The 72,089-nt window shown below is 39.9% G+C and overlaps 2 protein-coding genes across 2 annotated transcripts; both read left to right on the plus strand.

The window, feature by feature from the left end:
- The first annotated feature begins 1,146 nt into the window (after positions 1-1,146).
- st8sia3 (ST8 alpha-N-acetyl-neuraminide alpha-2,8-sialyltransferase 3) lies at positions 1,147-10,281 on the plus strand. The gene is made up of 4 exons (XM_060828007.1): positions 1,147-1,325; positions 7,000-7,126; positions 7,638-8,191; positions 9,996-10,281. Exons 1-4 carry the CDS (start codon positions 1,147-1,149, stop codon positions 10,279-10,281), a joined length of 1,146 nt encoding a protein of 381 aa, XP_060683990.1.
- A 12,424-nt stretch (positions 10,282-22,705) lies between these two features.
- Positions 22,706-41,940, plus strand: onecut2 (one cut homeobox 2). The gene is made up of 2 exons (XM_060829122.1): positions 22,706-23,876; positions 41,648-41,940. The coding sequence occupies exons 1-2, from the start codon at positions 22,739-22,741 to the stop codon at positions 41,938-41,940; spliced, it is 1,431 nt and encodes a 476-aa protein (XP_060685105.1). The 5' UTR covers positions 22,706-22,738.
- The last annotated feature ends 30,149 nt before the right edge of the window (positions 41,941-72,089 follow it).

Consider the following 72,089-nt stretch of genomic DNA (forward strand, 5'->3'; position numbering starts at 1 on the left):
GTGGAAAAGTCAACGTTTCAGATGTAACCCTTCTTCAGGACTGGGAGTGGGTGTAAGGGGGAACTGTAGATAAAGGCAGTGATGGGTTAGAGAGGTGAAGTGGGGATAGATGTTGACAAGTAGAGCGTACAACCTGTTTGGTTAATTGGAGGAATGAATCCAGCTGCCTGGCTTGCTGTATTCTTCCAGCCTCCTGCCTGTCCACTTTAGATTCCAGCATCTGCAGTTTTTGTTTTGTCTCTATTGGAATAGTCATCCCTAGGTAAAATGATCATGGATGAGAGACTGGACAACAGATGGCCTGGGGCAGAGATGGACATGAACACTTCAAAAAACCAAAAGAACTGCAGATGCTCTAAATCAGAAACAAACACAGAAGTTGCTGGAAAAGCTCAACATGTCTGGCAGCATCTGTGAAAAGAAATCGGAGTTAAGGTTTCAAGCCTGATTATCCTTCTTCAGAACAATTTGTCTTTTGTTCCACACCATTAACTTTTTTTTAAAAATGAAAATATACACTCATTCATTTCCTGCTCTCCTTAATAGATTAGCTTACCAGCTTACACTTGGCTTCAACTGCATCTGCCACCTGCTTGCCCATTTCCTTAAGTGTTGCCTCCGGACGTTTTGTTTTACAAGCTTTCTTTGCTATTTGCTTAACTTTGCCTGTTCATTTGTCCCCTTCCAAGCCGAAATATATATTTCTTCCATATGCAACAGTTCTTTTTTTTTAATGCAGCCACTGTAATTCAAGTTACAACACATAACTTCCCTGCTCTTTTATTCAGAACTGAAATGCTAAGAGTTCATTAATAGAAAAACCTTAAGCTTGTTGGGTAAACAGAGGGAGACTATTCCAGTCACATTTAGCCTGCAGCCGGGGAATGGATGGAAGCAGCGCCGGTGCAGTGTGTATGTGGAGTTGTGGGGGTTTCACAGAGCAACGCGACGTATCACCAACGCAACCACCTACCATTTCTGCATTGCAGAATTTTGACTCCGTCCATTTTTATTTCACATATAAAGCAGCACAATACATTGTCAATATAACCGACTTACTTTTCTCTTTTTTCTTTCCCCCTCCTCTTGTTAAGATAAGCGAACAGATATGGGCCTGCTCTCGTTTCATTGTTGAAGCGTTGCACTATGAGGATCTGCAGGATGGTTCGTATGGCGAGTGTGCTGGGTTTGGTGATGTTAAGCGTCGCTCTGCTTATTTTATCGCTGATCAGCTATGTCTCACTGAAAAAGGATAACCTCTTCGCCACCCCACGATATCTAGGTTCAGCCGGCCCTAGGCTGTATATGTTACACAGTGGATTTCGGTAAGTCGGGGGGGGGGGGGGGGGGGAAGAAAACATTTATTTTATATGTTTATATATAGAAATCTTTTGATCGAAATCAACAGGGTCCATGCAAAATTAGACGGTCTTATCAGTTTGCGGCCCCGGTACCCGCTTTGCCTTCCAATCGATTAACCACTGGATTAAACTTCAAATAGCTCCAATAAAGCAACTGCATTATGTTTTATTTTCACAAAGTAGTAATAGTATTGTTTGAAAGAAGCACGCAGATCCGTGCATCACTGCGGACGCAGAGCATCTCTCTGACATGTTCAATCTCTCTGTGCACTCTAACTCCCCTCCCCCATCAACACAGCCCCTCTCCAGGCACCACGGTTGAACCGACGGTATGTTCTATCCACAGCCCACCCCCGCCTCGTCCCATGTAAAGGAACAGGTTGGGGTTGGGAGGAGGGCCGGGGATGGGGGTTAAAGGAATGGAATATTTCGGGGGGGATGGGGCCACTAGACCAGACGTTTACGGATTGTACTCTTTTAGTGACTAATATACAGCGGGGCTGTGGTATCGTGGCTGGACACATGCAGTGGTCTGTCAGTCTCCCTGACTGCCGAGGCCTACAGGGGTCCCACAGAACAATCATCCCTCCTTTCAGAGGGAGGGGATGGCTAAATGCTTCAGTCGGAAATGTTGCAGTTGTTTGTGCGTCCATATTAATTGTAACTGTTGGTCACAAGGACAGATATTCCCAATGCTGTACCCGTAAAATAAATAACATGTTTGTTGTTATTGCCCTAAGGCTGCATTGCAGGCAGCACTCACCCAGTTGGAAGAATTTGTGCAAAACATTAAAAATTTAAAACAGAAATCGAGAACATTGTTCGGGCACACAATAAACAAATGTGCAAGTTCATTTACACTAGGAATCTGATTTTAATTGATTTATTTTTTGTAGCGTCTGTCTATCAGTTGTCTGGAAACCATTCAGGAATTAATGATTACACTCCTGACCTGAGACCTATTATCACAACGCGGATTTGTTTTAAAGAGCTCAGATAATCAGCACAGCTTTGTGCCAATCACCACAGTGTACATGAATATCAAGGAAACTTCGCTCTAAAAGTTCATGTCATACAGGCGTTGGTTCTCTTACAACTGCTGGAACTGAGATGATGTGGTGCAACTTTTCAAATATGCTATTAATATTTGTCCAATGCACTAATCCCATGGTGCTGATCGAAATGAAGGCTCATTGGGGCACGCCGTATTTTGTATTTACATAGCCCCTTTAATACAGTCAAACCTTCCAAACCTATTCACAGAATAATCAGAAAAACAAATGGTGCGCGGACAAAAGAGACGTTTGAATGGGTATCTCAAAGCTGGGCCAATGAAATGCGTCCTAAGGAACTTCTTTAATGGGAAAAGTTTTGTATGCAGGATTCCTAAGCTTGAGGCCTAATGTCCTGACAGCGCAGAGGAGGCAGGGAAACCGGTATGTAGACGGCACCAGAATTATAGCAATGAGCCTTATTGCATTTAATAAAAGGGGAAATATCCAACCAGAGACAAATGTTTAACAAAGCCAGGTTAGTAATTTAGTGTAAATCAAACAAATTTAAAATGAACAACTCAATTAGCAGAATAAATAGTAAGCTGATTTGGTCATTGTCAAAAATAGAAGTGCATTTGATAATGGATAATCCATTTTTATTAAATTAACTAAATAAATTTAACTAGTCTGATCACCATATGTGTATGGTATACAGGTTAGTTAGGATCAGTGCTGGATCCTCTACTTTTTGTCATTTGCATAAATGATTTGGATGCGAGCATAAGAGGTACATTTAATAAGTTTGCAGATGACACCAAAATTGGAGGTGTGGTGGACAGTGAAGAGGAGAAAGTGAGGTCTGCAGATGCTGGAGATCAGAGCTGAAAATGTGTTGCTGGAAAAGCGCAGCCGGTCAGGCAGCATCCAAGGAACAGGAGAATCTATGTTTCGGGAATAAGCCCTTCTTCAGGAAACAGTGAAGAGGGTTACCTCAGATTACAACAGGATCTTGATCAGATGGGCCAATGGGCTGAGAAGTGGCAGGTGGATTTTAATTCAGATAAATGCGAGGTGCTGCATTTTGGGAAAGCAAATCTTAGCAGGACTTATACACTTAATGATAAAGTCCCAGGGAGTGTTGCTGAACAAAGAGACCTTGGAGTGCAGGTTCATAGCTCCTTGAAAGTGGAGTTGCAGGTGGATAGTGAAGAAGGTGTGTATTATGCTTTCCTTTATTGGTCAGAGTATTGAGTACAGGAGTTGGGAGGTCATGTTGCAGCTGTACAGGACATTGGTTAGGCCACTGTTGGAATATTGCTTGCAATTCTGGTCTCCTTCCTATTGGAAAGATATTGTGAAACTTGAAGAGGTTCAGAAAATATTGACAAGGATGTTGCCAGGGTTGGAGTATTTGAGCTATAGGGAGAGGCTGAACAGGCTGGGGCTGTTTTCCCTGGAGCATCGGAGACTGAGGGGTGACCTAATAAAGGTTTACAAAATTATAAAGGGCATGGATAGGATAAATAGGCAAAGTATTTTCCCTGGGGTCGATGAATCCAGTACTAGAAGGCATAGATTTAGAGTGAGAGGGGAAAGATATAAAAGAGACCTAAGGGGCAACTTTTTCACACAGAGGGTGGTACGTGTATGGAATGAGCTGCCAGAGGATGTGGTGGAGGCTGGTACAATTGCAAAATTTAAGAGGCATTTGGATGGATATATGAATAGGAAGGGCTTGGAGGGATATGGGTCAGGTGCTGGCAGGTGGGACTAGTCTGGGTTGGGATATCTGGTCGGCATAGATGGGTTGGAGTGAAGGGTCTGTTTCCATGCAGCACATCTCTATGACTCTTAAGACATGGGATCCAGAGGAAGCTAGCTACTTGGATACAAAATTGACTTAAAGATAGGCGACAGAGTGTGATAGTGAAGGAATGTTTTTTGGACTGGAGGTGTGAGATGAGTGGTGTGCTTCAAGGACCATTGCTTTTCATCATATATCTAAATTATTTGGATATGAATATAGGAGGTATGGTTAGTAAATTTGCAGATGACGCCAAGTGCAGAGGACAGTAAAAAAAATTATCTCAGAGTACAAATGGACCTTGATCAAATGGGCCAATGGACCAAGGAGTGGCAGACAGAGATTAATTTAGATAAATGTGAGATGGTGTACTTTGGTAAGGCATACCAGGGCAGGACCTATACAGTAAATGGTAGGGCCCTGGGGAGTGTTGCTAAACAAAGAGATCAAAGGATGCAGGCACATAGTTCCTTGAAAATGGAGTGACAAGTAGACAGGGTGGTGAAGAAGGTGTTTGGCACACTCGCCTTCATTTGGCACAACATTGAGTATAGAAGTTGGGATATCATGTTGCTGCTGTATAGGACATTGGTGAAGCCACTTTTGAAATAGTACACATTTCTGGTCACCTTTCTAGAGGAAGGATGTTGTTAAATTTGACAGAGTTACAAGGATATTGCCAGAGTTTGACCGTTTGAGCTATAGGGAGCGGCTGGATAGACTGGGGCTTCTTTCCCTGGACCATCAGAGATTGATGGATGACCTCATAGATGTTTATAAAATCGTGAGGGACATGGGTCGGGTAAATAGCCAAGATCTTTTTCCTAGGGTGGAGGAATCCAAAACTAGAGGACATAGATTTAAGGTCAGGGGGAGGATTTAAAAATCATCTGTCGGGCAAAACCTTTTTACACAGTAGGCGGTGCGTGTATGGAATGAGCTGCCAGAGGAAGTGGTGGAGGCTGATGCAATTACAACATTTAAAAGACATCTGGATGGGCACATATAAAGGAAGGGTTTAGAGTGATATGGGCCAAATGTTGGCAAATGGGACTAGGTCAGATTGAGATGTCTGTACGAGTTGGAATGAAGGATCTGTTGCTGTGATTTATGACTCCAAAAGCCCTTCATAAAATAGGTTTCAATTGTATAGCATATTTTACAATCATATGACATGCTACAATGTTGACAGCCAGTGAAGTAGTATTCTTTTGTAATGGGTTCTAAAGTCAGCATTTTTACATTTCCAAAGGTCTGCATCATGAAAAGAGCACACCAGAAAAAAAGGCCAGAAATGATTGTAACTAAATACGTTTCAGAATTAGAAATTATCAGATCTGTTGTATCTGTTGCATATATAGGCAAAGTGATCAAATCTGACTTGGCCACTGCCAACCCACAATCCTACAGTTAGAAATCAGCAGACAGTGAAAGGCATGGCATGGGGAAGCACGTGGGAAGCAGCATGAGAAGAAGAAATATTTGGCCTAGATTTAGAAGGGGTGAACCTGACTGATAAATCCCCAGGACCCGTCTGGTTAAACTACAAACTAAGGAGGAAGTGGAACTCTGGAAATTATTTACTTAAACTTTCAAAAACTAATAATCCATATAAAGATTACGTGTAACATTGTAAATAATGCTGCAAGATATGAGAATCCAGAGTAATTCTTAGAACAGGGTAAAAAAAAGCCTGAATAAATATGGATCAGAAATTAGTCATCAGAGAATGAATGGCAGACTGGACAATGGTTCTGAAGGAGGAGGGTAAAGGTCAATGATTTGACAATGTAGAAAAGTAAATGAAGTTAACACTTCAGAATACTCAGCAGGGCTGTGAAATCCAAGTCTGCTAAAAACATCTGAACCATATATGCAAGTGGAAAGTCCAATTTGGCCTTGCATCGGATGGTATGTACATAAACGAAACTCACAAGATTGATCAGAGGTATCAAGGAAGTAAACTGAAAACTAGTCATAGAATCTAACAACACTGAAAGAGGTATTTGCCCCATTGAGTTCACAAAAATAAAAAGAGATGCAGGCTGCACAATGAAGGTAAAATATGAAAAATTCACCAAAGTTGAAAATGTTGTGAAATAATCCAGGTGACATGAAATAGGTTTAACTTCATACATTGAAAACATGCCAGTAAAAATTGAAATATTGAGGATAATCTGTTTAACTGGCAGAGTCAAAGACATGAGGAGTTGCAATATGCAAATCGGAGCAAGAGTTTGGCAACCCGTTCTATTCTTATGTTCAATTAACGAGTATTTCATTGTGAAAAGTTACAGAGGGGTTCTCAGGGTCATCCATTAGAGAGATGAAGAATGGAATCTGTGGAGTACAACTCCGCCCTCCAGGAAAAGACATGGAACGTCAGTGAGGAAATCTAAAAGAGAAAGCTCCTAGGGAGGGGTGGAAATGAAATAACTAAATTGCCCAGTTATTAAGCATAGATGACGGGTACTTTTTAAGATACTTCAAAGAAAGATTAATTATAATTTGCTGTGATACCGAAGATGCGTTCGAGTGCTTGAGTCCTCTGAACAAGTCTCTTATAACCTAATTATAAAGTTAACATTAAACTTTGTGTCAGTTTTTCACTTACATTTGGATAGCTCCATGGGGGATGGAGGGTGCTGCGAATATGCATTTCTGCACTCGTCAGCATAAATGATCAAATAAATCCTATTAATAGTTTAGCTTTTTTTTAACAATCCTTGAAAAGTTGGTAACGAAATGAGATCTTTTGTCAGTTCACGAGTGATTAAACTGAACGGGCAACAGTAATGGTGACTTCGAATTAAAATTTGGCGATTTTTTTCCCCTGCAGGTCACAGTTCTCTTGGAAATTTCTGGATCCTTCTTTTTTGCCAGCTGGAAGTGGCCTTAGTGACAATACTCGTGCCAACTCCGCAAAATGGACTTTCAACACAACATCATTTTTAAAGCAAAGGCAAGTCACTCTGAAAGGCGTAAAGTTTCAAAGGGGCTATACCGGAAGTGATAATCACTCGTAATTCATTGCTTGTATTGTTTAACTGTTTTTTTACTTTTTGATCTTTTCGTGCTACCTGTTCCCCCCCCCCCCCCACGCCACACACACACACACACACACATGCCCTCGCGCATTCAAATTAAATCAAAAATCTGATACAGTGCGTTATGTACAACAAAAGTGGTATTAGAAAGAACTGCCAGAAATAGCCTGTGAAGAGTGCCAGTGGGATATTTTACTATAATATTGGTAATAAGCATATTTTAAACTTGCAAATTCACAAAGGGAATCTGTTTAATACTTAAGATACGTTTTCCCTTCCCACCGGCTCTGTTTGATTTTTTTTACTACATTTTGAATCTATTGAGTTTTTTTAACTGCATTATTAGAGATCTGTGCTCTGAATTCACATTCAAGACCATGAATGAACTGAACTAACTTGTTCTCTTTATGTGTATGTGTGTTTTAGGAAGGACATCAGTCGCTATGTCGACATTTATAAAAATTTCACCTTGGTTAAGAAAAACGTGCGAGTAGGACAGTTGCTGCACTACGATTACTCTAACCACAAATACGTTTTCTCAGTCAGCAATAGTTTTCGATCATTGCTCCCCGACGTGCCCCCTATATTAAAGATGCACCACAACACATGTGCGGTGGTTGGGAACAGTGGGATACTAATCGGGAGCCATTGTGGAGCTGATATCGATAAAACAGATTTCGTGTTCCGTTGCAATTTCGCCCCAACTGAATCTTTTGAGAGAGATGTTGGCAAAAAAACGAATCTCACGACATTCAACCCGAGCATCCTCGAAAAGTACTACAACAATCTATTAACAATCCAGGATCGAAATAAGTTTTTCCTGAATCTTAAAAAGCTCGATGGAGCCATTCTTTGGATCCCTGCCTTTTTCTTCCACACTTCCGCTCCGGTGACAAGAACGTTAGTAGATTTTTTTATAGAGTATAGAGCACAACTGAAGGTCCAATTGGCTTGGCCTGGGAACATAATGCAGCATGTCAATAAGTGAGTATCTGTGGCCAAGGATGGGGTTTTTTTAACCAGAAATTTCAAAAAGAAATCGCAGGATGTTTCATGATATTTAGTCAATCTTCAGTTGCCTTCATTGTGATTGAAATGTTGCCTGTGACCATTTTTCATTTTGAGGCATATCATAATGTGCGATGCTGCGGCTTGACAGGTTCTCCTTGTGGCAGGGTCTGGAACTAGGGCACTCGGTTTAGTAATGACAAATGGGAGATGAGCAGATTGTTCTCGCTGTCTCCCTCTGAGGGTCCTGAATCTGTAAGACTCCTTGTCAGAGAGCAGTGGAAACGGGGCCGTTGAGTATTTTAAGACAAAAGTCGGTAGACTGTTGACTAACAAATGATTAAGTGAATCAAATGATATGGAGGTGGGTAGAATGTGGGGTTGAGGGTTGATCTTATCAAATGGTGAGGAGCTGAATGCCACTTAAAGTTCTTAGGTATATTTAATTTGTCCCCTTTGAGTTTTTTTCGTTGATTCGCCGCCTTGTTCCTGATTAGTTCAGTTTCTGTGCTTTCTTGAGTCATATTAGAGTCATAGAGATGTTTATCATGGAAACAGACCCTTCCGTCCAACCCGTCCATGCCGACCAGGTAATCCAACCCAAACTAGTCCCACCTGCCAGCATCCGGCCCATATGATTAATTTTCTCTTATATTCTCAGGATTCTGAACTTCGGCTATCCCCTCCGCCACAACTCCCACAGATGGATTAAAAGGCCGAAGCAAAATGACTATCGCTCCTTATCCACTGCGCTGTACAGTGAAATTTAAAACATAATATATAATTTGATTTTTTTAAATCTAAAAATAGTCACAAGTGTGCACACAAAAATGCACTTAGCGTGCCAGTCGTTTAGATTGGTCCCGCATTTTGCAAAGCAGGTACTCCACCTCACTGTTTTGCACAGTCTATGTAGAATGGTGCTGGAGCCCTGACTCCCGGGTCATGCTCATCCCTTTTCTTGTTAAGCCTCGTGCTCTAGCCTGTCTTGGAATATTCTCTTCAGCCTCTTGCTGTGTCCAAACACCCGTGCATGTTATAAAGTCATTCTACATTCACTCCAGTGGACTCACAGACCTGCAGTTCAACCTCTGATAAGCGGGCAAGTCCGCTTTGTCTCCCGGCCACAAACTAAGATATTGCCAAGCATTTTCTCACCTTTTCTATTCTGAATACCATCTTTATTAAAACTATGGAGAAATTTACCTCAGAAAAGTGAAGTGGTCAAATCATTAACTGATTACATTCGTTAGTAATCTGTTGATTTTTTTTTACCAAGAATAAATATTTCTCCAGGACGCTTTCATTACACTTAGCCATGTAATCCCAGTCCCAATCCCAGACTTCAGCTTTCACTCCTTCACCAGAACCTCATCTGGATCATTCCACCTCAGGAACGCGCGAAGGCCAACGGTACTCACCCAGAGAATGAGCGACAATGTTGTCAAAGATTTGCAACTCTCTCACATGCGACAAGAAATGGCGTGAGTGACAGGTGTTTAACTAAAAACAGGATGAGAACAGGAAGGAATATCGAGAATGTAAGAATGCAGAAGGTAGGAGACAAGCTCGGAAAAAATATATAAAGGGAGAAGAGTGGGAAAAAGGTCACAGAGATGCAAGGATAGTAAATAAAGCGATAGGGTAGAGCAAATATTGAACGCCTAAGGAATGAAAATAGAACAGTAAAATTTACAAAGAGAATTAAGTATTGTTCATGAAAGAAAATCCACGGATGATTGACGTTTTGTCTTTTTTTTGTTACTCTATTGTTGAACAGATATTGGAAGACCAAACATCTATCCCCAAAGCGTCTAAGTACAGGCATCCTGATGTATACACTAGCGTCGGCCATCTGCGAAGAGATCCACTTGTACGGATTTTGGCCTTTCGCTTGGGATCCCAACACAGGAAAAGAATTGCCATATCACTACTACGACAAAAAGGGGACAAAATTCACAACCAAATGGCAAGAGTCACATCAACTACCAGCAGAATTCAAGCTGTTGTTCAAGCTACACAATGACGGCTTGACTAAACTGACTCTCTCACGTTGTGCCTCTTAATAGGATGCTTTTGAAGTGCCAAGTCATCCCTTGTTTTCATTCTTTGTTCAGTTTTTGATTCCAAATGCGTTTTGTACCCAATGCGTTAAGCTCTCTTTAGGCGACGCTTCGTGATACATTGCTCAAAGTAATTCCAACAGCTGTGCCACTGACGTGTTCATGAGTTTTCGTGTACTGTGGTAGTAAAGCATTTATTTTATATTGGCCGCAAGCGATTAGAGCAGAATTTGGGGGTGAGGTGTGGTTCCCTTTAAAGATATTGAACTTTTGGCAGTTGTTTATAGATGTCAACTCACGAACAGCAATAGCTGCTTTGTAGCTGCCAGTGGCGAGTGAACGCGGACTGGCTATATTAGGCGTTCCCGATACAGTAACGGGCGGCGTAGGTCACAGAATTCTCTAAACCCGGTATTTTAAAAATGACTCCTAATCGAATTAGACAAGGATAATAAATGCTGGTCTTGCCAGAGAATCCCATATCCCACCATTGGATAAGTAAGGTGAGATATCTCTATGTTGAAGGCACTCAGGTAGTTTTGCCAGATGTGTTGAAAAGTATTAAAGTCAGGGAAAATATGTTCCAGTGATTTCGCTCGAATATTTTTGTTATCCGGCCTATCAACCTAATTCAATGGTACCAACATTATAAAACCACAGTCTGCATGTTCGGTGTGCTCAGCACGGAGTTATTACAATCAACTTATGGAGATTGTTTTTGTCATTGAACTTTTAGGTCAATTTCTTACATTTTAAGCATTAAACAGCTAGTGAGCTCCAAGTATCCTGTCTGATTTCAAAGACCGAGTTGCCCGTAGAATGAAGTGCAAACCTGCAATAATTAATACCCAATGAAAACAGTCCCAGCATTACAGGCTCGACAAGCCTAGTTGGCAGAGTTTCGCTGAAAGACAGTCTCGTAAAAAGTACAATGAAAGAGGATTGCAAATGAATTGTTTATTTAAGCATATCCATAAATGAAAAGCATTTAGTATTTCTCAAGTCTGTTTATATAGAATATCTTGTACGGTTGTCAAAGTGAACACGCGAGTCTTTTTGTAAGTACGTGGCACAAACATTTTTTTAACCATCAAATGGACGGTAAATGTACTACTTTTGTACTGATACTTTAAAAAGATTTGTTTTACTTCTGTTAGAGCGTGAGGAGACAAATGAGTTTCGAAGTTATATTGAATACACTTTATTTTGCTTGTTTGGTTGATCCATGTCCCTGCCGCCAAGTAAAAGCCGGGGTTTCAGTGAAAGGATGGCTCTTCATTCTTCACTCTTGTATTGCAAAATTGAAGAAGTTTACTGATTCTTTTCTGTAAATATTTTTTCTCATGCCTGCTATTGTTCATCTATACTAAATTACTTATTAACTTCTGTGAGAATTTTGCTTCAGTGGCGTGACCATTTGTTGGTAACTATATAAAGACGTTTGGAACAAAACAGCGCGTACTTATTAATGGTAATATCGCCTCGAAAACATTACAAAAACTTACTTGTTTACCAAAAAGAAAACTTTTGTGTTTGCAGTCTCACGAACAATTCTATTTTGCTTAAAAGTTCCGATCATTCCACATCAGTTGCCATGGCTTCGGTCTCATGCAATCCCGTGAAAATAAACAGGTTAATATATTTGATTTAGAAAAGTCCCGATACACTGATCGCCGTGAGACCACAAAGAGTTTGCCCCGAAATGAATAGCGTGCTTTAAATTTAGAAAGCACCATTCGTTACCCGAATGAGTTGGAACTCTGAGGGATGTCGTTGCAAAATTAGAGCCGCTGTTCACATCGTGGCTAAACCAAGGCATTTCATTTTCTCCATGTGGAAATGAAGGGGGGGGGGGGCACTCTGTTTAGATAAATGCTTTTATATTTGTGCCTACCTACAGACATTACAAGGGAATGCTTTCAGATGTATTCGGAATTTAGACAGCTGGGGGTTAATATGATATAACTATAAAATAATTAAGATACAGGTAGTTAACGTTAATGTAACTTTAGGCCATAAATTAGTTGTACAAATTACGCTATCCCTCTCTATGTCGAGCTCTAAATATGCACACAACATAGAAGGAATTATTCAATTTGTGAACATTTCAATCGTGCATTTCCACTTCCCGTTTAGGCGCCCGGCTTGTGTTTGACCGCCCCCCCAAAGTTGGTTAATGTAGTTTGGAAAGTTAGATTCCTAATTATTTTATTTATTTTGCAACACATTCCCACTTGCTGTCAATCTCACTGCGGGAATTGAGGGACAATGCTGACTATTCCTTTCCCTCAGTTCAATTTTTGATCTACTGAGTCAACCGCGGTCATTTGATCAACTTTATTTTTAAAACTCCCATGTCATTAAAAAGGTTTCCGCCTACAACCACCCGCACCAACTTTCTGAATGTGTGACCCTTCAGAATGCCCGAACCAGGAACAGTTTCCCCTTTTCTGTATTATTAAAAAATATTTGACCAACTGTTCAAAAAATCATTCATGTACGTCCCGCGGAACAAGCCATGCAAATTAAATAATATCAAATAACAAACGCAATAATATGGAACTATTTATTAAAATTGAATATTTCCTCTCCCTCACATATTTGCCTTAATTATACTTAGTGTCATATACCAAATTTACAAAGAATTTTATAAGTGCTATTTTGGACATTTGACCGGATCCAGCAAGCCTACATTCTACTCCACTATTTATATTCCTCACACTACGAAACCCAAATGATTATTTTCCATGAAAATCCATCTCACATCGTATAGGCTGACATTTCAGGAAATGTCCCCCAAAAAGCTTATTCATTACACGTACTTTAATGAATAGCACATGATACAGTTTAATAAAAACGGCACGAAGATGGACTGCCCATTATTACCACAGAACAACAGGTGAACAAGGCTTTGTAATCAGAAACAGAAATTGCTGGAAAAACTCAGCAGATCTGGTAGCACCTGGGGTGAGGGATCAGAGTTTACGTTTCGGGTCGAGTGAGCCTTCCTGAGAACATCTTTATAATCTTACCCTTACCAATAAACTAGGTTCTTTACACAGATTTTCCGATGCCTGCAGGTGATATATATTTTAAACTCTTTTGTTTTGTCTACTGAGCTCTTCAAATGTATCTACAAAGATCTTGTTCTGTGATTGGGAGGATGACTTGCCTCAACAGAATTTGTTTAAAGTTCCAACCACTTTCACTGATTGCGAATGTGCAGATTAACACTTTAATAGATTAAAACTGCAGCATGAGGGACCAGCATCGCGAAGGTCCACTCTGTTTGTGATTGTGCATGTTTAATGTTCTCGTTGACAACAATTCGAAGAGAGGGAGAGAGAATTACAGCACTTCCAGAAAGGGAGAAGTTGGCCGCATAGACTGGCGAAAGTGAGCAAACTGTTCAGCGTTGTACCCACCGCAGTATTTATGGTTATTCAATGCGAATGTCATAGCATCCACCCATCAAATCCTCAGCGGTGATCAGTCCGTGCGGAATAAGGACTTAAACACCTGCTGGAATTCGAAACGACAGAACTGGATAGCACGCCTCTCCAATCCCTACATTTAAAACATACCTGAATCTTGTAGCTTGCAAACTTTTTGGAGAGTCATATTTTCTGTATATCCGTTACTTTTATCTCGCCAATTGATTTGCATTTATGCTAATGGAGCATCGACGAGCTTGTACAAGATTTCTGTGTCTTACCTTACGAATAAATGACGGGACATATGTCGGTCATGTCGCAACCGGGGTCAGTGTGTACTCTGGCTCGCGAATAGGTGAACTGACCCCGCTTAGCTTTAAAGGGATTCAGTTTACACTTGCAAAAGTTAGTAATCGAGTTTTACAAGGTAGCGTAAAATAAATGTAATAATACATATTCAATATCAGCTATTTATCAATCAAAACTATAACCCACGATTGACATGTAAAGTAATATTTTAGGTCCAACAAAGTCTTGATATTTGTTTAGAGGGCTCGCCGATTGAAAACTGGAGTGCTGCCTCTGCAGAGTAAGAAACGAAAACGAGATATTCAGATTTGAGGGAATGTGTGCTTTTCACAAATTCACTAAATAAAATAAAACTACATAAAGTAGGCGCCTTCTTTAACTTATCTTTTTTTGGAAATAAATTCCGGTTTAAAATAATGGATAACATCTGGTTAGAATTAGCGGTCCTCAAATTAGTCAGCACTGTTTGATGTTCGAAATTATTGTAATGCAACCAACTATTCACGACTGTAGCATTTCAGTTGCCTAATATAAGTTTTCTTTTAACATTACTAAAGTTATATTCAAATATATCGAGCATAATTTCGTTGCATCACATGACCGTTCTTTAAATGAATTAAAATATGCAGATTTAAATTAATAATTATTTTCAAAATATATTCGCAGAGCTAGAATATGAATATAAATAATCGTAGAAATGCGTGACATATTTTTATAGCTTCAGTCTATAAACCTTTCATCTCGAAATAAGCTATTATTGCTATATTTGAGTGTGTCAATCTAGAGGGAACCTCTGGGACATTTAATTTTACACTGACCTAGGGTATGTTCTTGTTGTAATTTAAAACACAATTCATATGTGAATATTTGCCCAAATAAGAAATCTTCATGTTTGGTAGCGTACGACGGTTGCTATGAAATAAATAATCTGAAAACTGGCAAACATTGGTCAATGCGCCCAAAATCGCAACTGACCCTATTCGATCTTGTTGCTCGACATTTCACATAGGTGTATGACTTCTATCCATCCTAACCCGTCGTGGTGCAAAATTGCAACACAACCATAAGTGATTAATCAAAGTCCAAACTGAACTAAGCAATTATGAAAGGGAACACAAGTTGTTACTAGTTACTAACCCAGAAGAAGGAAACTGGAAATTAAATAAACACATGTACATCGATGAGAATAATTAAGCGCACTGGTGCAAAATACAGCGTAACAGTGGAACTGGGCTAACTTTCGAAACATCCCCTTTGGTATTTTGCACAGAAAACCTCTCCACTTCGGGTTTGACCAAGTTAAATGGGTTTATTTAAAAGAGGTGTTTAAAACAAATGGCGAAATATTGATTTAATACAATCAGCATTCTCAACAAATGCCCGCCATACATTAATTGTAAATGAAAACATTATTTTCAGAGGTTTCACTCCACTTTAATTACTTGTGTGAAGATATATTCGGAAAATATTTAACCCAAGCAGCGAAACCGGTTGAATTCAAGTTTTTGAAAATCCCAGTTAAGGAATTGAAATAAGTGGGCTCTCGGCACTGCTACTCCACCCTATTGTGCAAATTATATCTGTCTCATGTCCGAGTCGATAACATAAAATCAAAACATATGATTGAAACAGGCATTGCTTCGGGCGTTAGAAAATAAAACGAAGTTGATGAGGATTTGGATTTCACCTAAAAAGTACAGACGTCAAAATAATTTAAACATAAATTGGTTCAAAGTCCTGCAACTTACAAAGTTTAATACTTAACTTTCACTTTTTTCTCCTTGATTATTGATAATTTTCTCTACTGAAGAATAATGCAGTAATGTTTAATTCAAAGAAATGATATTTGCATGAAAGGTTTGTAAATTGCCACTGGATGGCTTCTGTAAATTGATTTTAACCAATCTCTGAATGTTTTAAACTGCAGTATTAATGGACAGATAACCGCAGGAGGAAGATAAAACATTTGAACGACAGTGTTACAACTCCTCTAGGTCATTCCTCCCATCTATCAGTAACTATTTGTAAAAGTCAGTCGTTACCTGTGAAGTTTAGAATGCAAGGAAACCACAATCTTCCCTTTGGGTTTCAAAATTGCAGAGCCATTATTGTGTTTGCAAGGGAGCTGCAGTCAGAAGATTGGTCTAGTTGCCTACAAGGACCAATAAAGCGTAACCACTTCAGAGAAAGACTCGAAGTTTTGTTTGCCTTCCGAATCTCTGCTTTCCTGCTAACATCTGTTCTGTTAGGACTTTAGGGCTCGGCGGCAGGCATTTGTCCGCGTGTCCCTTCACCAGGAAAAGTGGACGGTTCTTTTTACATATACCCACTTGCTTTCCTCCCACTCCCCACCAGCATTCGTGCATCCCAACAAATGAATTTAGCAAAGAATGCCAACGTTCCCTGCTGTGCTTGGCTGCAAGAAACCCCTGCACTTTTGAAGGGACAAACATAAAAGCAGCTGCTGTCAATAATATTGAAATATTCTCAATAATACACACGGGCGTTGCAATGCTATGTTTTTATCAGGTTGTGTTGCAATATGTTGTGGCTGTGTAGTGTTGTACAGTTTTAATGCAAGCAAAAAGCTCTTCGGTATATGAAAGCTTTACCATTGTTTCAATCATGTGAATCTAGTTCTTACATAACAAGGAGTTGGCTTTCATAGTGAATTTTTACAACGCCGATTGGTTTTTAGAATGAAACATGACTTTTAAAACTATTTGGAAGTTCTATATTTTTAATACAAAGTTTGTTGCAGGAGCTCTGGGGGTGGTGTGGGGAAGGGGATGGAATTGGTGTCGACTACACCCTGACAACAGGGTGCACACAACTTCTATCTCTTCATTAAAGTGAGAATAAGTCAAAAGGTATGAAATGTATCAATGGTATCAATTCACACCTCAGCTATACAAATGGGAGTTATTTAACATATTAACTAGGATTTTCATATTTGTTTCATTTAATTGTTAATCATCTGTTTTATGAAATTATATCTCAGTCGTAATACATAAAACCTTCTATTGTGTCAGCAACTTTCATGGAACCTTTAATTATTTTAATTTTTTTTAAAAATGTGTCTTGTTTAACGATATAAAACTTCTTATAAACTTTTTGACCTTGGTTGGAATGATCTCATAATATATATTAATAAACGATTATTCACTGTAACTGTAGGAATGCGCAATTAAACATGTCAAAGACAAAATAAAATTGCAACGGATGGGTCGTTGCAAAAAGAATTAGAATGAACCGGGTGGAATGGCCGTTTTGTTCTTGTTAACATAATGATAAAGATTAACTTAACATAAGGTAGAAACGCCAACTCTTGAATTCTGGACTGTATGAATTTCGCCAAAACCACAGACTCTTGACGGGAATTAAACTTTAATGGCACACATAGAACGTCAGTCTTTGAAGACCGTAGCTCCAGATGTAAAACAGCTTTGCATTCAGACCGTATTTTAAAATCAACTGCAACTTCTGCTTCCTTTTGTAAGGGACAATGAAAAGATTTCACGCGTAGCTGCCTTGCAACAAAGGTACCTCACGCCAAACGTTGTCTCCATTGCTTGACCCCTTGACAATGGATTATTAGGAAAGCTACTTGGGTTTCAATTCTGGGAATGAAAAGTTCTGGCCTGCACTTGTTCTGCTCCCAGTTATCAGCCTTTACAACAAACAAGCAGGACTGCAGGCAAGGCCGCTCCCTTTATTTAACAGCTTTAAAGCACATTATAAAAAGAAATCTGGGGAATAAAGGTTTAAAAACGTCACAGAGTTCTGAGAATGAAATTGCCTTTCTTTGATCAGGGTAAATTGAGACATATATACTATATCTTAGGGCCAAATTATGAAAGAAGTTATAGCCTTGATTGGTTTAAATTTGTTTCTCAACAATTTAAATGAGGAAAATATGTTTACTTATATCTGATTCAGTTTTTTTAAAATCCTCCTTTAATCGGAAAAGGGTTGAGACTCCACAGTACGAGCTTTCCCATTGACGGAAGACCATTTCCAGGAGTTTAATCGATTTGAGACATTCTCTCTCTCTCTCTCTATTATCGTTTTCGCGTTACTGATTAAAGTGAAAGATAGAAAGAAGACCTGGCGTTCCAGACAGCTTGAAAAGTTTGCCTGCACTTTCGGTGCTTGCGGAAGAAAAGACAGATCTGATATCAATTTCATCACTAAACAATACAGGCAGATTTCAAAACGGAAATAAGATTCTAGACACAAATACGCATTCATGGAATAGGTTTTTATTTAATAATACACGCGCTGTTGGATTAGTATTGGACAGATTGACAAAAAAAAATTGGTTTATTTATTGCACACTGCCAAGAATCTTTTTCCAAAAAAAACATCATTATACATTTCACATGCTGCAGGCCGTTTCCCCCTGCGCAAATGTTTTCATTTCAGGAAGGACTAATTGTGCATGCTGGAGCTGTATTTTCAGCTGGGATTTACATGCAATGACGGACATCAGGCATTGCTATGGTAATGTTGATCAATTAATATAAACCCTGGGTTTTGTTTTCTGGATTTAGTAAGGATGGCACGATGTTACAATTTAAGGCTAGATTGCAAAAGAACACTGGACTTACCACATGCCCACTCGGGCAGTTTGAACAATCTTTGTTTTTAGTTCTTCCTGATCTACAAACACACTGATGCATGCATGGGCTGATTATTTGCAAGTAACGCTGGCATGGGGTCTGCAGCAAACTGAGCTCAATCAATAACCATTGCACTCACATGCCAGATGGCTTGTGAGGGAACCAAATAAAACATTTCAGATCGACCCACCAGCCCTCATCTTTTTTTTACTGTAGGACATTCTTCACTAACGCAATTGTCAATCCTTGTGAACATGATTAAATGAAACAAATCTGTAAAGGTCCATTTATAAATTGAAGTTAGAGCTTCTCTTTATTGCACTCTTTATTCCTTTTCAAAACATTAGTCATTTTTAAAAATTCAAATGTACTGCAGATAGGCTGCATTTTCACGTGGAATCCCCAGTTTTACATAGGCCTCAATTGAAGCAGAAATTAATCGAACTAATAGCGATTTTCATCAAGATGACGTATTTCTTTTGTTTGAATCGTGCAGCAACAATATGGGTAATTTAAGAGTGGTCTCTTCTAGTTTTGTCTTTAAATATATGATACACTCAGACTCAGTTTGTTACTACATGTTTATTCAACCAACACTCTTGCTGTCTTTTACCATTGAGTTCAAAAGCTTGGCGGGACTCACCTGCGAGATATCCTCTCCTTTCTGTCGACGGTAAATGTCCACCCATGTCTGCTTTTAGGTCAGATCTCTGTCTTTCCTTCTATTGTTCCTCCTTAACATTTTGTCTCTTTTTGCCAACTTTCCACCAAGCAAAATCTTCTATTCGAAACAACTGAAACGTTCAGGCAAGCGCTGAAACAATTCGCGAGTGTTCTTAGTTTATCACTGAACGTATGGCCAACATGCAAAAAGCTCTGCATGTCACGGATTGATTATTTAAACAAATCGAACCTTATTGAGCCTATGCTAATTTTTCACTTCGTATCGAAGTAGGATTGAACTGCCAGGCCAACAAACTAGGCGACATAAAGTTAGATCATTTCTACAAGTACAGCAAGGTGAAAACTAATGTTAAAATGTGCTTAACAACTAACTTAGCGTTAACTGTGCGGAGGCATTCTCTCTCTCTCTCTCTGTCTCTCTCTCTGTCTCTCTCTGTGTTCCTCGGCCTGTAAATCTACACATTGTTTCGGATTGCTCTAACCAAAACACTAAATGGACGGAGGACCCCGGAGACAGAAGAGTATGGCGAGTTAGACAGTTGAGGTAGAGGAATTGAGAGAACATTACAAGAGAGGGATAGAGAAACTATTAAAGAATTGCCAGAAACGAGAAGAGAGAGTGTGAAGCAAGAGGTAAAGAGAATATGGAGAGAACATCATGAGAAAGGGGTGCATCGGAGAGGGGTGGGGTGACAATGTATAGAAAAGTGCAATGTAGCGAATGACAAAAACAAGAAGGATGACAGGTCAAGCAAGAAGCGAGAAGCGTGGAATCAAGAGGCGAGGGTATATGCAGGCATTATAGAAGAAAACCGGGCAAATACGAAGAGAGGTAGGGAATAGATAAAGAGAACACAGAAAAGACAGTGTGGAGATAGAAGAGGAGAGAATATATGTGCCGCATAGAGATGGGGAGAATAAAGATAAATCTGCAGGGTGCGGGGAAACGGGAAAAGTCCCTGAGACAATGTGGTCAGGAAGGGAGGAAGGGAAAGAGCAAGTGAGATCATCTCTGCCACAGATTCGAACAGTATTCAGTAAAGTGGCTCAAATCTTTATGTTTTAGAAAACAGTTGCTAAATATTAGCAAAGGTATTACTTGAGCTGTGAAGATAAGCTAAATTGACAAGTATAAGACCTCAATTATAATTCGCTGTCCTGTATTTCTTGAAATATGTAAATTAGCGTCAAGCATCTGATACTTTAAGTCGCCCTTCATAGCAAACTAAAAGCTATAAGCACACGCACCTAAATAGTCGAGAGATTACACTGATCTTGTGCTCATCGCCAAAAGTGAGTGAGCCTACCACTTGCTGTGTTCTCCCCTACGGTATATCACTATTAAGTGGGACTTATGCTGTAACTGATGTGGGTCGCAAAACAAGCTGCAAAGAAAGCTCCCCCCCCCCCCCCCCCCCCCCCATGCTGAATACGTTAGCTTTTTGCAAATAAATCCCCTGAATAGAACAGCTACTTCTTATAACTTCTCTAGTTTCTTACAAGTTTGCCATCAGCTGAAAGTCAGCGGAGGGGTATTTATCCGTCAGACCCCGCCGGATGATCAAACGAAACTAGGTCACGCATTGCAAGCTCTTGTCCATCCCCGTCCTTAATTACTAACTGTAACCCCCCCCCCCAACCCCACGCCCACCCAACCAAACTAAACAATAGACACATCTGCACAACCTCCCCACTTTCTCCGCAAAGTCTAAAGTTTTAGGGGAGAATGAAAGAGCTGTGCTAGATTTTACACGAGTTCATATTCTTAATTTCTCTTGTTCTCGGTGTCATCCCAACACCACTAACACCTCGCCAATTGGAAAATGAAACTAACAGTTTAGATTTTTTTAAAATTATGACAATGAACAAATATTCATTTCCAAAATCAATTCCTTTTCAAATGATATGTTAAAGTCTAATTTCACCTTAATCAACAATGAAAATACAAATTAGATTTAAACATAGTTAATTTATCATTCACTTGTTCTCAAATCCAATAGGTAAGTATCTCCAGATTGTTATGGTTCATGATTTGACTGCGTTCTGCTTACAATGTGTAGCCGAAATCTGACTACAGCAGAAGTTATCCTCAGGTCAGAATTAAACAAAAGCAATAGCACTTCCTATACAATACATTTATGATAGTCATAAAGGTTCAATCCACTCGCTGTAGTTTTATGTGAGGAATCTTATTAATTATTTAATACAGTGAGGGAATTGTACATTTTCCACAGAAATGAGGCATTTCGCCTATTATTTATCAAGAAAGGATTTTAAAAATGAAATGGCTTTGGGAAATGTGTTTCCCAAGCTATCATGTTACAAACCAGTCAATTTTTAATTGTTTCTAAACAGACGAGCGTTGCATGAAATTAAATTAATTGAAATTTTCATGGTATTAATTAAATGTGTCCCGCGCATTTTCAGAGGAGGGCTCCACATACACAGAAAAAAAGAAAAAAATTAAACGCATGACTAAAAATGATTTGTCAATAAAGTTGTAAATACTTATTTCCCCAGCTTTGCATTGCAAAGAGTAAAATTAGCACTGCGAAGTCACTATCCCCTAGTTAAATTAGTACAACAAATTAACTAGTGGCTTTCAAATCGACTAAATCAATTAGGTGTGTTTTTTTTAGAGAAATGTCTGGATTAGGCAAATCTTCCAATCAAATGGCCAAATGATGAGAAAATAATAATTGGAATATGGGGGAAGAAAAACCTGATCTATTTGGAACCCGGAAGTTAATATTGTTTAATGCTAAGGTCGCTGGCGCTGTGTTGAAGGCTGTTTTGCTGAAGGGAAAGGGGAGGCGGGGGGGGGGGGGGGGGGGTGTGGTAGAGGAGGTGGTGGTGGTGGTGTGGTCGTGGTGCGGAGCCAGATTGTACACAACTCGTCCACCGAAGCCTGGAAGCGGACGTCCCGCCCCTGTCCGTGCTGATTGGACGAGTCCCACGGATCCGGGTTGGCTAAGGGGTGGGGGAGAAGGCGAGCAGGAGACTGTGATAGGTTTGACTGCACTGTCCATCAGAGCGGCTCCCACCCCCCCCCACACACCCCTCCCCCCCCCCCCTGAGCCTGGGCTGGAGCAGTTCAGATTGAAGCAAGAGAGAGAGGCGAGTCTAGGGCTGGCTCCAGCTGCCTGTACAGTCGATGTAGGAGGAGGAGGAGGAGGAGGAGATGGCGAGAATAAGCACTGGCCCGTCTGAGAGCAATCGGTGATCCCTGGCACCCCGTGAGGCCTTAATAGTATATATTTTTTAAATCTTTCTTCTCGTAGCCGGTGTATATGGATGCGTGCAGATGTAACCAGAAAGCATTTGCCAAGCCCCAGAAGAAACTATTGCAATTCTGAATGGGACTGAATGAGCAACGCGTATAGATGTATAGCCAAAGAAGAGGTGTATGTCATGAACCCGGAGCTGACAATGGACAGCATCGGGAATTTGCACAGTGGGCTCAGCCATGAGCAGTCCCCGGGCGAGCTGATGAGCAGTCAGCAGCGGCAGGCGGTCTCCGCGGCGGCGGCGGCAGCGGCGGCGGCCGCTCACCGGGAGCTCGCCACCAGGTCGGCGATGGCGTCTCTCCTGGACGGAGCCGGCGAGTACCGCCCGGAGCTCTCGGTCCCCCTGCACCCGGCCATCAGCATGGCCTGCGACTCCCCGCCCGGCATGGGCATGAGCAGCACCTACACCACGCTGACCCCGCTGCAGCCGCTGCCGCCCATCTCCACGGTGTCGGACAAGTTCCCCCACCCGGGCCACCCGCCTCACCCCCACCCGGGCCACCACCACCCGAGCCACCCCCACCCCCACCCCCACCCCCACCCCCAGAGGCTGGGCCCCGGCAACGTCAGCGGCAGCTTCACCCTGATGCGGGACGAGAGGGGCTTGCCCTCGGCCATGAACAATCTCTACAGCCCGTACCACAAGGAGGTGCCGGGGATAACCCAGAGCCTGTCCCCCCTGGGCAGCACCCCGCTGGGGAACGGCCTGGGGCCCCTCCACAACCCGCACCAGGGCATCCAGGCCTACGGATCCAACGGCCACGACAAGATGCTGGGCTCCAACTTCGAAGCCCACACCGCCATGCTGGCCCGGGGCGAGCAGCACCTGTCCCGGGCGCTGGGGGCGCCCTCGGCCGGCATGATGTCGCACCTGAACGGCTTGCACCACCACCACCATCACCACCATCACCACCACCACGGCCACTCGGGCCACCACCCGTCCCACGGGCCCGTGCTGGCTTCGAGCCGGGAGCGGCCTCCCTCCTCCTCCTCGGGCTCGCAGGCCAGCACCGCGGCTCAGCTGGAAGAGATCAACACCAAGGAGGTGGCACAAAGGATCACGGCGGAGCTCAAGCGCTACAGCATCCCGCAGGCCATCTTCGCCCAGAGGGTGCTGTGCCGCTCGCAGGGGACTCTCTCGGACCTGTTAAGGAACCCCAAACCCTGGAGTAAACTTAAATCGGGACGCGAGACCTTCAGGCGGATGTGGAAATGGCTGCAAGAGCCTGAGTTCCAGAGAATGTCAGCCTTAAGGCTTGCAGGTATGTGCCAGGTTGAAAGCAACCCTCTGGCTCAAGGTGGTGGGTAGACAATTCATTGGCAGTGTTATTGTGTGGGACGGGTGAAGCTCACAGCATTGCTCTAACTGAACCGAAGGAAAACCGTTTCAGTTTCTGTTTACTCTCTTGTTTCATCGACGAGGGATTATTGATTGGGGCAGGCTTTCTTTGTGGTCAGAGGCACCCGGACCCAGAAGGCCCGCCAATTCTTGTCCCATTCCACCCACCGCAGCGCTCCTTTGAAAGCTTCCCCTTTACTGGCACAATAGCTCCAGAATTAGACAATTCAACATTTCCTCAATGAAAGGACACACCCACAATAGTAACGTGCGGCTGCATCAACATCTGATTACCATCCAATTAATATACCTTCAAGATTCACTTAAGGGGTCTAGTGTTGATTTTTTTTCTCTCTCTCTGTCAGTCTGCCTGCCTGACGGACATCGATAGTTGCACTATGCAAAATCCTACGTGCTGCCGTCCTGTTTAATCCATGACCGAATCTAAACTGTTGTGTTTGTGTGTCTCCTTTGTAACACAACAACCTTTCTTCCCTTTATTAACGTTACCCCCCGCCCCTCTTCTAGAGATCCACAAGGACTAATATCAGACTATTGTTGTCTACTCCTCTCACGCCTCAGTTCTGCATTGGACTTAGCCAATTCGATGAATTTGTGTTAAGTCTGCAGCACTCGGCTAATCCTCAAACCCATGTCCATCCACAACGCCAGTTACCCCTCAACAACATTCTGCCACTGGTTTTGCTCTGTTAAATCCGTAAAATGTCAAGTGAAATGTTTAAAAAAAGTCTCAATAAAATGTTACGTTTCGGAGGCTGTACGGTGCCCGGTGACCAGCCTTCAGCTATTTTGCGCACATTTAAACACATTGATAGGAAGGCAGTGCAGTGCTTTAAGCAAGCGATCGTTGTGTTGTGCTGAAGCCCTGGGATTTAGTCCTGGCCGAGCTCAGTGGTTGGCATTAGGAGCGGGAAATGGGCGGAATTGCATGTCTGCCCTCTAGCGGGGGTATTTGTCTCTCGAATCTGAGCTAACTCCTATTGTGCGTGTTTGATCGGATAGAATTGTATTTGCCTGCAGTTAGGAGCTACTTACAATAAGATAATAGTCGCTGGATTGCTGTTTAAATCTTCTTTTAGACCTCATAGGCTCTGGTGCGAGATTCTACTTCACAAAATAAATAAATGAAACTCACATTGGGAAAGTACGCAACAGAAACCTAATTTTATTTCAATCTATCTGGAAAATCTGCCTTGCATTCCCTGATAACACAGAACTGTTCCGTTCACACGGCGGCGAGACCAATAATTTAACCTTCTCCCCTCAGAAGGACAATGGGAGAGAATACACGTTGCAATGTCTTTAACTCGAATCTGGACGGTTAACAGATTGTACCCTTGAAAATGGAGGCTTTAAGGAGATATTTTTTGCATCTCTTACGTTGGGACAATCAGTGGTTCCTGGTTATATTTCAGTAAATTTAGTTAACAGAGCAAATAAGAGAAAAAACACTTCTGATTTGGTAAGATATTTGCCTTTATTTTAATGTGAAAACCCTGTTTTGTTTATTTCCGGGAAAATATTACTGCCTGTTATATACAATGTTTGTGTCCATGCCGCTGCCGTCAATTTCCGCTTAAACAAATCAGTGATGTTGTCTGCCAAGGTCACGTGATGTAATTGCTGTAATTACTTTTCCCAATTAAACGTGGCTCTGCATTGAATGGACAAACTGCATCCTCACAGACGGAGAGCCTCAGAAACGCGGGGCACGTCCTGCAGGACAACGTGACCGCATGTATCTTGCTTTATTTTGGCCTTTATTTTTCTATCCACGTTTATGCTTTCATGTACAGTATAACTTAGAGCAGGGTGAGGAGCTATTTAAAAAAAACAAAGAAGTATAGTTGCATTTGATTTCGGAGATTGTGTCAAATAGGGTGGGGAGGAGGTGAAATTATTTTAAAACCGCTTAACATCTGACCTGCCGGACAAAACATGTTAAAATATTTCAGATCACAGTTCGCGGTAGAACATTGTCAGAATGAGCTCACTTCAGTCCCGAGAGGCGATGGGCAGCGTAGGTCTGTCTGGGTCGCTGTTGTAGCCTTTAGCTTTGGAATTCTCTTGACCCGAAAAGATGGCAAGACATTTTGAAAGCTGCTTTGAAATGGTCACCCCGTCTGTACGTCTGGTGTTTCTATTTATCAAATTATACATTCTCGTTTTTAAAAAAAACACTGACGCTATAATGATTGCAGAACTACAAAAATATAAACCTACCATAAAGACTGTCAGCAGGGGGACAGCTAAGCAACTAACGAGATTGTAATTAACTATTTGGTTTTAATGTAGTTGCCACTTAGTTTCAATACTGTCAAAGAATTTCGCAGCATGTCTCTGACGCTGGCGATCAATTCTGATTTACATAATTAAAGTTGTGCATTTTGCTGAGCTGATTTGGTGGCTAGGAACCAAGAACGCTGATGGAAAACGGCATTGTGGCGGTGATATTTAAAAATAATCTGCTCATGTCCATCAAGCCATTGCGTGAGAATCAACTTACTGTAGAATATTCCTGCCGCACATCCCGCAGCGGGACGCGCAAGGTATATATTCTTGCACAGCCTTATTAACTCTAGCTCAGTGCAGGGCAGGAGATACAACAAAAAAAAGGAGGGACAACATGTCCAACCACTCTGAAGCTAGCAGAGTGAGGTCCTGTGTGGACGCTCCAGCTAATTTTTGAAACATTTTATTTGTTAAAAAGTACAAAATCACCGGGCATTCGTTGCATCCCTTTTTTTAAATATTTGAAATCAAACAGAAATGTCTGAAAATATTAGTATGCTTACTGGCAGTGCTTTGAAATGGAGCCCAGAAGCTGCAGATATGAATTATTAATGACGGTCTCTGCATGACCGGTTGCAAGCTGCAGTCGTCACCCTGGCCTTGGTTTTAACCAGGCGAAACATGGACACTCGTTCGCTGCTGGAGCGGATAGCCTTGTCCACCCCAGTATCTCTCTCTCTCTCACTGCGGCTCCATGCAGGATTTGAATTTAGACCGGCCACTGGGTGTGAACGACAAACAATTTTGTTTGAGGAAAAGAAAGGGAAATTGCTTCTGATCTAAGGCTGTGCAAATGAGTCCCATTGCCAAACATCATCTTTAAAAGCGACACTGTGGCTGCAGCCCTCACGTTGCTCCTAATCGCGGGTAGCTTTATTGACATTCCCTCGGATCACTCGTTAGCTCCAGTCGTCAGATTAATAATTGAAACCCTCCCGCTCTTGATGTTTGCCTCTGGCACCCCCCTGAGTGAGAGAGTAACACCTTCCTCATGTTCATTAATGCAGGAGGGTTGCTGGGAGCATGAGGGGCAAGGAGAGCTATGTGGACGGTGGCGGGCGTGGGGAGGGGGCGGGGGTGTGGGTGCTGTCGAAGAGGAGAGGGAAAAGAACTGAAGCAGTGGTATTTATTTTTATCACCGTATTTCAATAATGTGGTTTTGTCAGTATATAAAAAAAACTGTGTCTATGGCCGTGGATCGATGAGGATAATCTTTAGAAGATTAAAAGGGCATTAATACTGGCAACAATAACATAAACTTGAGAACCCGGTTAGACATTGATTTGGAACCTGATCCGATGTTGTTCCAGGAAAACTGCCATACTCTTCCAGGCATTGTCATCCGCATTATCTTCCCTTTGTCTCCTGGCAGTTTGAGTTCCCTCCTCGCTCCCGTTTCAAAGGCATTTAGTTTGCACGGCCCAATGACAACGATAGCTCAAGTGTGTTTTTTTTTAACCGTAGTACTATATTTATTATCGATTTTCTTTGTTGTTTTTGTATTACGCGACCAAAAGTGTAACGATGTTATGACTCATTTCGCTAACGTGAATAGTTGGGCATTTAAGGAGTTCCACTAAAACGTTTTGAAAGCGAATTTGGAAGCACATAGCACACACGTAACATTAGAAGTTGACCTTTTTTTCGAAGCCAAAAGAGAAAAGGTCATTGAATTATTCTTCCTGTTTTGTTTATATTACCCCAGGCCAAGCTAATGTTACCATATTGAGGGATGTGACCTCAGCTTCAGTTTGGCACATAATCTAAATTAATACGTTTTGAAATAATATGTTTATAATCAGTATTCCGGTGTTGCCACCAAACATATGTGCTGTGTTGCTGACTGACGTTAAGGTGCATATATTCTAAAATACTTATCCAGGTGGAAAACTTAGTGCGCATGCCAGAGAAAGTGTGTTAAGTGACAGGAAACCAATTAGCACCGGAAATTGCAATTCAAATGGCCTCTGGTCCGTGGCAACCTCGCCAGCCCAGGTTCGTGAAAACGCTTCAGCACCATGTAGGTTCCTCCCCAGCACTCTGATTAGGTGCAGACTCCAGGATGGTTCTGACCTTACAAGTCGCCAGCTAAAGCTTCACATAATCAAGCATTAATTAGGCAGTCTTCTGGGATCCCGAATTAGGAACCAAGGACAGTGTAAAAAGAGATTATGTTTCAGTCGGGGGGTGGGACAAACCCTCCCTCCTGTCATTCTGTAATACTGAAAACACTTAGTTTCCAAACGCAGTTCAATATCAAATACCGTTTACTAACGGTGTAGAAATCTCAGCGAAGGTTTCAGTGTACCTTTCTGATTTCTTCTTCAAATGTCTTTGGAATGATCAGTCTCCTGGTAAATGAAATATATTTTTCAAAAAGCATTATTTTGTCTTGACTATTGATTGTTTAGCAATTCAGTTGATGTGATTGGTTCTGTATATTAGTTTTGACCTTTCCGGCTCCTTTTACAGTGCCCACATCCACAAGCCGAAATTTTGGGGGATAAAATCCATCGTTTCATGTTTACTATATTTACAGCTACAATAGTTAAGAAACAACTTCATATCTGCTTCAAAGTGTGCATAAGATGCATATTTCGTTGGCGGAATAAAACAAAAAAATGTCCGTTGGAATACTGACAGCCGAACTGACACTGTCTATTCTTTCACTGCAAATCATTCCTAATTGTTTGAAATTTCTCCTGATGTTTAAAACTATCCATTTCTAGACCTATGCATTAATTCGTCCTGAAATGCTATCAATTGTACTGCACATTCTCCATGACTCCAGAAAATACGTTTAAAAATGGAAATGGGCACCTCATTTATCAAACTATTTATAATTTCAAATCATGCAGTTAGTTTTATTTGCAAACATAGAACGACATATAGTGAGTGTTTTTCTTTTTATCAGATCGCTTGCCTACTTCAGTCTTTGTTATTATTTAACGAAACACTTGGCACTTTCAAAAGATTGGAGCGATCTTAAACGTTATACATGTGTGCTATGCACTATATACAATTTTTAATAGCATAATTACATATCGATATTTATTGCTCCCCAGAGATCTTGCCTTATTACAAGGACATGTAACACAATCTGAGAAAATAGCCCAGTGCATTATAGATAGTCCCGGTGTTGTGCCAATGTCAATTTCTTAACTCCAGCCCATCAGAGCTGCACAGCTTGACCTACATACATTGTTTCCTGACCCTGTTCATGCATAGGGAGAGATGATTCAATTATAAACGGAAAGTAAAACTCATTTTTCAAAAATAAAAGCAGTGCACCGGAGTTGTAAAAAGTAGAAAAGTCCTTTCACATTGCGTTTCCATCTCAATGTTTGCTGATACTTAATTGAGTAGCGTGCCCCTCCTCCTTGTAAACTTCAGTTATTTCCTTGACATTTAGCATGTTCTAATAATAATTAGCTCATGTTTATTCTGTCAAATTTGGCAAAACCTTTCCGGATTGGTTTACGCCATCAACAACTTTTTCTGTAAAATAATACTCTTGCCTTCGCTGTAGCCCTTCGTCTCAATATCGTTTGCTTTCTGTCAGTTGCTCGTTCTTAATTTAGAAATTACTGGGACGTGCTTCCTCTTCGGATTTATTGGACGGAGCTTCGAGCACTCCTGCCCTGTTTTCCTTGCCAAGAGCTCTATCACAAAAGAACTTTGTTCCCTTAGACGCCCGAGTCGGTACAAACAAGCCTTTGTTTTATTTGTGATATTGGTGACTCGCTGATATCGATTTTCATTTGTCACAACCCGAGTGAAAAAAAAACCAATGAAGAAGTCGCTCAGCGAGGCTCCCCACTTTATCAGGAACGACATTCATTTGATGCAGGAATAGGGACACCTTCGCTATCGATCACATTGATCCAGCCTTTCCCTTTAAGGGAGCCGCACGTTTAAAGAAGCGCTTGCATAGATTTACTGTTTACCCGGATGCTGTTCTGTTTAATACTGTATTGTCATTCGATTTGTTATCACTGAGAAATGCAAGAACACAAGTATCCTCCAAACAGAGGAAAAAGGCAGGCATTACCACGAGGCTTTGCGAATAGACAATGCACCAATATACGCAGAGTTTTCAATGTGCTTTCCAGCGGGCCCTGCATTCCTGTTTTTTTGCACGATTTTACTTTACAGTTACTCTACATATTTTGGATATTCTAGAAATGTATTATCACTCATTTAGTCTGTAATTCCGTTGATATCACTGTGAAATGTAGAGAATTTATATTAACAGGATCTAATTTTAAAATAGTTATTGAATTATATTTTTCCACGATGCTTATAGGTACAGGCAGAATGGGGCTGGCTAACATTATGACGTAACAAAATGCAGATTATAGTTTAATTTTGTATTTGTAATATATTGCATATGTTAGAGATTTATGGACACGTCTGCCGTGTATTTGTCTATCCGCAGGTAAAATTAATAAAGGAAACGCAACATTTAAGATACTAGCTTTGAAGCATCGTCCCTGTTAGTTAAAGAACGGTGATTAAGGAAATCCGCGTCCCCAGTCAACACATAACATCAAAACAGAGGCATGTTTTCATTTTGTCAACAAAACATTATCAGTCGCCTGTATATTTTCCCAGATCATATACAAGACATACTTTGTAATAATTTCCTTTTACAAAATATATTCCTGTACGAAGTAGTGGACGAACATCAAGTGATCGATGGTGTTATTTACCTATTTTACATGTAGATTATTGTGGGGCGAGGGGGACTGTGTTTGTGTTAATACACAGTCCACGCTGGTTCCCCTAAAACCCAACAAGATAAAAAAGGATTTTCATGTAAGCAAGTGTGCCTTGGTTCATGAGTGGCGGCTCTATTTACCATTGTTTCACTTAGTTACCTCGCTATCATTTAGTTTTATCATTAGATTTGAGCTTGCTTCGTTAGTTTTACCCCGCAGGAGGGGAAAACAACCTAACTGTATGGAATTGCAAAAACGTGCATCTATTACTGTCTCAAATATTTACCATCTCAAAAAGAGAGCAGAAGCGATTCTGATTATTCTAGCCGGGTCTCTGTGCAACTTTACAGGTAATTAGAAGCCATTATTGATTTTTTTTCATTTATATTCCTAATGGGATACGCGGTTTTGTAATCCATGTCTTCTGAACTCAAGTATGGGTAAATAGTTATGTAACAGCAAAAGGAAATTGCAGTACCGCTCCGCCTGCTATAACGACCGAGCAAGGCGTAAACTATCGAGCGCGTACAGAAGCAGAGCGGTCAAAACGCTGCAGAAAGCGACAGAGAATACGGAGAGACAAACAGAACGGACACACATGACTGGAAAAGATAAGGAATGCCACAGACGGACTTAAAGAAATGGACAGGGAATCTAAATTGAGCTACGCCTAAGTGTCTGACAAAAAGAAGAGCTTGAGCAACCATTACATACATCAAGGCATGGGCCTACACAATTCTCTTTTTAAAATTGATCATATGATCCATTGCACTCTGGATTAGAGAAAAATTGTGCTGGCCAATTAAATACGATAACGGGTACAGTGTATTTGTAACACTTTTAAATTTAGTTTATTAACTAAATGTTACTTTTGTTTGTGGCCTTATTCATGCAATTGCACGTTGCAAATCTTTACGTACCTTGGGTCTTCCCAATAGTAATTTTGAAATCCAATCTCATAGAGTCATACAGCACGGAAACAGACCCTTTGGAAACCAGTCCATGCCGAACATTACCCCAATCTAAACGAGTTCCTCCTGTCTGCTCCTGGGCATATGGCTCCAAAACGTTCCCATTCATCTATCTATCCAAATGTGTTTTAAACGTTGTAACTGCGCCCATATCTACTCCTTCCTTGGGAAGTTCCACAAGCGAACCACTCTCTGTGTAAGAAAAAATACCTCTCATGTCTTTTTTAATATAGTCTTTCTCCTCTCACCTTAGAAATGTGCCTCCAGTCTTGAAATTCCCCATCCTAGAGAAAAGACAAATACCATTAACTCTATCTGTGCTTCTCATAATGAAAGTTAAACAACGATTAAATCAAAGAGAACTTTTTAAACAAATTGACCCAAGTGCAAGAATCTTGATTACTAATGTTGTCAACATAGGAAACTATTTTGTGATGTAATCTGCAATAGGGGCAGTTGCAGGGAAATACTCGCTAGAACCTTTCCAATCACATTGCGAGCTCCTGTACCAGTGTACGTGAATACAAATACACGGCAAAATATGCCTCGGCCGAGGAGTTGCCATGAACGTTCGCTGGGTTGAGATAAATAGTGGTGGTGGGAGCTAAAAAAAAATGCCTAGAATTTAAAAACGATCATTGTTCTGTAAATGCTGTGACTCATTAGAAGGCGTGGGTTTTAGTGTTCAAGATTTGTTTTAAAGAGGCTGCCACATATTTAGATCGCATCTTTCTGATTTATTTCGAGCATAAGCCACATTTGGTAAACAATTGAAGAGACATTGTGGGAGTTAATGGGTTTGTTCGTCTTTCCTCTGAGTTCAAAGGGTAAGGTTCACCCTTGGTACAGGTTAATTGATTTCTTTGATTTCGGTGGTAGCAAAGTGTTGGAGAAATTGTAGGGATTAGTGTTTTCACGCTGTGATATGCAGAAGGTTTAATCTGGCGTTTGATTTTCGCATTTTTAACCCTTTACTGTTCTGTAATACCAGTGCTTTGGGGCGGATCGTGAAAAACATAGGCCTAGTCAAGGAGCAAGAGTAGCTAATCGCCATATCAGAGGTTATAATTAACATTTAAATTGCGTCATCTGATTGATTTTTGTTTGACTGTTCAGTCTTGAGAAGAAATGTGCGCTCGCTACCCAAACATTGCACACTACAGGTGCAGGTTATAGCACCGACATGCCTTTATGCTGCAACCACAGTGCTACTGCTATGACTAATTGTCATTGCAAACACATAGCATCTGGAAAAGGATCGAAGTTAACGCTGGAAATAGCAGCATTCTGCATTTCCTAAGGGTTCTTAAAAATGTGAATGAAATTGCTCGAAATCGAAATGAACAGATTTGTCAAAATTCATGGTGCGAATATTGCAGGATTTTACATACGGCGATTTAAACCTCACAAACTAATAATATAATGAAGAGAGCAGCAGAAGTTTTCTTTAAAAATCGAGATGTTTAGTACATATATGAGATATATCTAAAACCGGCTTGCCAATCCTTAAAACCCAGCCTTTATAGAAATGACAATTGTAAACATGACAATTGCTTGCTTGGTCCTGTTCGATTTAAAAGATTATTAAATATATGTATTATTTAAAAGATTATCAAGCGTATGTATTGTTATTGGCGCGTAATTAATCATTCGTGTCTTTTTATTGGGAGATTCAGTAGTGAGGGTGGGGGAGGGATCGACTGGCAAACATTTACAAATAACTTTCATGTAGACAATAGGTGACCTTCCTACATGACTATCTCCGCTAATGTTTACTGGTCATTGTGCTCTCCCCGGGTTACATGTTCTTACACAATATGCCTTGAGTCTCAACCGAGAAATGAACCGCAACAAACTGCTTTAAAGCAATATTTACTAACACGCTCACGCATATGCATGAGGAAAAGGAAAATGCATGTCTTGTAAAATCGGACGGCGAGACGTGAAGAACTCGGGTGACAGCTAAAGCGTAGAATTAATCGACTGGCTGATTGATTAACTGTTTAATTCGATGGCGTAACACGAGCTCTCTTCCTAATAGCGCTCTTGTTAATGCTGTTTGTTGACATGACTGACGGCTTCGTTTGCTTTGGAAGCTGTTTACATGCGGTGGGCTTTTTTTTATTGCGTTTGCGTCCAGACGTTTGAATTGGGCAAATGGATCAACAACAGTTCGGGTATTTTAAGGCTGGCGTTCTCTGCGAGACGCGGTGTTTGGAAGGGTCTGGCACGCTTGTTTGCAACATCGACGGTCAGCAGTTTAGAAAATGGATTAAAACCCAAAGTCAGAACCAAAAACTTCCCGCCCCCCACTCCCTCCCCCTCACTCACGGTGCAGGCTCAAGTCAAAATGTTCCGAGTTGAATGTACAAATAAATCTCAGGATCCCGGTTAATGGCATTTTTGACGAGATATGAGAATAATTAACCACCACAATTTTGAGCGAGGTTCTCTTCTGTTCTGCACGTACTTGGGAACAGTCTATCTTGCCTCTGCTACTACGCTTATCCTTTGATCAGTATCAATTAAAATACTTTGGGAAAGCAGAAATCGCCACGACATGAAATGGGTCACAACTCTGCAGACTCCAACTGGAAGGTGTTTGGAATTATTGCATCTTTAATTTCACTCTTCAATATCGATTAGAATGGACTGGCTTGTGTGTGTGTGTGTGTGTGTGTGAAAAGATAGATCAATAGATGTTGACAATTGCCACTGTTAAATTCGGGAAAGGCAACGAGTTACAGAATTACAGGAACAAGCCCGGCTCTAGTTATCATTCCCTGATCTGTGCTGAGTTCGCTATTTGTTCAGCCAATACCGCAGCACTGATACTTGGGTAGATTTCAGTTTCTCTGTTCGGAAGGGGGTTGAGGGAGAGCAATTGACCAGGTTTCCCTCTTCATCACTATCCCTGCCCTTTTTCTTTCCTTTTATTCCATATGCTGTTGCACACACCTGAACAGTTGATTTTCTATCACCTAACCACCCGTGATATTTTTTAATCTATGAATTGCTGGCGATATTAATGTTAGGAAAGATTGGCATTACAATCAGTGGCGGATATTTGCTGACTCAAGCCTAAGAAATGGAGGGCACCTGAAAGCAGGACACTGGGATCAATACAGTCAAGAAGAGGGTGAAAAAAGAAAACAATAAAGAAACCGATTGTTTTATATTTCCCCGTTAAAGATGCATTGGGATCCGGAATACATGGAACTGTGGCATTTCACAAACTTCCCTCTGCTGTTCGAGATGGTTCGTGACAGCCTTATGTAATCTGTGTGCATTAACGAACTGACGTTGCTAAGTAGCGTGTATAACCTACAGAGACCCCCCTGTCCCTTCTATTGTCATTATGGGCGAGTCTATCCAGTGGTGGCAGGAGATGGTTTTGGGCTCGCCTATGTTAAGTAATAATTACCTCGAAGGTTTGCTCACAGTTATCGAATCATGTTAGGAATAACTTATTCACCAAGTGCAGTTACACCATCGACGGACTTTACTCGTGGAGTTGATCAATAACTAGGAACCGATAGCCGTATTGATTAGTCAACCAGTGTTGACATTCTTCAATGTATGGAGATTCATGATCTTTTCATTAATCATATTCCAATAAAACGATAACATTAAATGAGATCCATTGCTATTAGAGGCTACTGAACTCTAATTGTGATTTTATCTATTTTATTCTTAGCAATTATGAGCTTAAATCTGCTGTTACATTTACCACGTGCCTTTCGGGTCAGAAACTGCAGTAAATATTTCTTTTACGTCTTTGTGTTTAATTAGTAAGGCATGTAATTTGTTATTTGGCCTTTCGAGCTCTGTTGATTATTTACTGTATTTATCACCCATTAATATCGAATAACATTTGGCAGTAATTCTACAATGTATGGTCAGTATCGTTTGCTCAACGATGTTTTAGCTGGATACAAGTCTGTCACTGAGAATTGTGCGTACAACGCTGCCACCTTCTGGCCATAGATCCTTGACACATGGTAAAATAATACTATAATACCATAATAAAATGCTACCTTTCAACTTAAAAAAAACTATATATTGCGTTTCCTAGAGGATGCGCGGATATAACATTTATTGTACTATGCGGAAGATGTGTGTAAAATTTACACACTTTGAGAAAAGGAAAGCAATAAAACGAAGCATTTGCATCCAATTACCGGAGCCAGGTCAGCACCGCGGACAGTTCCTCCGAGGAGGCCCATTCGGCTGGTGCTGTAAAAACCATTGTGATGGCATCTTAGTTGTGCACAGATAGATAAAATGTGGTCTCTTGTGCACGATATTATGTCTGATTGTTGTAACTGGAATAGGTGCATAAACACCCTTAAAGGTGATGTAAAATGAAATTGGAATCCAGAGCCAGAGGTCACATTAAGGACACTTAGTCTATTTAAGACTCAGATGAGGAGACATTTCTTCTCAACGAGTGGTGAGTCTGTGTAATTCTCTGCTGCAAAAGGTGGCCGAGGCCAAAAATGTTTTCAAGAAGAAGTTAAATGTAGTTCTTAAGGCTTAAAGGAATCAAAGGATATGGAGAGAAAGGACAACAGGGTGTTGACCCATGATTGTATTGAAATGCCAGCAGGCTCAATGGATTGAATTCTATTTTCTATGTTTCTGTGATTCACTTCCCTTAATTTCTGTCATTTCATTACTGAAGATGCAAAACAATATTGTAATGTACTTAAATGAGCGCTGTCTGTTGCATTTGTTCAGTCAGTCACTATAAACCTTGCCATTGTGCACCCATTTGTGTCAAATGATATCGTCAAACAGGAGATAAACCTTACTGTAAACTCACTTGGTAGTAATCAATGGAAAGGGAAAGGGGAGATTTATGATTTTTACCATTCTAAAAGCATGGTTAAGCTGGAAAGCCTCTGATCTTGGTTTGGTTGAGAATCCAGCTCCAACCTAAAATACTGTCTGATTTTGGAACATAGTAACATAATAATAATATCAACAGGCCATTCAGCCCCTTGAACCTGTTCCACATTTTAATGAGATCTTGACTGATCTGTGGCATAAGATTTTGAGCAGATCACTTCTTAACCTGCTAAGTTTTAGAGTAAAGAGGCCCATTTTTGCAAACTGTCCTTGTAACTTAACCCCTGGTACTCAGGTATCATTCTTGTCCTCCCACCAAGGCCAATATATCTTCCCCAAGGCATGCTGCCTAGATCCGTTCACAGTACTCCAAGTGAGGTCTAATCAGTGTTTCGTATAGCTACAATATAACCTCTGCATCATTAAACTCCAGTCCTCTAGATATAAAGACAAGCAATCCATTAGCCTTCCTGATTATTTTCTGCACCTATTTGTGGCATTTTAAAGGTCTGTGCACCCGAACCTCAAACCTCTTTGTTCATGCACTATATTGAACTTCATGCCATCTAGAAAGTATTCTAATCTTTTTTTTGGTCCAAATAGGATAACCTTACACTAGCTTACACTGAATTCCCATCTGCCATCGTTGCTCTCATTCATCTAGTTTATCAATATCCCTTAATAATTTCATGCTATCCTCTACAATGCTGCCTAACTTTATGTCATCAGCAAATTTGGATATATGACTATCTGTGCTATCATTGAAGTGATTAATAAATAGTGTAAATAATTGAGGACCTACACACATCCTTGTGGGATATCACTGGTCACATTGTGCCAATTTGGTTACCTAACCATTATCCCTACTTTCTGCCACCTGAACTCAACTGATTTCCCAGCTGCACCAGTAATTTACTCTCAATTCTGTACACTTTTATTTTAGTTAATAGTTTCTTACGTAAGACTTTATCAAATCCTTTCTGGAAGTCCATAAACAATATCCATAGACATTCCCCAGTCCAATACCTCAGCCACCTTTTCAAAAATTCAATGAGGTTGTCAGGCACAATGTGCTTGTCATGAATCCATGACTTCCCTGGATTAAGTGAAAATTTTAAAGGTGCTGAGTTAACATATCCTCAAATATAGACTCCACCAATTTCCTCACTATACAGATGTTAGGTTAAATGGTCTGAAATTTTGTCGCTTTCCTCTTTCACCCTTCTTAAAAAGCAGAGTGGTACATTCCGTTTTCCAACCCATAGAGACGACTCCAGTATCAAGGGAACTCTGAAAGATTCCAGTTAGGGCATCTACAATGAGGTCCCCAATCTCTCTCAACACCCTCCGATGGAAACCATTAGGTCCAGGAGATTTGTCACTGTTTAGTTCCATTAATTTCCACATGAACAATATTTCACTCATGTCATTTTCATTTAGTCCCTATCCATGATTCACAATAATTTACTTGGGACTTCCAGCAATCTAACCTCCTTTCCTAGTGTAAATACTGAGGTGTAATTATTCAACATGTCTGCTATTTCCCATAATCATTGACAGCATCCCCCCTTTCAGTCTTTACTGGGCCAACCTTGCTCCTGACCATTTACTTTCCCTTTCATAGAATCAGAGAATCCCGACAATGTGGAAACAGGCCATTTGGCCCAACAAGTCCACACCGAACTCCAAAGAGTATCCCACCAAACCTATTAATGTACATTTTACCCATAACTAACAAAGCCCTGAACACTACGGGCAATTTAGCATGGCCAATTCACCTAACTTACACATCTTTGGACTGTGGGAGGAAACAAGAGCACCTGGAGGAAACTCATGCAGACACGGGGAGAATGTGCAAACTCCACACAGACAGTTACCCAAGGCTAGAATTGAACCCAGATCACTGGCGCTGGGAAGCAGCAGTGCCAACCACTGAGCCACCATACTGTCTCAAGTGTAACTATGAAACGTATTTTTATTGAATTTACACGTTTTCTTTCATTATCGCTTATAGTAACTTTTAAAAGCTGCTTTGTGTCCCTGTGTTGGTCTTTGTATCCTTCCCATTTGGCAGGATCTATGCTTTTTTATTTGCATTTTTGTAAGACTTTTCATTTTGTTTAATGCTGTCCCTTATCTCTTTACTTATCCTTTACTGCTTTTTTGAGAAGTGGAACGTTTGTCTCTCAGGGTATAAACTGGTTCTGTACTGCATTAAATGTATCTTCAAACATCTTCCACTGTTTTCAGTTATCTTACCCATTAGCAGGTTTCCAAGTTTACTGTGGTCAGTCTCTGTCTCATCCCATTAAAGCCAGCATTGCCTAAATCTAAAATTCTGTAGTTGATTTGTGCTTTTCAAAGCTATGTTGAATTTTAGCATGCAATAATCACCATTTGATAAATATTCACACACAATTAGGTTACTGCTTCATCCGGTTCATTATTAAATCGAATGTTGTTTGTCCCTCCTATTGCTTCCAGCACATATTACTGTACATAACTATCCTAGACACATTCCAGTAATTCACTACCTTTCTGACAGGTTCTTGTCTGCCTGTCCAATCTATGTTAACATTAAAATCTCCCATAAATACTGCCTTTCCTATACATTCACCTCATTTCTGCATTTATACAATCTAGCACTCAGAGCTGCTACCAGGGGTCTATACACAATACCTATTATGGTATTAGATCCTTTACAATTCCTCAATTCTACCCAGAAGGTCTCCCCTAATGCTTTCCCTTCATCGTAGCCTCCCTCATTGTTGAAGTGATTTTGTTTCTAATCAGTAAAGTTACTCTATCCTCACTGCTATTTTCCCTATCCATTCTGTTAACTTTATAACCTGGTATATTTAGTTCCCTTTCCTAAACATTGTGCAGCCATGTATCAGTAATAACTACCACGTCATAATTTCCTATTTGAATTTGTACCTGCAGCTCACTCAATTTAGTCCTTGCACTCTATACATTTGTATATAGAACTCTTATTTGGGCAATACGCTGTAAGGTGTCTCTCAGCTCTGCTGCTTTATTCACCTGTTTCTTATTTTTCTCTTCTTGTTTAATCTATATCATTATTTATGGTTTTTCCATTACCTGCTGTACCTAAAGTATGATTTCTGACTGTTTCCTTACTTTTGATTCTGTTACTTGTTTTTCAAATTGTATTGACTTCCCCTGAGCCCTCCCTGCCTTTTCACTAGTTTTCAAAGTTTCTCCCTATTAATTCCCCCTAAATGTATCATCTGGAAAACAATCCTATTTTTGTGAAATGTCTAATTGCTATATTGTGATAAATTCCAGAAATTAATGCATTGACTCCTTTCTTAATCCAATGCGCACAATCAATCTTTGTTTCTCACCCTGTAAAATGATTTGAAAGAAATTAAGGAAAACCAGTCTATCTTTCTGGTTAGCTGCCTGGAAGGGGGCTTCAATGTTACTGGTTAGTTACCTTTTGAAAGAACTGCGGATGCTGTAAATCTGAAATAAAAACAGAAATTGCTGGAAAAGCTCAGCAGGTCCGGCAGTATCTGTGAAGAGAAATCAGAGTTAATGGTTCGGGTCCATTTCTGAGGAATGATCACCAGATGCAAAGCATTAACTCTGATTTTCCTTCACATTCCTGCCAGACATGCTAAGTTTTTCAGCAATTGCTGTTTTTGTTTGTGGCTAATAACTTTCCCTGATGATATCACTGTTCTTTGACGCTGATAAATCCCCTTGACTTAGTGCCAGATTCAAATTAATATCAGGAAATACAAAGACCACCGAGACCATTAGATTTTTGTTACTCATATAGTTTGAGCTCATTGGAGAGGACTGGAAGTTTGTTGCTGTCCGCAAAACCTTATCTGCAAAAAGGAAGGAGAATATTGAGCTTTGGTGTGCTATCTATTGAAGAGCCAGTGTCAATGCTTTCACATTTAGAATAGTCAATGACTAACGTATCAGAGGCCACTCCAATCCTCAGGCACTGAGAACTTTCAAAAGGAAAAAGTGTAACAATAGAGTCATCGAGTCATGAAGCATGGAAATGTGTCTTTTGGTCCAACGCGTCCATTCCAACAAGGATTCCCAAACTGAACTAGTCCCATTTGCCTGCATTTGGCCCATATCCCTCCAAATCTTTCCTTTCCATGTACCAATCCAAATGTCTTTTAAATGCTGTAATTGTACCTGCCTCTACCACTTCCTCTGGCAACTTGTTCCATAAATGCACCAGCCTCTGTGTGAAAATGTTGCCCCTCAGGTCCCTTTTAAATCTTTCCCCTTACATCTTAAACCTGTGCCTTTTAGTTTTGGACTCCCTTACCACGGGGAAAATACCTTGGCTACTCACCTTATCTATTCCCCTCATGATTTTAAAAATCTCTATAAAGTTACCCCTCGGTGTCCTATGCTCCAGTGAAAATGTCCCCGCTTATTCAACCTCTCTATTTAACTCAAATCCTCTGGTCTCAGTAACATACTTTTAAGCTAGTAATATTCTTATTAATAACTAGAAGAACAAAACAAAACCCCAAAAAATAAGATATTGTAGTAATTGCATAAATGTATTATTTAACTTTTGCTTTGGTATAGACATGTTTAGTAATTGGACTGTTAGAATACTGGCCATCAAAAGACATGCCTTGGTAATTTCCATGTTTATTGTCTTCAGTTGATTTTCAACTTATCCTGCTTCACTGCCCCACCCCCACCTAATTCAGTAACGCTAAATCTCCAGCAGATCAATGGGGTATTTTAAAGATTCTTCACTGTAGGAGGTACAAAAGGAATGAAACCAATCCATTGCCATAAATTCTCAATATTATTGTTTTCTTTCCCAGCATGCAAACGCAAAGAACAAGAACAGAACAAAGAGAAGAGCAATACACCAAAGAAGCCACGGCTAGTTTTCACTGACCTCCAACGCCGAACTCTTTTTGCCATTTTCAAGGAAAATAAGCGCCCTTCTAAGGAGATGCAGCTCACCATCTCACAACAGCTCGGTCTGGAGTTGACCACTGTCAGTAATTTCTTTATGAATGCCCGGAGGCGAAGCTTGGACAAATGGCAGGACGAAGCCATGTCGAGCCCAGGGGCTTCATCGTCGACCTCAAGCACTTGTACCAAAGCATGATTGAGGACAGTGCACCTGAACAGGGCACAACTCAATATCCCTTTTTTTTTGCTTTTTGAAGAGGCTGTTCAGTGGTGAGTGCATAAGCACAATCTTGATCAAGACTTTTTTTTAATTTAAAGGGATGGCACATATTTTAATGTGTCTAGCATTTAATTTTTTTTCTCTTAGATCATCTGAGTCCTTGCTGTTAACAGACATCAAGGCTGAGAGTCTAACTGGCAAATTTTCAGATGTCATCAGGCACAGCACAACATGCTATGTTGCTGAGCAATAATATGTCTCGTGCTTTGCCTGACGGTTGTTAAGGTGTATTAATCGTGATTAAAAATAATCATTAGGTTGTGAGTAGATTCACTTATCAGTTTCTAGTCATGTTATGCAATGAATCTTGTTGCGGCAAAACTGGCACAGACACTGAAAGTAGGTGTCGCCCATGTTGTTTTAAGGAGCATCAATAGAACTATCGGAGAACATTTATACAATCATGCTATCTCATCACTAACCAGACTGTTTAAGAATAGACTGTTAGTGGTAAGTACGCAAGCACAAAATATCAAAGGCATTTTTGGAATTTTTTAGTCGGTCATTCACACAACATCACACAAATCTTGAATGCTGCTGGTAAACGTGCCCCCATCATTATATTCATCAATTGGATGGAGCTGGTAGTGGTGGGAATGTAAGCACAACCCTCAAGCACATTCCTTCAAGTTGTCAAAGTCCTGAAATAGTTTAATGTCTAATCATGTGGTCTGTATTGTTTTTGTTTTCAGAAGATATCAGGGCCATTGAGTTGTGAACACAGCTGATTGCTGAAGAAAGAGTAAATATTGTTCTCATAATAGCTATAGAATACTATGCATCCACTCACTTATATTCTATTTTTGGCCAACACTGGTTTTCTGCTGCAAACGCACTGAGTAGCCTATGTAAAGAGGGCTGCCCATGGTGAGTGCAGAAGCACAAACATTAAATAGCTTTATTTTTCCTAGAACTAGACATCAAAACCCCTTCTTCTTATATGTGCACATTCACCACTGAACGGGCCCTTTAAGAACACCATTGTTGTGTTCAAAGGCAAGCCTAAGGCTTTAAAGACTCGTGAAGACACTTGATACATTTTTTTTTCTATTTATTATTAAATCGAAACCAAAGATACTTTTTTCTGCACCTAATTGTTCTGCAAGAAACTTTTAAACAAAAGAAGCACGTCAGGAAACAACGTACGCACTGTGTTTCAGTGGTTGTCTTAGTCGTTTTGGGAAGCAGAGTTATGAAAGGGTTAATAAGCCAAGTAGCAACAACAAGGGAGCAATGCCACGGATCATTGCTGCTTCATTTGACGACACTCGCCGCCTCTTAAAGTTGAATATTGTCTTTAACGTGTGCCTATGCAGTTTTTTTTCAGAAACGTTGTACAGAACAACACAAAACCTCTTCCGCTTCAACCAAAGTCAGCTTCATAGAGATATGGATCTGTTTCCAGATTTTATGCATTACAGTTGAGTGCTATTCGCACACTTGGCCTGTCTTTCAATGTTCGTCTTATTGAGAGAGGGAAATAACCATGTGGTTTCATAATTTCCTCCCAATTAGCACTTCCAATGGAACAGGATACCAACAAATGGATCCAAATGGCTCCAAGCACAAGATGTTAGGGTGAAGATTAAGCACCTCTACCAAAGATAATAACCCATTCTCATATCTCGGTAAAGGTAACTAAATATGGGAGTGCTTTCAGACTGAATGTTGCATTTCATGAGGTAATAACACAGCATCTGATTCTAGCCATATACATTTAGCAAATATTCAGCATAGCCAATGGTTCTTAATCAAGTATCAATTTGGATAATTTAAGTAAAATGTAGTTTTTAGTTTATAATTTTATTGATTTAGTCTTTTGTAAATTAATGCATTACATACAATATTAATATATTCAAAATTATTTGACTTATGTTCTTTATCTAGTTTAAAATGTTTAAACCTTTTATTTTGAAATGTTTAAAATGGTAATTATTTATTTTTTAAGATTCAGATTCAATTGGTCCTTTGATTTAAAAACAAATCACTCTTCATCTTAAGCACAAAAACTCTTTGGTTATGTCTGTTGGTGAAATTAGTAACTGCTTAATAATAGCCAATTCACAATTGTACTTTAACTTAAATGTCTTACAAATTTCTTATTCATTGATACACATTTAGCTCAGCGTCTTGTGCATGGAGTCCATGCGCACGTCCAAGATAAGTTCAACTTTGAAGATTATCAGGAAGTCTATGATAATTTTACAAGAAGACAGTGCAGTATTGGTATACTGTAGTCCAATAGCTTTATCCAGGCATGTGGAAGCTTTTATCCTTAAATAAAGCTGTATCCAAAGAAACCAAACCAATCAGACCAGCAATCTGAAGGGTGACCCCACAGAGAATGACAATACTTTCCCTGTGATTCTTATTGTTTTATACCAACTCAGCTGTTAGAAATATGCTGTATTGTGGTAACAAGTTCAGACAGTTGACAGTGGTGTTTTCATCACTTGTCACAATCCCGACATGCTGTGTAAATGATTTAATTAACAAAAGTTGATTTTTAAACAAGTTAGTAATTTTTAAAGTGCTTTTGACTGTAGTTTAGAAATCAAAAGGCTACATCAGCTTAATTATTATTTGTATTATTATTTTTGGTATTTATTGTGAACTCTATATTTAAATGGTGATTTTTCTCTTATTTATCAAATGCGATTAACATATTTAAAATGAAAGGTGCAGTGCTCAGATGGTCATTAGTGATTGCATTGTCTTTTTATTTTATAAATAATTCCTTTATCCCTGATTTTCTTTTGTATTTTCCTAGAAAAAGAACACAAAATACCACTGAGAATCAATTGCACATGCATTGATATACATCCAACATAAATCCAATTTTGGATCCTATAAAATTCTTAGACAGATTTGAGAATTTAGCATTTAAAAATTATATTAATTGGCGTTCTGTTATATTTGATCATTATATTTTCTCTGCACAAACTACATGAGCCAAGATTCAAACATGTTTTCATTACTTTTGGATTTTAGCGCCTTTATGCACTGCATCTTTTATTCTTAATTTTCAATGCCAAAGAATTATCCCACTATAAGCACTGAAAGATATCCCTTCAGTCTTATTAGTAATAACATGGACAAGCAATGAATTTATATGGAACAATATAGCATGTACTGATGGGAATATGAATACACAACACAAAATACTTTAACAATCTTTCCACCATTGTTTAGCCCTGTGTCCAAATGGCTTTAGATAGCTTCTTTCGATTGTGAAGAAGTCTTTAGCATTAGTGACAAGAGACAGAAAAAAAACCCTGAACTCGCTGCTTCCAGGTATGAACTATGTGTAAAATCTTTCTATTTCTAGTGAGAACCAAAGAGGCTACCTCACTGAATTTTTCCATTTGTAATTTTAATCGCGTCGATGATACCAAAGATACCAAAGATTTCTTTCTCTGCACGGTCTGTGTTTTGCTCCTGCTCATGTATAGAGTGTCTCTTAAATACAGCTGCAACTCAGATACCCCAAAGATGTAAATGGTGGTTTGCACTCATTCTAAATGTGTTTTTTTTTCTGTGCTGAAAAGGATAATTTCATTGTTAGAATCCAACATCAAGAGACCAACTGTACCTGTTCAGTGTCTTGGTGAACAGTAATTCTTGTATGAGTGGTCAATTCTTTTCAAAAAAAAGGCTAATGTCACCAGCACTCCATTGTATTTGTTTAATACACATAGATAAATAGGTTTGATCAACTTTGATGTAGAACAATACATACATCACTCTATGGAAATGTTGTTTCACAGTACTTTTGAAACTAAATTTGGCTAAAACTTAAAAAAAAATCAAGGATGCACATAAAAGTAATTCTTCACTTAAACCTGAAGTCTGCAATTATTCTCATACAGTAACAAAGTGAGTTGGTAAATGTGGTGGGTTCAGTTGCTGTGATGTCACTCAGATTCCCTTTGTTCATTTAGCACTGCCTTGTGCCCTGCCTCTGTTCAACTATATGTCCTTTTAAATCTTTATAATTAAAATATAATTACAAATTTCAGCAGGAAAATATCTGAAACAATTATTAAAAATTCCTGCAAACCTAAAGCCAATAACATTGAATAGATCAGATCTTCCACCAGTTCCTTATGGTCCAATATAGGAACTTTCAGTTAATTCCGTCACTTGTGCTTCGCTTGTGTAGTTTTAATTAATATTCTTTTCCTTTTACTTTGCATCAAAAATATGACTTTAATTCAGATTTATTTCATGACAAACTACACAATTTATTTTTAGTTAATTAAAATTCCTTTTGCTCGACATGTATAAAATGTATTCATTAGATAATCTTTACTTTTGCAACATTGGAAGGGGGAGAAAAATATTATCCTATGTACCAAAAGCATGTTATTTTAAAGAATATTTGGAGGAGAAGGCGCCTTCCTATTCTGGAAAGATGGATTTACATTCAGTTAAATTTATATGTACTAAGGTGTCTAACTAAACCAGTGCCTAAGACGATTTGATGCTTTAGGTTTTTGCTCACTGCAATATGCCCACATCATCTTAACTTTATGAACGCACAGAAAATAAAGCAAATACACATCCTGAATCAGTCACCACCATTACCAAAATACCTGTATTCAAATGAAAAACTAAAATCTGGATGCACGCTTTAGTTGCAAAGTGTGATATACCACGGGACGAGTGCCTTGCTTGAACCAAAGCGGTGTTTCTTTCCAGTTTCTAGACCTCTGTGCATTTTTTTATTCCTGTGAATACCTCAGCTTTGAAAAGGCCACCAGTTTTTTTTATAGCGGTGAGCCATTATACTGTGGTGCTTTGCAATGCAACCATGCAAAGAACTAAACAAAGATACCAAAGTTTTCTCTCTATCTCAACCTCTATCTTCTCTTTCTCTTTAAGATACCAAAGCTTAAAAAACCTGACTGAGTAGGTTGGCAGCACAGACCGTGCATTCCTTACCGAATTTTCTCAGATATACCTCATAGATAATAGTGTCTAGGGTGATGTTATTATAGCATATGTAATAAATTATTCACTCGTTTTTTGGTAACTGTGACTATGATATTAAAAAAAAGCTTTATACGTTTTAAGTTGTGATTTTTGTAATAGGTGACAGGTGCGCTTATGGAAGGATTGTAAATGTTTCATGGAATTTGGGGAAGTTGCAGAACGAGCCCAAAGTTTACAGTTTTCATATTCTAAAGAAACAATCCGTTGGGTTTTTTTTTCCTTTGTGTGTGTATGTGTTTAAAATGCGTTTATTTCCACATTGTCCTACATAGACTTATTGACTAATTGTTATGTGTTAAAAGTGTAGTGTTAAAATTAGCAACTGCCAGTGCTATAATTTTATGCATGAGGCTTGATAAATTTAGCAAAGTTGATGCATTGTGATTATCGAGAGTAATATTTTTTAATTTAAGAAAATAGATTTTTTTCTTTTTAAAATAGATTTTATTTATGCATGAGAGCCTGTTATTCGTTAGACATTGTGGAACAGTTGTGTATATATTGGACTGTGAAAGCAAACGCAGTTGAATGGAATACACTGGAAAAGTTGGCGCACAGCAATTGGGAGGGGTTGATGTGTCAATTAAAAATAAATGTCAAAATAAGACTTAAGATAAATGAAAAAACAAATCTGCACAAAATCAATAGGGTTCTTCAAATCATACTACGGCCACTTACACTGGCTGTCCACAGTTGGACATTATCATAGTCAGAGAAAGCTTTTTCCAGATCAAGATAATACCCAAACAGAATTAATTCAGTTATAAGATAGAATTTCTTATATGGATGTTTATAGCGGGAGCTCTTGGTCGATTTGATTGAGAGGTAATTTTCTTTCGTTATTTATTTGCCAAAGATGAGGATGGGGTACATAAGTTTGGAGCAGAGGAGAGGCAGTCAACAGATGTTTCTTCATTTGTATTTTTTTTCTCTTCCAGACTTCTATTAGTATTCTTCCATAGGACAAAAGAATGACTCAATGTATAAAAAATAGATTTCTGATGTTTTTCAAATTTAATTTGCAACAAAGCTGCAGTTTCAAATCTAACAATGCTTTTAAACCAAAAGGTTTGGTTGGTTTCCTTATAATTTTAAAGGTGTATGAAAATAAGAGGAGATGTGAGTTGATGCAAAGGTTGTTTGTGTACTAATCAATACTGAGTGAAAGTGGGTTAATTATTATTGACTAACATATGCCAGGATTAGTTTTTCGCATTTTGCTTAAATCCAATTCTACATGGCTTCAGTTTGCAATCTGTGACAATAGCTGAGGACACTGTGTTCCACTGCTCTAACATTTACAAGAATGACTGATTCAATATATTCAAAGCTTTGATGGCTATTTTTCAAGCTGTATGGTAAAACACAATGGGGTCAAGTTTAATTTCACCTTCCTGTAGGGAAGTTGATGGCATTCAGTGCAATGCCAATTTTACATAAAACTCTATTTACTAATCATTGCAGATAATGAAGAATAATACAGGGCTAGGTATAAAAAGACAGTCCACTCAATCCTATGCATTTCCCACCTGAGGGAGTGGTTAAAAATTATACGCCACCCTATCCCTACTAAGTACAGGTTTCTGTGCCATGAACATTAGTAAGTTCACTATTGTATTTTTTTTGTACTTTCTTATCAGTTTATAGTCACATAATTACCTTAACTATTTTCCAGCGTTCCTTCCTTCCATTAAAGATACTGACTCAGGCTGTGGCACCATTGTCCTCCAGGATGTCCAAATGCTATACTTCATGATTAAGTCTAGATAATTTATCTGATCAGGAAAAGAGTATCTTCTGGTACTAAACATAAATTTGTGATGATTACTTCCTACTGGTGTGTCACTAAATTTTGCACTTTTCCATCAGCCTTCATACTTTTCCTTTGTCACAGTTTTTCATCGTTTTTGGATCATGTTTTCTACTTCAGGTTCAGACTTTTGTTGAGACATGTCAGCTACAAGAAACAAAATCAGGGAACAGGTTCAGTAGAGTTAGAATCATACTTAGCTGACTACCCAGAATTTTGTTTCTCGATAATCACAGCTCTGTGAGATAGGGAGTATGATCATTTTGAAACACTGGGTCTTTTCTATATGATCAAAGAAATGAAATGAACTAAAACCTTCTTTAATGATTGTACAAGTGTCATTTTCAAACCAGATACAAAATTAAAATAAATTGTTGAATCTATAAAGTGACTAGATCACTTGTGAATTACAGTTGTTATGTTGGGTGAGTGCCATCCATACTTGAAAGCCAAATAAGCATATTAAAGCCTGGCTTCCATGTTTGGCTCAGCCAAATAAAACGCAATCATATTTTCTAAATTGAGAATTATGCATTAACCTGGTGGATCCATCTAGCATGAAAACATACCAGCTGAGAAGAGCTCAATTTAATCTTTGTGCTAAATTTACTGAACTCAACTGGGATGGCAGTTCAGAGTGCCAAAATGAGCACCATAACAGCCACTTCTTCACTTTTAGCTAGTAACCCTTCTGGAAAGCAAAAATGTATGTGGATGAGGATGTAGGCAGAATCAAGCTTAGCAATAATGCACCCCATGGTCTTGTAATATACTTGGACCAATTGCTAATTTTCTTAAATGTATGATACAGTGGAGAGTCAAAGACTGCTGAAATCTTTTGCAGAAGGGAACCTTCAGGAGTAGAGAGGAAATAATGAGGAAAGGTTGGGTGTGCATTTTGGCTGACTGTCATGTTCAGGGGTTTCCTTCAACCTTGAGCTATCCGTGCTGCTTATCATTTGTAGCAAAATCATAAAAGTGTGAAAGAAATGTTTATCACTTCAAATAGTGAATAAAGGTAATAATTCCTGCCAATTATTCTGATTTTCTTGAGGCTACTTATTTCCTCTTAAAACAGAAATTTTCATAAACACCGTAATCCGAAACAGGTGACAGGTTCAAGCAAAGCAAAAGGAGAAATAGTTAGTTGAGTCTAATAAACAACGTTTTCAAGTAAGTTTAGATACGGGTTGGACATACAATTGAAAAATAACAAATGACTTTGATATATAAAGAAATTAATCTGACATAGAGTTGGTGTTATTTAATATGTATAAATGCAAAGTGATAAGACAGATGAAGGATATCAAGGCAGAGGATTTTGAACACGATATTACTATTCTGCACATTGCAGTAGAGGATTCTGGGGCTACTTGCAGTTTGCTATCTTAAAAAATGTTGGTGTAGTTTGTGGCAACAGTAAAGGAAGGAAAGAAAGCTTTAGGTTAGTTAACAAAAGGGATAGACCATTAAGTCCATGAAGTAATGACATGTGTATAAAACATATGACAAACTACATCTGAGGTTTGTACAATTGCAAAAATTGTTTTACATTGGAGAGAATGCAGTGAAGGAGAATATTTTGCCTTATATTAGACATTTTTTTAAAACCCCAAGTAAACCTCAACAGGAGTGGCAGCATCTGTGAAGGAAGAAACAGATTTAACATTGACAGTCAACAATGGTCTTTCTCTGGAACTGTCCAGAAAAAGTGTCATATTGGACATGAAATGTTAACTTTATTTCCCTCTCTCCATAGATGTTCCCAGACCTGCAGGGTTTCACCTGCATTTTCAGCTCTTATTTCAGACTTCCAACTTCCCTTTACCTTAAGCTAGGTAGCCTGAGTCAAAACTTAAGGATGTTGACACCATCCCAGACAAAGCAGCCCACTTGATTGGCACCACCATCTACCAGCATCCATTCTTTCCATCACCAATGCTCAGCAGCAGCAGTGTGTCCTATCTAAGATGCACTGCAGAAATTCATGAAAGGTCCTACTCATGAAAGGTGCTTTCCAAATGTACGACCACTTCCATCTAGAAGGTCAAGGAACACCACCACCACCAGCAAGCTCTCTCCAAGCCACTCACCATCCTGATTTGGAAAAATATCACCATTCTTTCACTGTTTCTGGGTAAAAATCTTGGAATTTCCTCCCTAAAGACATTGTGGGTCTACCTAAAGCAAATGGACTGCGCTAGTTTAAGAAGGCAGCTTGCCACTACCTTCTCAAGGGTAACTAGGTACAAGCAACAAATGCTGTCCAGCCAGATACACTTACATCCCATGAGTGAATAAATAAAAATTTGAGTCACGAGGACTTGCAGCATAGATTCAAGACCTCAACAAGGTGTTGGGGTGGCATGGTAGCACAGTGGTTAGCACTGCTGCCTCACAGCACCAGAGACCTGGGTTCAATTCCCGCCTCAGGCAACTGTCTGTGTGGAGTTTGCACATTCTCCCCGTGTCTGTGTGAGTTTCCTCCCACAGTCCCAAAAAAAAATGCAGGTTAGGTGAATTGGCTATGCTAAAATTGCCCCTAATTATAGGTGTAGGGGAATGGGTCTGGGTGGGTTGCTCTTTGGAGGGTTGGTGTGGACTTGTTGGGCCAAAGGGCCTGTTTCCACCACACTGCAACTAATCTAATAATGGAGCATGGCATGAGTATAGGTTACGTTAGCAGATGATTGCTTCATTCATTCAGACAGTCTTCTTAGTATTTTTAGCAGAGGTGTTAACATATTTATTTTAAACAAATTAACACATTCACTAAAATAGTGAACAAGAAAATGCAGGGAGGAGCGCATGTTAAATCTTTATTCATTAATATCACTAACAATGCTGTCTCAGTTAAATGTTCCTAATATGTTTAAGATAAGCATTACAGCAAAGATGATTAAGAACTAATTCTGACTTCACTACCTCATGTAGATGGCAGTGAATTTGTGGAACATACTATCGAGGAACAATGGAGGATGAAAACATTGTAAATTGAAGATGAGCTCGTTTTACCTGACAGGGAAGTGATTGAGATGTGAGGAGAAATTAGTTACACGCATTAGTTTTGATTCTGGTTTGATGGACCAAAATGGGCCGTAGTTTAGTCAGTGGTGTTCTTCAGACTCAGCTAACATCTCCTCCTTTTGTTTTCCTTCATCCTCTGTAAAAGTCCTGGCTTTAGATATTCTGTGTAATGAAAGCATCCCTGCAAATTTCAATATTCCTATGATTCCTCATATGCACCATAATACAACTGACAGATTTTGATGTGAGTAGTACAGGCGCATACAGAGGAAGATACTAAATTCATTTGAACAGAATTTTTTAACATGCCAAAAACTGATTTAAGTTATGATATGTAAAGACACTGGTAAATGGAAACCTGGAATCATAACAAAAGAAAGCTGAAAATGATGAATCTTTAGAACTGAAGAGATATTCTATCTTTCTGCTTCAAATGCTGATCAAACTGTTGTGCATTTGGCATATTTTCTGTATTTATTGAAGCCGCTTATTCTTGGTGGGTCATTGAACACTTTAAACCTAAGCAAGAAATATACAGAGGAATAATATACCACAATTACAGAGGAATTCTGAAAACTGCATTTTCTAGCTCCACAATAGTACCAAGTATGGACATTGCTGTCACAATTATAACTACTGAAGCAGCCAGAGCAGAAAACATGCAACAGGTTAAGAATACCTTCAGACCAATCTCATAAGAATTGATATTTTCTATCTAACTTTTAAATAAAACAGTCCCTATTGTTTGGAAGACAATAAGTGCAAAAACACAACAGAAATACTCAAAAGAAGAGAACCAAAAAGCACATATAAAGTGTTACTCATAGAGAAAATTCTGAAAATATTTGGAATGTTTGGAAATATTCATTTGGAACCTCCAGAGTGATGAGGATTGGAATTTTGTTTATTAATTAACACTTAAAGAAATTTGTGCAAATTCTGAACTCTGAACAAGTGTGACATACATGAGCATCTGATAGGTTGGTCAAAGAGGTACTGGAAATGGGAAGAGAAGCAAGGCACTTCTTTGGAGTAAATATTTAAACTTGAGAGGCAAGAACAACAGTAAATTTTGATGGATGTCTAACTAATATCACAAGGGATAGTACATGGGAAAGGTTAAAATATTGGAAAGACTGTTCTAAAGGACTATCCAGACTCATTTTGTGCATGTAGTAATGTTAATTAGCATACCTGACCTTTGCCTTTTGTCTAATCTTCAGTTTCATTTTTGTTCTGATCACACTGTAGAGGAATTCTCTTATTTTATCATTTCCAATTCGGCTCGCCTAAAATAACTTATCATTCTATAAATGCTGCAAAGACTTGCTTTGTACTCAAAATGTTTCCGTAAAATAAGTACAAATGATACAACAGGAATTATTTACATTGTTTGCATAATCTTTCAATATAAATGCATAAATTAGCTTATTTGAAAAGTTTTGGAAAACTGGACATAACAATCTTGTGAAAACACACACAGCCATAGGTCATTGTATATATTAGACTTGATCTCTGACTCCATTGACTATATAAGTGCTTGGAAGACGCACTAATTTAGTACTAAACTTTAAATTTTGAGTGGCATTATATCTAAAAATCAGTACAATGTTAGGAATGGCAGGTTATGTTGAAAAGGTAATTAAAACATGGTTTGTCAAACCTTTTGGGACTTCCTGTAAGTTCAGTCGTGACGTCGAAAACTACGTACATTGACACTATTTCTGTTTGATGGCACAATTTTGCTTCTGTAAATGAATCATGAATTCTTGTTATGTGTCATGATGGCATTTTAGTTTATTATATTCCCAGGATCTAATCCAATTCTCTTCAAACTCATTAGTGTTGTTATTTGATATTATGGAATATCGAAAATCTTCTCAAATATATTAAAATACAATTTAATATTTAATTGATCCAGAAATAGCTTTTGAAATTTTTTGAGGTGCTAATGTTTAGATGGAGACTGTTATGGTGCTTTTTTTAAAATCAAATATTGTCCCCTACTGAGTAACCTTTTAATGGATGTGTTTATGAAAACACAATTAAAAAGTGCAACAACAGTTTCACAGCCAGTCATTTAAAATCAAAATGAGAACCTTCAGCTTTAGATTTACCATTTAGTCACTTCTCTGGTTCAAACTTTAATATTTCCTCATAAAGGTTTCTTGCAATCCAAAATTAGGAGCAACCCCTACATATAATTCAACAATAGAATAATTTCTATGATATCAGCTATATTTTCAAAAAGACCCTAAATATAACTTTTAGAACTCAGAGCCAGGTCAAGCTAACCATACATGGATATAGATATCCAGATTATGAGGCCAAGTATTCGCTAAGCATTCTGTCAAATAATTACAATGCTTCCCATTTAGTCAAAATGTACAAAATAATTTTCAAAATGCTTTACTATTTTAATGATAAAAATGAAATAATTATGCCTGACTCAGTCCTTCAGTGACAAATTTTAAAATGCATCCATTATCTAGTTGCACATGAAAGTTGCTCCATTATTAGCAAGTTAGAATTGAATTGAATTTATTGTCACGTGTACGGAGACACAGTGAAAAGCTTTGTCTTGCGAGCAATGCAGGCAGATCACATCGGTAAATAGCATAGATAAGTAAATAATAGGCAAACAGTGGCAAAAACAAAAATACAGGTTAAAGCGAATGTTAAGCCTTGTGGGTCCATTCAATATTCTAACAACAATAGGATAGAAACTGTTTCGAAACCAGCTGGTGCATGTGTTCAAGCTTCTGTACCTTCTCCCCAATGGTAGAGGTTGTAGAAAAACATTGCCGGGGGGGGGGATGGATCTTTGAGAATGCTGGTGGCCTTTTCTTGTCAACGGGCCTGGTAGGTGGATTCTATAGATGGGCGTTTGGCCTTTGTGATTGTCTGGGCCAAGTTCACCACTCTCTGTAACCGTCTCTGATCTTGAATGGTACAGTTGCCATCCCAGATAGTGATACATCCAGACAGAATGCTCTTAATGGCGCACCTGTAAAAGTTGGAAAGGGTATTCACCGTCATGCCAAATTTCCTCAGCTGCCTGAGGAAGAAGAGACATTGTTGGGCCTTTGTAACCTGTGCATCCACATCAAGAGTCCAAGAAAGCTTGTTGTGGATGACCACTCCCAGGAGCTTGACACTCTCCACTCATTCCACTTCTGTGCTGTTAATGTGTTGGGGGGCATGAGTAACATCCCGCCAAAAGTCAATAATGAGTTCCTTGGTTTTGCTGGCATTGAGAGCTTGGTTGTTCTCATTTTACCAGGTCTTCCAGCTCCCGTCTGTAGTCTGTTTTGTCGCCATCTGAGATTCAACCGACTATGGTGGTGTCATCAGCAAACTTGTAAATGGCATTAGTCTGGTATTTGGCAATGTATTCATGGGTATACAATGAGTACAGTAGGGAGCTGAGTACGCACTCCTGGGGGGGAGCTCCAGTGTTGAGTGTTAGTGAGGATGACATATTGTCCCCAATCTTCACTGGTTGTGGCCTGTGGGTCAGGAAACTGAGGATCCAGTTGCAGAGAGTGGGGCTTAGTCTGAGATCACTAAGTTTAGTAATCAGTCTTGAGGGGATAATAGTGCTGAAGGCTGAACTGTAGCCAATGAGTAGGATTCTTATGTAGCTGTTCTTCGAGTCAAGATGTTCTAGGGAGGAGTGAAGGGCAAGTGATATGGTATCCTACGTGGATCTGTTGGTCCGACTGGCAAAGTGGAGTGGGTCAACAGTAGTTGGGGGTGGGGGCTGGAGTTGATTAATGCCACGACCAGCACTTTCAGAGCTCTTCATGACCACCAAAGTTAAGGCGACTGGGTGGTAGTCATTGAGACATGCTGCATAAGCCTTCTTATGCACAGGGATGATGTTTGCTCTCTTGAAGCAGGTAGGGACAGTGGTCTGCTCAGGGAGAGGTTGAAGATGTCTGAGAAGACCTCTGCCAATTGATCTGCACATGCTCTGAGTGCACGGGCTGATACTCTGTCTGGCATTTTGCTCAGTTTCAAAAATAGACAAGTTATTGATTTTAAATTGTCGTCACTGTATTAAATGTTAAGCTCATGCTATACGTTTTTATAATTTTGTGCCCATTTATCTATAAGCATTACTTTCACAATGTACACTCAGATTCAAATTTTAAGTTGAGATAGTAAAGACAACATGTAATATTATCTGGTGATGAGTTAAGTTTTGGTGGTCTGGGTCGTACATTTCCAAAGTGTCCAATGTTTCTGGACAAGAGCGACCCTTTTCACATTCTTCTGACATTGGACCTTAGCATTACTGCATTAGAACATAGAACGTAGAACATAGAGCAAAATAATGCAGAACAAGTCCTTCAACCCTCGATGTTGCGCCAACCTGTGAACTAATCTAAGCCCATTCTCCTACACTATCCCATCATCATCCATATGCTTATCCCAGGACTGTTTAAATGTCCCTAATGTGGCTAAGTTAAATACATTAGCAGGTAGGGCATTCCACACCCTTACCACTCTCTGAATAAAGAACCTGCCTCTGATATCTGTCTTAAATCTATCACCCCTCAATTTGCAGCTATGCCCCCTCATACAAGCCAAAATCACCATCCTAGGAAAAAGGCTCTCACTGTCCACCCTAACTAATCCTCTGATCATCTTGTATGTCTCTACCAAATCCCATCTTAGCCTTCTTCTCTCAATGAGAACAGACCCAAGTCTCTCGGGCTTTCGTCATAAGATCTTCACTCCAGACTAGGCAACATTCTGGTAAATCTCCTCTGCACCTTTTCCAATGCTTCCATATCCTTCCTGTAATGGGGCGACCAGAACTGTGCACAATATTCCAAGTGAGGCCACACTAGCATTTTGTACAGTTGTAGCATGACATCACAGCTCTGGAACTCAATCCCTCTACCAATAAAACCTAACACACTCTATGCCTTCTTAACAGCACTATCAACCTGGAGTGGCAACTTCCAGGGATCGATGCACATGGACACCAAGATCCCTCTGCACATCCACACTACTGAGAGTCTTTCCATTGACCCAGTACTCTGCCTTCCTGCTATTTTTCCCAGAGTGAATCACCTCACATTTTGTTGCATTGAACTCCATTTGCAATCTCTCAGCCTAATTCTCCAGTTTATCCAAGTCCCCCTGCAACATTCTTTCACACTATCCACCATTCCACTGACTTTAGTGTCATCTGCAAACTTAGTAACCCATCCACCTATGCCTGCATCTAAGTCCTTTATAAAAATAACAAATAGCAGTGGTCCCAAAACAGATCCTTGTGGCACACCACTAGTAACCGGACTCCAGGCTGAATATTTTCCATCAAGCCACCACTTGCTGCCTTCTTACAGAAAGCCAGTTTAGAATCCTAACAGCTAAATCCCATGCCTCTGCATTTTCTGCAAAAGCCGACCATGTGGAACCTTATCAAAGGCTTTACTGAAGTTCATATACGCACCACGTCAACTGCCCTACCCTCATCCACATGCTTAGTGACCTTTTCAAAAAGACTCAGTGAGGTTTGTGAGACACGACCTGCCTTTGATGAAACCATGTTGACAATTGTTGCTTGCTAGACGATTATAAATCCTATCTCTTATAATCCTTTCCAAAACAGATGTAAGGCTCACTGGTCCATAATAAATTGGGTCATGTCTATTGCTCTTCTTGGACAAGGGGACAACATTTGCAATTTTCCAGTCTTCTGGTACTAAACCTGTAGACAATGATGACTCAAAAGTCAAGGCCAATGGTTCTGCCATCTCCACCCTAGCTTCCCAGAGAATCCTTGGATAGGTCCCATCTAGCCCAGGGGACTTAACTACTTTCACAACTTCTAGAATTGATAACATATCCTCCTTATTAACCTCAATCCTTTCTAGTCTAATAGCCCATGTCTCAGTCTTCTCCTCTCTGATATTCTCTTTTTCCTGAGTGAAAACAGATGAGAAATATTCGTTTAGCACCTCTCCAATCCTCACAGGGTTCACACACAACTTCCCACTTCTGGCTTAGATACAGCTTATTTTTAGTATGTACCTATGTACCAGTTCATCCATATGAAGAGTTAATATCCCTGGCTGCATTGTTTAAATGATGCTAAATTGGGGAGAAATTGTATAGTTTTATAAAATAAATGTCAGCACAGCCTTTTAAATAGGATAAGAAAGGTAAGGGGTGACTATTTTGAGTGAGCACCCAGTCATCATAAACTCTGAAAATGCATTTCCTCATATTTCATTGTTATAAATACAAATATATATCTGTGAATTCAGAAACATGCACATTGTAATTCTTTTGCATTTGCAATTTAACATCTTTTTTTTAGATTACTTACAGTGTGGAAACAGGCCCTTCGGCCCAACAAGTCCACACTGACCCGCCGAAGCGCAACCCACCCATACCCCTACATTTACCCCTTACCTAACACTACGGGCAATTTAGCATGGCCAATTCACCTGACCCGCACATCTTTGTGACTGTGGGAGGAAACCAGAGCACCCAGAGGAAACCCACGCAGACACGGGGAGAACGTGCAAACTCCACACAGTCAGTCCCCTGAGGCGGGAATTGAACCCAGGTCTCTGGTGCTGTGAAGCAGCAGTGCTAACCACTGTGCCACCGTGCCGCCCCAAGATTCTTATGGAATCTTAGAATCCCAACTTTGTGGAAAGAGGCCATTTGTCCCATCAAGTTTTTACCAAAACTTTGAACAGCATCCCGCCCAGACCCAAACTCTCACCCTAATGAATAAAGTGAAATATGTCATGCAATCACCCCAGCACACAACCAGATTTAAATCAGGAAACAAACATTGAAATTTTGTTAACATGGGCATCAGGAGCTTCGTGGTGTCTTGGAAGAATTGTGTTTAACACTAGTTCTGTACAGACTAGAGATTAAATTTGTGATGTTTTTGAGCTGAATGATTCAATAAATATCAGGTTTCAGCCTTACCAATTTCACAAGATGTGCTCCAGGTATAGAGTTATGCCTATTATGTCAGTTGATTTCACTAGCTCCTTGTTAATAGGCTTTAACTAAATGTTTGTCTTGTTGGTTTTCAGAAGTCAAAATAACAGACTGAACTTCTGATATCAGTTGGGCTATAAGAAAAGTGATATTGACATGTTTGACAAAGTTGAAAGATCCACCAAATGTATTTTTAAGACATAACAATATAAAGATTGCTAGGTTTCCGTATATAACCAAGACTTCTTAGAACTTTAAATAACTTTCCTGACCTGCTATAATTAATAAATCTGAATCAAATAATTGTAAACGTTCAAAGTTGCCTTTTATACTCAATATTAGAGTGGTTCTGAAAAAGCATAGCAAGTCAGGCAGCATTTGAGAAGCAGGAAAATTGATGTTTCGGGCAAAAGCCCTTCATCAGAAAAGTAATTCTTGATGAAGAGTTTTTGCCCAAAACGTTGATTATCCTGCTCCTAGGATGCTTTCAGACCGACTGTGCTTTTCCAGCACCACTCTAATCTTGACTCTAATCTCCAGCATCTGCAGTACCCACCTCCGCCCAGTTGATTTCATACTCAATATGGTGACTTCACCAATAATATACTAGTTACACTAACTAAAAGTGAGCTGATATGATAATTGTTTAAGTCCAATTGTAAAAATACAAAAAGCTGACATAAAGCAAGAATAAGTCCCCTTTTGAATACTAGAAAACAGTACAGATGTAGTAAGTAGTTTGTTTTTTGGAAATTTTAAACAAATATTGAGAAATGTTTCTAAGGTATTATTAGTGCAATCAATGTAGCACAATCTTTTAGACTGGCAAAACATTGGATGAAATTATTTATATGAAAGGTAAAGTCCATAAATTATGGATAATTTCATAAAATGTAAATCTTCTTTATTTGGTAATAATCATGTAAACTTTCTGAGAATTATTTACCCTGACAGGATCAGTAAAATGACTAAGGTATATTGCTTTTATCTGTTAATTATGGATAATTTTTGTTCATTTTCAAACTCATGTTTTTTTATTATCAAGGTTACATTATTCTTGTTGGATTTGATTACCTCACAGTAACATAAGACAGGGATGCACATAATAAAAGCTTTCTATGTGCACTTTGTTAAAACTTGAATTAAAAGTAAAAGATTTATAGACTAAATCATCTCAAGAGTTTAAATTGTACTCACTGCATTGCAAAATATACAACACTATATAACTGATGCCAAACTGAAGTTTAATGATTTAATTCAAAATTCGTTATAATTTCAGTAAAACTTTTTCAGCTGAATGTGACATGGAGTCAGAGATGTAATTCCATTCTGCAGGCTCCCAATACTTCAACACACTTACTAAAACAAACTCAATTCCTCAAATATGTCTGTGTGCCACACCCTGAAAAATCAAAGAAGCATTCAATTTGAAAAATTAATTAAGTTGAGCTCTTCAATTGTGCTTAATAGCCTTTAGTTGGTATAATTGTTGCAAGATGCCCATTCAATTGCTGTTTTTATAAGTGAATCAAAATATGTCTCATCACTACCATTTCTTTTTGTAGCCTAACCCTAACGTTAAATCATTTTCCTTTCAATTATTTTGCTGATGGCATGATAAAAATGTTCTTTTAATTTCTTGAAATATACAGCAGTGAATGCCACATTGAAATATTTAGTCCAATGTTTCCTGCCTTTCTCTCACCTGTTACCTTTTCATGGAATCTTAAAGTGAGAATTCCCCTGTCACTAATCATTCTATGGACAAAGTAGAAAAACTAGTGAACACAAGGTATGACTTCTATGCAGTTTATTAGAATATAGAAAAGAAAAGCCTGGAAAGAGTAATTTTAATCCAAGTTACTTAAGTGAATATAAAACAATTAGATTATGCATTTCTTTCCTAATTTGTGACATAATCTTGAATCATTGAATCGGTTTTCCTCTGATGATTGCAGATGTGTAATCACTTTCAAAACTCTGTCTGCATTCTCCCCAAATTGATTCAATTCACTTATAAGGAAATAATTGTTTGATCTTCAAAGGAGGTCAATCCTGAGATGCCCAGAGTGGGAAACAATAGTTCTTCTACGTTTCTCCAGATCAACATCCAAGTCAGTTTAAAGACCAAACTTCTATCTAAGTGAATAGAATCACTCCAGAATGTGTTTTACTCCTTCAATGACCATTTTCAGAACAGATGGTGGGTCTTCATGGCAGAGGCAGATTCCCTAAGTCAATGTTAATTGGTACAAGGTTAAGGATATGTTGATCATTGAAAAAAAAATCTGTGGCGAATAGTTTTTTTTGAGATTTCTGCCACAAATTTTAATCAGTGACCAAGATAAACCAATAATATCCAGTAAAGCCAAGTGGTAAAGCAAAAAGTGGAAGCTTTGGGTCTAATTTTGGCCTGATTTGAATTTATTTTTACAAAAAAACTTCCCTGCTTGCAATAAACATAATAATAAAGCAAATACAATTGGACATTTAAAGAACAATATTTCCCTGGGATGAAGTCCCTTAGAATCTAGAATATTTTTCAGATACTCTTCATTATGCATTTATTATTACTGTAACATTTTTTAGCATTAGAATTAATTTTTACTGAATTGGATCATTATTTGAAAAAGGAAGAAAACTGCGTGGCTATGGGAAAAAGGCAGGGGACTAACAAGAGGTGAATTGCTCTGGCAGAGAGACAGTACAAACATGACAACCTCCTACTATGCTCTAACCATTCTATGATTCTAACAATATTTTATTTATGTAGAACCAATTCCACCTCCCTCCCTGTTAAATGCATTGACTTCATATCCATAAATTATACACTGCAATGATATTAGCATTACTCATATTGATAGAAGCAAAATAAGATCATCCCAAGGACGTTCATCTGCTGTAGTTTCAGCTTTCTGAAATTGCAATCTATTTAAAGACTTTTGTACTTTTGAAAAGTAAATGAAATCTTTTCAACCTTCCTCTTGTTTAATGTTAACAAACCGGCAACTGTCCCTCATTCTGTTGAATTTAAAAAGTTACTTTCATTTGGATGCAGCTAAGTGTAATTCTGTTTGTGAACACAATGGGTAGTGGGTAGTCAGTGAACAGCAATATGGTTAATGTCTGTGATAATGTGCTGACTGCTGTGTATCAGCTTGAAACATTTGGGGTTCCATTTCTGAGAAAGTTGAAAGCAAATACTTGCAGCAGGCAGAGCATGCAGGTGCCCAACCTAAACTAATGATTTGGAGATGCCGGTGTTGGACTGGGGTGTACAAAGTTAAAAATCACACATCACCAGGTTACAGTCGAGGTTAGAGCCCTCCACTACCACCTGATAAAGGAGCGACACTCTGAAAGCTAGTGTGCTTAAATTTAAACCTGTTGGACTATAACCTGGTGTTGTGTGATTTTTAACCTATACTAATGTATTCAACAAGTGCAGAAGCAATGAGGAATCTGCTGTATGCCCAAGGTGTATATCATGAGCCCAATATTAAGGTTAATTAGGCTGCTGCCCAATTGCCATACCACTGTTTACAATGGGCATTGAAAGAGACCTTACATTAATTTGGAAAACAAAATGGGTTTTTCGGCTATTTTTGTCACTTGGCAGCCCTGGATTTCTTGTACGAGTGTTTTTGTGCTCCCTGAGCCACTCTATTTTCCCCACATCCCAAGCATCTTTGGTGGCTGACACTGATAATGTGGTCTTGAAGCTTCTTGACATATTGTGCCAGATGCCTGTTGAGCATGAGTACGTTATACTAATGATTGATGTAACATTATCTGGTAAAGTTAGACCATTTCATATGTAATGCCAGCATCAACAGGCAGTTTCAAGTCCCATTGTCTGAGTTAAAGGGAAGTCATTAAGAATGTTACTGCAGCTGGTGACCCACTGCATCACTCAGTTCTAAAGCTGGTAACAGCATGAAACAGCATCAAACAACCAAAATGTCCATATATTATTGTGACCATAGCAACCTTCTCAATGGACATCCTCCATCTATGCTAATTTTGAGTTGTCCACCATTTAATATTTAAACAAGTTTTAACTGAACTTCCTGGTTGAACCTAGATGTGAATATCATAGTGAAAGGGATCACAAAAAGACATTTAAAATGTGTTTTTAAAGACTATGCAAAGGAAAAGGATTTTAATTAAAAATTTGTGCTCAATTCTACTGTGTTCCACCTCTCAGTCGTTGAAAGAAGTGGATAAACAGGAAATTTTGACAGTAATGTTTCTTCCTCCAGTTGCATGATTAGGGTTACAATTTTTTGCGTAAACTCACATTCTCCTTTAATTATATTAAGACACACAATGCTCATTGTTAGTTAGCTTCTTCTTCTCATGTTTTTATTATTTATTAAGCTTAATGTTTGCGCCTGACGCCGTGCAATATCCGTAGCTGTGTAAAACGCGAGTTACAACCTGCTGTATCAGTGTTACGTGTTTCAACTATTGCATAGTTCAAGCTTTTATTGTTGTTGATGTTGACGTATCCGGGCACTTTAAAAACCTTTGCAAGGTTCCCAGTCCTTTTGAGTTTCAGTTGCTTGTTTGTACACTGTTTTCTTGCTGTTTAAACGTATGCCCTCCATCAGGCGCATAGGTGTTTTGTCTGTATCATGCTGGAATATGTTTTTTTAAATTAATTTTTAAATTTCCGCTATCATCAAATGGTAGTGCTGTAAATTCTGCAATTAATGTCCAATAAACTGCTTTTATTCATTCCAGACTGAATTTGGAGTAATTTGTGAATCATAATCACCAAGATGTCTGTGATCACCAAGTTACTATTCCACCAGTAAGCATATTTGTATTATCTCCAGATGCCATACAACCTCTTGTTCATCTTTAAGATTTTTGAATTAACCTTAGGCTGAACTCTACCAAATTTTCAAATCCTTGTAATGTGGTTTTCTCTCTGCTAAGGGCCCTGGGTCAGCATCATGGCTGACAATTTCTATGACTGCAACCAAGTCATGCTGTCTCTGTTTGTCTTCTCCACAACAAACAACACAGATATTTCTTCCATTGTCTTCTATTTTCTCAGAGTCTTTAAGTCATAGAGATGTATAGCATCGAAACAGACCCTTTGGTCCAACTTGTCCATGCTGACCAAATATCCTAACTGATCTAGTCCCATTTGCCAGCACTTGGCACTCCTTCTAAACCCTTTCTAATCATGTACTCATCTAGATGCCTTTTAAATGTTGCAATTGTACCAGCCTCCACCACTTCCCCTGACACCTTATTCCATGCGCATACCATCCTTTGCTTGGAAAAGTTGCCCATTAGGTCCCTTTTAAATCATTCCCCACTCAACCTAAACCTATGCCCTCAAGTTCTGGACACCCCTAACCCAGGGAAAAGACCTTGTCTATTGACCCTATCCATGCTGCTCATGATTTTATTAACATCTATAAGATCACCCCTCAGCCTCCCACGCTCCAGAGGAAAAATAGTCCCAGCCTATTCAGCATCACCCTAAATCCGAAACCCCCATTACCACACCCATTCCTCCATTGCTGTGCCTACACCCCCACTGCCATACGCATTCTCCCATCGCTGTACATACACCCCCATTGCCATACTCATTCCACCAATACTGCACCTACCCCCCACTGCCATACCTATTCCCCCATCACTGTACCTACACCCCCATTGCCATACGCATTCTCCCATTGCTGTACATACACCCCCATTGCCATACTCATTCCACCAATACTGCACCTACCCCCCACTGCCATGCCCATTCCCCCATTGCTGTACCTACATGCCCACTGCCATACCCATTCCCCCATCGCTGTACCTACCCTCCCCACTGCCTTACCCATTCCCCCATTGCTGTACCTCCCCCCACACTGCCATACTCATTCCCCCATCACTGTACCTACCCTCCCCACTGCCATATATATTCCACCATCGCTGTACATACACCCGTACTGCCATATCCATTCCCCCATCACTGGACCTAACCCCCCCCATTGCCATACCCATTCCCCCTTCACTGTACCTACCTGCCCCACTGCCATACACATTCCCCCATCGCTGCACCAACGACCCCTCACTGCTGTACCTACACCCCCCTCTGCCATACCCATTCCCCCATTGCTATACCTACACCCCCCCGACTGCCATACACATTCCCCTATCATTGTACCTACACCCCATCTGCCATACCCATTCCCCCATCACTGTACCTACACCCCCCACTGCCATTCCCATTACCCCATCGCTGAACCCACACCCCCCTCTGCTATACCAATTCCCTCATCACTGTACCTAACCTCCCCACACTGCCAAACCCATTCCTCCACCGCAGTCGTGACACCCCCCCGACTGGCATACCCATTCCCCCATTGCTGTACCTACACCCCCACTGCCACACCCATTCCCCACTATAACTACATACCCCACTGCCATACCCATTCCCCATTACTGTACCTACACCCTTCCACTGCCATACCCATTCCATCGCTGTGCCTACACCCTACTGGCATACCCATTTCCCCCATTGCTGTACCTACACCCCCACTGCCATACCCATTCCCCCATCACAGTCCTGACACTCCCCCCCCACTGCCATATCCATTCCCCCTTCCCTGTACCTACACCCCCACTGCCATACCCATTCTCCCATCATTGTACCTACACCCAACTGCCATACCCATTCCTCCAGTGCTGTACCTACACCCCCCACTGCATACCCATTCCCCCATTGCTCTACCAACCCCCCCACTGCCATACCCACCCACCATTACAGTACCTACACCCCCACTGCCATACTCATTCCCCATCCCTGTGCCTACCCTCCCCCCACTGCCATACCCATTCCCCAATCGCTGTACCAACCCCCCACACTGCCATACCCACTCCCCCATTACTGAACCTACACCCCCACTGCCATACTATCCCCCCATCCCTGTACCTACCCTCCCCCCACTGCCACATCCATTCACCCATCATTATACCTATACACTCCCACTACCGTACCAATTCTCCCATTGTTGTACCTACACCTCCACTACTATACCCACTCCCGCATTACTATGACTATGCTCCCCATTGCCATACCCATTCCCCATCGCAGTCCCGACACTCCCCCCCCACTGCTATACCCATTCCCCCATTGCTATACCTACACTCCCACTGTCATACCCATTCCCCCATCATTGTACCTAACCCCCCCCACTGCCATACCCATTCCCCCATTGCTGTACCTATCTGCCCCACTGCCATACATATTCCACCGTCACTGCACCAGTGCCCCCTCACTGACGTATCCATTTCCACCATCACTGTACCCACACTCCCACTGCCATATCCATTCCCCCATCGCTGTACCTACACCCTCCCACTGCCATACCAATTCCCCCATCACTGTACCTACCCTCTCCCCACTGCCATACCCACTCCCCCATTACTGTACCTACCCTCTCCCCACTGCCATACCCACTCCCCCATCGCTGTACCTACTCCCCACTGCCATACCTATTCCACTATCACTGTACCTACACCTCCCCAAAGCTCTACCCATTCCCCTCCGTTGCTGTACCTACACTCCACCACTGCCATACCCATTCCCCCATTGTTGTACCTACACCCTCCCACTGCCATACCCATTTCCCATCACTGTACCTACCCTCCCCCCAATGCCATACCTATTCCCCCATCACTGTACCTACCCTCCCTCCACTGCCATACCCATTTCCCCCATCGTTGTATCTACCTTCCCCCCCCACTGCCATACCCACTCCCCATCGCTGTACCTACTCTTCCCTCCACTGCCATACCTATTCCCCCATCGCTGTACCTACACCCGCACTGCCATACCCATTCCCCCATCGCTGTACCTGCACCCCCACTGCCATACCCATTCCCCCATCACTATACCTAACCCCCCACTGCCATAGCCATTCCCCCATCACTGTACTACCACTACTGCCATACCATTCCCCATCGCTGTACCTGCACCCCCACTGCCATACCCATTCCCCAATAGCTGTACCTACCCTCCCCCCCCCCACTGCCATACCCATTCTTCCCTTTCTCTATCCTGACACACACACACACACACACACACACACACACACACACCCCTTAGTTGGAATTGCTGAGATGTCTTGATCCCCATGCCAGCAAATTGTCTCTTTAAATCTTTTTTCCTTTTCCTCCTCATTTTAAGATCATCCTTACAACCCACCAACAATAAAATCTGACAGTGTAGCAAATGCTCAGCAATTCAGGCAGGATCTGTGGAGAAAGAAACAGTGTTAAAATTTCAATTCAATAATCTTTCATGATATTCATTATTTGCAGTATTTTTCTCTCTGTCATTGTTTAAACCCCTGCTTCTTGACGAAGCTTTGCAGACAGACTCCCAATATTTTCACCTTTGACTCAATGTCAATTAATATTGATTATCTTCTAGGAAATACCATTGGATTAATTTTCTATATCATCAGTTCTATCTAAATGCAAGTCATTTTTGTCACTGTTACCATTCACTTATGATCACTGCTGGACAACTAGAGATTCCATCCATGAACAATATAGCTCATTGTTCATAAGCTGCTTTCAGAGACATTACTCACACAGAAAGCTTTAGGTTTGATAAACATGTTGTTCATAGAATCCTTACAGCGTGGATTATGATTATTTGGCCCATCGGTCCACACTCACCCTCTGAAGAGCATCCCACTCAGAGGCATCCCTGTAACCATGCACATCTTCAGACTATGTGAGGAAACGCATGCAGAGATAGGGAGTATGTGCAAATTCCAACTGAGGCCGGAATTGAACCCAGGTCCCTGGCGCTGTGGGGCAGCAGTGCTAATCACTGTGCCACACCCACAGATGACACTTAGTTTAAATTTCCACCTGCACTCTGGGACCACAACCATATTGGTTTTGTTAGAATCCATCTGATAGCAAATCATTGATCAGCCAGTAGTGTCCCGAACTGAAAACTAAATCAGAAGAACAAAGTTCTGATGTTTTGAAAAGTGCCAATGTTCAAAAAGGAGACAAACAAACAGGTAACTATGGCCAATTCAGTGAATGTCTGTTATTCTGAAAATGTTACAGTCTCTTATAAAGTATGTAGTGGCAGAGCATTTAGAAATACATAGTATGGTCAAGCAGAATTAGCATGGCACATCAGGGACATCAGGCCAGACAAATTTATTAGCAATCTTTGAGAGGTAACAAGCAGGTTAGATAAAGGGGAACCTGTAAATGTAATATAGTTGTTTCCTAAAAGTTCATCTATGAGATACCGTATGTTACATGACTTGATATGGTAAGAGTCCATGGTGTTGTAGGTAATATATTAGCATGGATAGCTGATTGGCTGATTAATGGAAGACAGAGGGTGGGTTAAAGTGCGCATTTCCAAGTTGGCAATCTGCAATGAATAAAGTTCCACAGAGATCAATGCTGAGGTTACAATGATTTGCAACATAACAGAGGGGACTATGTTGCAGCAAAATTTAGAGATAACACAAAGATTGGTGGGAAAGCAAGTGGTGAGCATGACACAAACAATAGGCTAAACAGAAGTATAGATAAGTTACTCCACTCACTTCAACACTGACATTCAGTAGCAGCAGTATGCAATATCTATAAGATCACTACAGAAATCCACCAAAGATGTTTCGACAATATCATCCAAACTCACAATCATTTCCATCTAGAAGGACATAGGCAACAGATAAATGGGAACACAATAACCTGCAAGTTCTACTCTAAGCCTCTCACAATCCTGACTTGGAAATTTTCACTGTTGCTGGGTTGAATTCCTGCAAATCCTTCCCTAAGGGCATTGTGGGTCTACCTACAGCACTTGACTGCAGTGGTTCGAGAAGGCAGCCTACCACCTTCTCAAGGACATACATGGTCAGGCATAAAATGCTGGCCAGCCAATGATTCTCACATTCCACAGGTCAATTAAAAGAGATTGAGTGAGTGGGCAAAAACCTGGCTGATGGAAAAATAATGTGGGAAAATGAAAGGTTATGCACTTTGGCAGGAAGAATAGAGAAGGTGAATATTATTTAAATAGAGAAATAAGACAGAAAATTCCAACATTGACCCTGGTACATGAATCATTAATAGCTAATATCCATGTTCAGCATGTATTAGGGATACCAAATGGAATGTTGGCTTTTATTTCACAGGGAATGAAAAAGGGTCACTGGACCCAAATCGTTAACTCTGATTTCTCTCCACAGATATTGCCAAACCTGCTGTCCTTTTCCAGCAATTTCTATTTTTCTTTTTGTTTCTGATTTCTAACAGCCACAGTTCTTTTGGTTTTTCACTATAAACATTCACCTCCTCTACTATCAGTGCACATTGGCAACAGAGTGTACTAGATGTAATGCAATTATTCAGCAAGACTTGTTTCACCGCATCTTGCAATCTCTTAACGACCTCCACCAAGAGCAATAGACAGATGGGAAGAGTGCCACCTACAAGTTCCCTTCTGCCTCATACTATGATGTCTGCCTTCATTGTCATTTGGTCAAAAATCATCACGTGGATTACAACAGTTCAAGAAAGAAGCTCATCACCATCTTTCAAGCAAAGTATGGATGGAAAAATAAACAGTGACCTTTGTTGCTACACCTACATCAAATAATGAATAAATAAAAATCTGCTTGTGTAAACAGTTAAATATACTTATCTATAAATGGGCAAAGAACAAGTTATAGTGACTGTATGCCACATTTGACTGAACATTGTAGTTTGTAATAACCATTATTGTCCTTTAAAAAAATGACCTTTGTACTTCCTTTTGCAGCCACATGATGGAGTTATTATGCCCTTTACATTGCATCTATTCAGAATTGTAATGGAGCAGGCAAGCATGTGTGTGCTTAGCAGTATAATTTTGGGTAACCATTGATTGATGCAGGTTAACCGACAATGAGATATATGCAATTGAAAATCTAGCACTGCAAAGGTTCATTTTATCTGATGTTCTTTCTATTTCCAGCAGGATTACCATCACCTACTTACATATCAGGTATAGCATGCCTATCAGCAGCTCGAATCACCCTGTATTTAAGTAATGCTTACCAAATCCCAGAAGAGCGCCTCATACTGCACCAGCATTACATTTGATTATTCTGCTTACTAATTATTCTATGAGAGGCACCAGTATATAAGCACTTGATGAGAGGTCATTTGCACATATTAAAGCCATTAGAATCAGATTGATATTTCCAAAACCATTGAACAGTATTATAAATTAGTACAGAGTTATGGGCCAAACTGAATAGCAAACATCACAGCACTATCTTGGTGGTATGATGGCGTAGTGGTTAGCACTATTGCCTCACAGTGCCAGGGACTCAGATTCAATTCGAGTCTTGGGAGACTATTTGTTTGGAGTTTGCACATTCTTCCTGTGTCTGTGTGGGTGTGCGCTGGTTTCCTCCTACAGACTGAAAGAGGTGCAGGTCAGGTGAATTACCCCTAGTGTTAGATGCATTAGTCAGAGGGAAATGGGTCAGGATAGGTTACTCTTTGGAGGGTTGGTGTGAACTGATTCCCTACACAGTAGGGAATCTAATCTAATAATTTTGCTATCTTATTTAGTATACTTGACAAATTTTGGTCAAGAGTCACACAACACCAAATTATAATCCAATAGGTTTATTTCAAATCACAAGCTTTCAGAGCACTGCCCCCTCATCAGATGGAGTGATGAAGGTGCAACACTCCAAAAGTTTGAGATTCCAATTAAATCTGCTGGATTATAGTCTGGTGTTATAGTGTGACTTCTGACCTTGTCCAATCCAGTCTAACACATACCTCCACATTATGGCAAATTTGAAATTTCCTTTTGAGATTATGTAGGCTAATAGTTACAAGAAATAAAACAAAATTCTGAAAAGTTATTAGCATAAAAGAAACGCCTTATTAAAAAGCTAATCATTTAGAAACTTAAAAGTGGCAGGGGATGTCCATGGAAAGCATAAAATTTGCTGGGTCATGAGGAAAAAGGGATTAATTGGATGCTTCTTTCGCAGAACTGGCATGGGAGTAATGGGCCACATGGCTACCTCCTTTTCCGCATTATTCTGTGACTAAGATTGAGAAGCAAATTTTAGAAATTACGATAATATCTTTGCTGATCCTTTTTATTTTCCAATTTTGCTTTTATTCTTCCTGCCTTTTCCAGGGAATCATTCTGAAGTGGAGCTTTCTGATACATAATCCAAAAAATCATTCACCATAGGTAAGCCAACAGAGCATGAGTCAACGGCATCATAGCCTATACCTAACAGTCACTCACACGCACCTATTACAGGGCTTATAGCATTTTGAACTGAAGCAGAAATCTAGCCCAAGGTTTACAAGGAAGACAATAATGCCATTGTGTTCTGTGTTACTCAGCATTACACTGGGTCTAACCAACTGGGGAACCTCCTTGTTCTTCAACTTTCATCTTTTCTGACAACTTACTAAACCTCCTGCTTACAGAATCACAGGTCTCTATTTAACTGGTCACACATCCTTTATGATCAGGAGTTCCCTTTACTGTTCAAATCTCTAAAGAAAATAAATCAAAGTTAGAGAATCAACACAAGCACAATGGTCAGAATGTGAGTCCAACCATTCAATGATTCAACAGATCATGACCAAAGGTGTAGAAAATCCAAGATTCGGGCAAGTTCTATAAGATATGAACTGTTAAAAAAAATAATTCTACGTTACTCCTCATTCATATTGTTTTCTAACAGACCATTATCCATCTAATTTTATCTTTCCATACAAGCTGTAGATGACAGCACCGCACTGTAGGACTTGGTTCCTCAATAGACTATAAATAGATTTGCACCTTCATCTGCAGTCATTGTTTTTACCTACAGTGAATGTAACCCTGAGAAGTAAATTTAGGCTACAATTAATATTTTGATGTAAATTATACAAGATTCATCCATGAAGGAGTAACCAGAAATCAAGAAATGTATTAAACAAGATCATTGGGTGGCATGGTGGCTCAGTGGTTAGCACTGCTGCCTCACAGTGCCAGGGACCCGGGTTGGATTCCACCTTCAGGCAACTTTGTGTGTGGAGTTGGCACATTCTTCCCATGTCTGTGTGGGTTTCCGGATCAGTGGTGCTGGAAGAGCACAGCAGTTCAGGCAGCATCCAACGAGCAGCGAAATCAACGTTTCGGGCAAAAGCCCTTCATCAGGAATAAAAGCAGTGAGCCTGAAGC

This window comes from Hemiscyllium ocellatum, chromosome 1, assembly GCF_020745735.1.
Source record: "Hemiscyllium ocellatum isolate sHemOce1 chromosome 1, sHemOce1.pat.X.cur, whole genome shotgun sequence".
NCBI lineage: Eukaryota > Metazoa > Chordata > Chondrichthyes > Orectolobiformes > Hemiscylliidae > Hemiscyllium > Hemiscyllium ocellatum.

Excerpts from the sequence above, each read along its gene's own strand:
- st8sia3 (XM_060828007.1), top strand. The coding sequence starts at position 1,147 with ATGAGGATCTGCAGGATGGTTCGTATGGCGAGTGTGCTGGGTTTGGTG. Across the intron at positions 1,326-6,999 it reads ATGTTACACAGTGGATTTCG|GTCACAGTTCTCTTGGAAAT; the intron begins GTAAGTCGGGGG and ends TTTCCCCTGCAG. Across the intron at positions 7,127-7,637 it reads CATTTTTAAAGCAAAGGCAA|GACATCAGTCGCTATGTCGA; the intron begins GTCACTCTGAAA and ends TGTTTTAGGAAG.
- onecut2 (XM_060829122.1), top strand. The coding sequence starts at position 22,739 with ATGAACCCGGAGCTGACAATGGACAGCATCGGGAATTTGCACAGTGGG. Across the intron at positions 23,877-41,647 it reads GTCAGCCTTAAGGCTTGCAG|CATGCAAACGCAAAGAACAA; the intron begins GTATGTGCCAGG and ends TTTCTTTCCCAG.